The following is a 72,089-nucleotide window of genomic DNA, read 5'->3' on the forward strand; positions in this document are numbered from 1 at the left end:
TATATGCTTCTGAGTCCATGATAAGTTTTAACACTGTATTTTATACACCTACTGTACACAAGTATTTAAAATAGTAATCATACAGTGATATGAAAAATTAAAATGCTAACTTAGAGCAGGGATTAGCAAACTAAAACCTAAGAGAAGATGTCATTTTGTAAGTGATATTTGTATAGAAATCATGCACAGCCATTTTTATATGTGTTCCTTTTCACAGTAACTATATTTTCCTCAGAATTCGCCTATTTACTATCTGTACCTACATTGGAATAGTCTGCAGATCTATGGTAAAGAAAAATTTGAACTACTGTCATAGTGGGAATTAAGAACATAACTGGGAATAAAATGTACAAACTTAGTTCAAGTAGCATTTATTGCACCAAAGTCCAAATTCTTCTAGTAGTGGTGGCAGGTTTTATGTGTCAAATTGACTAGAATATAATCATTAGTTAATTAATCTACCATTAATACAGACTGTGCTATGGAGGTATTCTTCAGCAGTTAAATCCAGAGTCAGGAAACATAAAGTAAAATTGTTTATTATTTATTTATGAACCCCTCCAAATGGAGAAATCAATTTTTATATTTTTTAATGATCCTTTACTTTATTTGAATTATGGCTGACCCATGTGTATTGGTGACTCAAGAAATATTAAAGCTCATTTTAGTAAAGAAGTTTATTTTCTTTTACAGAAATGGTTATTAAAACACATCCAAATTCACTTGTAGGAGGTTAGACCGATAGTAGTAAGATCATATTTTTTCTTAACCTAGTAAAATCAGAATGACATTAAAACTATTTTTACTATGTCACCTATTTTAATCTTATACAATACTTATTTCTTCTTACTTGAATACTGTCAGACACAACTTAATAGTAACCCCAAATTACATTCCTCCTAAAAATTCATTATATTTTCCAGAGCACTTCAATGACATTCACAGATTTACTTTTCTTTGTAGATAAAAGATTCTGAAAAATTAATTTGTAGCATCATACATTTAGTTAGGGTAGGACAAGTCAAAGCAAATCAAAATAGGAAGCAAAACTCTAAATTTCTTTGTGTTTTGTGTAATCTTTTGTTTTCTTTTATGTAAAATAAAAGACTGCCCTTTTGATTTTGCTTATCAAATAACCTCCTGTTATGATTAAAGGAAAAAACATAAAGTATTATTCTCTCAAGTATTCTGCTTTCAGATAAGTTTCTGACCCTCACTGACATCAATATTTACAGATTTATTGTGTCATTTCACCTTCCATAATCCAAAATATAATATTGTAATGATGTTGATCTATAAGAGAACACCAAAAATCTATTTAACAGTAGAAGTGATATTCTAAACCAAAAATATATTTTTATTTTTATGGCAGAAACATATTTGAAAGTGTAGTTAGAAAACCAAGCACACAACAGTTATTTTTTTAAAAAGAAAGAAAAAAATGACTCCTACTGGCATTCTGCTATACTCATAGATTAGTGGCTTGCTCAGCCATCACCAGAAAAGCTTCCATCTGCAGAGACCCACATCCAGAAATTGTGCAGAGAGTGAGATACTTTGTAATATTCAACTATAAGCAGGGTTTCTCCATCAAATCTCTCCCCTCGGTGATTTAGGAGCCCTGTAGAAGTGGAGGTGGAAAGAGTGTAAGAGCCAGAGTGGATGGAGCATACCTGGAGAGCAAGGCCCTCTAAATCAACATGAGCAAAGATCTATGAAATTGCAGAGATTGAAGCAACATACACAGGGCCTGCAAAGGGTCTGCACCAAATCCTTGGAATTTCATGGCTCCTAGTTTAGTGTTTTTATGGGATTCCTGATTGAGGGAACAAGTGGGTCTCTTATTCTTGTGCTCTTTTCCATCTCTTTCTCTTGTTGAACTCTGATGTGATACATTTTGTTTGATCCTATTTTAAGAATTTTTTTTTAATGAGAAAGAGATAAAAACAAAAAAGTTGATTCAGATGGGAAGGGATATGCAGAACAACTAGGTAGTGGGAGTAAAGGAAGGGAAAACATAATCAGGATGCATTATGTAAGAAAAAAGTCTATTTTCAATAAAAAGTAAAAAGTAAATTTTTAAGAATTAAAAGAAAATACAGTCATATTTTAAAAAGAAATCCAGTAAATTTAAAAGTATTTTCATATTTTCATCATTCTTAACATCATGTTAATAATAAATATTTTTACTGGGATCGCAGCTTCACTCTAAAATAATTAACTTTACAATTGACTAATTGTATAGTATTTTTAAATATCTTTTTGTGCATGGAAAAATTATGCTTTTTGAAAACAATTTTGAGTTTTAGAGTCAGGATCCATAAAAAGGCAAGGTTAATTTGAAAGTCTTCTAGTGATAGTAAGAAGATAGTTAAACTTCAGCTGAATCAATAGTAGAAAGAGAGCTGAGTACTGTATTTCTCTCTCTCTCTCTCTCTCTCTCTCTCTCTCTCACTCTCTCTCTTTCTCTCTCTCTCTCTCTGTTTCTCTGCCTTATGACTGTTATACATTGTAACTAGTTACTTCATACTATTGTTATCATTCCTTAAACTATGAGCCAAAATAAACCCTTTCTTTTAAAAAAAGAATTATTAGGTCAAAGATGACATTACTTTGAGGACCAAGGTCATTTTATTACTATAGTAAATAATGTGTATATTTTCCTCAGGGCAAATGGACATATTATCATAATACAGAAATTTTAACTCATGAGTACAATATGTTAATTGTCCATTAAAACTTGAATTTTGCATTGGTATAATGATTTTACCTCTCTGTTTCTTTGTTTCATATTTTTTGAAATTAAAATATAATTACATCATTTTCCCTTTCTCTTTCCTCCTTCCAACTTTCCCTTGTGCTCTCTTTTAAATTCATTGCAATAAAAAATATATTTTTCGATATAATTTCTATATATATACTTTCCTGAATATAGAGATGTAACCCACTCAGTCTTTATAATTTATATATATATATATATATATATATATATATATATATATATATATATATATATATATGACTGAACATGGAGTCTCCAGTAGAGGAATTAGAGAAAGGACTGAAGGAGCTAAAGGGGTCTGCAACCCCATAGGAAGAACAACAATATCAACCAACCAGGCCCAGGGACTAAACCACCAACCAAAGAGTACACATGGAGGGACCCATGGCTCCAGTTGCATATGTAGCAGAGGATGGCTTTGTCAGGCATCAATAGGAGGGGAGGCCCTTGGTCCTGTGAAGGCTTGATACCCCAGTGTAGGGGAATGCTAGGGTGCTGAGGCAGGAGGGGGAGTATGGGTAGGGGAATAACCCTCATAAAATCTGGAGAGAAAGAGATGGGGAAAGGGGTTTGTGGAGGGGAAACTGGGAAGGAAATGTAAGTAAATAAATAAGCAGTAAAAAAGAATCTAGAAAAATAAAAACAAATTTCAGAAAATGTGAAACTTTCAGTCTCAGAACGGCTGGCTTTTATGGACCAGAAAAAAAAAAGAGAATGAATGCAGAGCTTACTAGAATATAGTCAATAAAAATTAGTGTGGGTATTAGGGATGGGCTGGATACCCCCAAATGAACTAATTTCACATTTTAGACTCAGTTCTCATTGACTCAAAAATAAAGTACACCTACTTATGCTCCATAGCTTTTCCACACAAGTGTCTGGACTGGCTTCTTTGCTATTCTAAGAATTCACAGACTCTTCCCTTTGACTTGGCATTGCCGATATATTCAAAAAGGAACCATGGTAGACTGGAGAGATGGCTCAGAAGTTAAGAATACTTGCTGCTCTTGCAGAGAACTCAAGCTTGGTTTCTGGTATGCACAAGTTTGTTCACAACTTTCTATAACTCATGTTTCAAGTGATCTCACGTCCTCTTCTGACTTCATCCAGTACTACACACACACGGCATACCTACATATATTTATACACATAAAAATAAACAAATTTTTGAAAATGTTAATTTGTGAGGAAATATTATTATTTAGTCTTAAAGATCTGAAGTAAAATATTAGACATACTATGAAAAACAAATGAACACTTAAGAAAAACTTTAACTTTCTCCTAACTATCAGTTGATCTGGTTATACACATTCTTCTGTGCCTTATAATTTTTTAATTAATGACCTACTTCATGCACCTTTTCATTTCTTTCTCATTCTGAACTATTTTTGATCTTTAAAACTGAATTTAGTCATTTGATTTTCTGTTTTTTTATCTTTAAAATAACCACATATTATTTTCTTTTAATACATAGTTATAAATATATTTGTCAAGATATATGATCAATATGGTCAAAACATTTGCACATAAAGTCATAAATAAGGTCAAGGTTAGTGTTAGGTTTTTTTTTTCTTTTCTTTCATTTTTTCTTTTTTCTTTTATTAAGATAAAAGTCCAGCTATAGGGAAGCAGTTTGTTTGGTATGTGTGGGTGGTTAGATGGGAGGATGGGAAGTGTGTGACTCTGTGTGTGTGTGTGTGTGTGTGTGTGTGTGTGTGTGTGTGTGTGTCCTCGGGACTGCCTGATCTCAGCGGCATCTGCACCCTTCTACCACCATCTGATAATTTTTCAACACCACCTTGTCGTACTCGTCCAGGTACAACAAAGAAATGGTCCTCAGTTCAGTGAGGACACAATAGGCTCTAAGAATGCTAGAATTAACAGAGTTGACCAGGGTCTGCAAAATGAAATGATTTGTTGAGTTGAGGTGATCTGACAGTGGAAAGGAATAGTAGAAGGCCTAGTAGCGGGTGAGGCCACAGTTCAATCATTCCAGCCCACGTCACTGAAGTCTACGTAGAGTGAATGGCAACGGCAGTTCTTATTCTTCTTACTGGACCGCAGTGGGTGATGCTTGGGACTATGCTTGGACCCCTAACTAGTCAAGGTAGGGCCAAAAGTGACGAGAAGGGGCGGGAGTTGGGTCCAATCTCCACTCCCTTGAGGTAAAGATCGGCTAATCCTGATGTGCCGGCCCTGATGGATCTGTGTCATTTGCTTTTCAATATTTGTATATATTATGCAATAAGAGTCTTGAGAATAAGGTTGGAAGTCTTAAATCTGTACAAGATATTCTTCTCTGTGATACCTTATGGCATGATGTAGTATGGAACAAAAGTTTTTCCTACTATACAAGCTAAGGCTCTCCTAAGTTTGAGTCAATAACCATCCAACATTTTAAAATGTGTAAGTTCCTAACCAAGATCAGTAGAGTGACTTAATAACTTTCAGTTTATCATAGATAGATCAAGAAGTTCAAAAACATCAGTTGAGTCCAATCTAGGACATGTTATCCTTCCAGACACTTATGTTGTTTTTTTTTTTTTTTTTTCATTTTTGTTTGACACTGAGTTGTTGTAGTATATTATATGCAATATTGTAGGAATAGACATACAGCATATTAATATAATTAGAATCATTTTCAAAAGACTTCCTGCATGTTTAATTCTCTGTGGCCAAGGTAAATAGACTTTACAGGAATTTTGTGTTAATTTAGTAAAAAGAAAATGATAATAATAACAATAAACAGACCTGGCTGGGTAGTTATTATACTTGATAACATACCTGATGAATCCTGTGAATATCATATTTTAGACACATTCTTCAGTGGAAGATGTTTAGTATTTTCTTTAAATTATTCTGTAAAATTTACTATACCAAAGGAATAACAAGACAAATAAAGCACTTTCTTGACCCCTGAAGGTTTGAAAGTATAATTTAGAGACAAATGAAAAAAAAGTTTTTGTAAACTATTACAAGCAGTCGTTTTGAAAAGTGAACAAAGTACTGTGGAGAAATAGAATGAGCAACAAAGTTATGTTGGCATAAATGTCCAGGTGAAGTCCAGGAATTACTTCAGAAACTACCCCCTCACTTTTTTTATCTTTTCGTTTGGAGCCACTATCTCACAATACAGTCCAGGTTAGCACAGACTTAGTAGACAGCTCAGGCTGGACTTGAACTTATTTTTCTGCAGAAGCATCCCAAATGCTGGAATCATAAGCATGCTTTTAAAGAATGAGTGGTGCTTATACATTCAGGAGAAACACAAAACAAAAGAGAGAAAGGTAGATCTAGAGATTAACAAAAGCATTTGATGAATCACAGAGACATAAAGAAAATTGATAAATAAACTGATAAATCCTATGGTAACATGTATAGTTTTGCAGGAGGAGGGTAATGACGAAGAAAGAAGGGCAAGGTAGAAGAAATGGGTTTTCATATAGAAGACATCATATAAGCCATGTACAAATGTATGAGGAGATTATCAAGGGCAGTTTGAAATTTAGAAATACCACTCTGTAATACCAGAGGATGAACATGGAATGAGAGAAGCCAATGGCATAAATTCAGAGACCTCTCAGTTCAAATGATAGCTACTGACAGGCTGAGTGTTTGGCTTGCCACTGGGATGTCTGAGCACTGCCAGCAAGCTGTTCAGGGAAGGGAGACCACGGTTTGTGATAGGGGTTCCAATCCGTGTTTCCCTGGGTGAGAAACTGTGGCCACTGAGATGGACATTGTGGTTCTTGATCTACTGTGTATGCATACACTGTTGTACTTCTAGGAGCTGGGAATGGCATTCACTGGTCCATGCTTCCCTTCAGGGTGTCTATGTGCCAGATAGGAAAGGAATGGCTGATCCCAGGATGAGAGTGGAATCCAGTTTGGTTCTGAGTCAGTACAGATAGTACAGAGGGGTTGGAAGAGAGAAGGCCTTCTCTGAGAGATTTAGGTACGGCTCTTTATGAAGATGGCCACCCTGTCCATGGCAATCCTTGATGAAGTAGATGGCCCTTGTCTGTCCAAACTGGTTTCTTTTCTTTTCTTTTCTTTTCTTTTCTTTTCTTTTCTTTTCTTTTCTTTTCTTTTCTTTCATTCTTTTTTTTTTGATAGTGGCTGTAAATGCATACACACCTTATTCTGGGTGAACCAGAGATTAAATACCTTTTGCAAGAAGGAATCTCCAGGAAGGAGAGCTTGTTGGCTGAACACCCAGGGTCTATCTAGATACCTCATTAGCATGGAGAACTCCAGGGTTTTATGCTATTTAACATTTTGTCATGGTTCTCTCAGTGGGGTGTCATGGTTATGGGTTCCAGAACAAGTAGTTTGGCAGAGAAGTAGCTCTACAGCCATTCTCAATTCTGAGATCCCCTGCAGTTTAAGCCTGCTCAGCCTTAACAGTTCTATCTGTGGCACAGTCCACATGTCCTACAAGCCACCACCCATATGTGCTACTGAGCATTTGACAGAAGAGATATGAGCTATCAGTATAAAATACATATTGGTTGCTGACAAAAAGCAATGAAGTAACACAAAATGTCTCAATAATTTTTATATTGACTACATTTTGATAATGATATTTTGATAATTCAGTTAAATATAGTATACCTTTTTAAATGATCTTATACTCTCTTTTAATTGACTTAATACAGTTACTAGAAAAAATTGAATTAATAATGTGACTCACATTATGTTCCTATGAGAAATCCATGCTCTAAATGGAACATAATTGATGACCTAGCTTTTAAATATAAGCAACAGTACAAGCAGAATATTTGACAGTTATTATAAGGAGGTGATGTACAGAAATATATAGATGATACTGTGGAAGATAGAGAGGTCCAGATTTGCTCTGAGGCATGGAACACCATTGAAAAAATAAAACTATATATAGAACTCAGATAGAAACATGTAAGCTAAAAATGAAAGAATTTAGGATTTAGCATGTTGAGAAATTCTTTGTTCTATCAGGTGGCAGTAGTAACTAACACATATTTCCAACATGGCAAATAAGATTGATAAAAGTTTGTGGAAGAGAAAAGACATCACCAACAGTGATTATATAATTCCAAAAAATAGCATGGAGAGAATGATATAAACTATGGGATCCAGAGAATAAATGGGTGTATAGAAAAAATATTATTTAAAGTACAACAATAACAACAACAAAAACAGATGAGGTTGCATATGCAGAAGTTTATGAAGTAGTGTAATAATATATAAAGAATAGGGAAAAATCAAACATTATCTCTTTTTCCCTTTTTTTAAATATAGCATTAAGACATTCCCTTGTTTTGTTTCTGACAGCTTTATTACCATTAAAATTGTTCTGTTAGTTAGCACTTATTTCTAACTTCAATCTCCTGTCATTGTCAATGAATTTATTTTCCTATGGATTGCTATAATTGAACTAGAATTTGAAAACAAAATTTCTAATCTCTTTTTCACAGATATTTTTTAATTTGCTAATGAAAACAGGACCTTGAAAGTAGGATGATTATTTGCTTTTAATTGTGTGGGAATACCCATGACAACAAATGTCCTCAATAAGGCAAAAATGAGAACTTTGGAAGAGTGGAATTTATCTAACTTTGAATGTTGAGTAGTTAATATTTTATCATGTAAGCATTGAGCATCAATACTAAAATTTTCATATGACCATCTTTGTTTGGGTAATAGTATGATTAGCAGTGGAGGTACCCAAGAGCTAAGGGTCATTGACATAAACAGGAAGATTATTCTCTTCCCAGTTAAACACAGGATCATCAGGTCTATAATCCCAGTGTGTCTCAGCAGTAACAGGTGCATGCAACAGAGGCAGCATAGAAAACTAAACTTGGGCAAAGATGGGCTTACTCATCAGCAATTCTATCGTAATAGCCTTCCTCTGAGATTTCATCTCTTCTCTATTTTTTTTTAATCTGAGTCATCATTTGTATGGAGATTTTGTCCTTTTGTTTCAATGACCCAGCCTTTTTTCTTTTTTTAGGTGTAGCCTCTGTAGACATTTTGGAACCTCTTTATCTTCCACAGGTTGAGTCAGTCTTTCAGGTATCCGCACAAGCTTTTCAGCACCCTGAGGGAAAAAACACAAACAGCCTCAGCTACAGTGAATTACTACACCTGAACCATTCAACTGGTGGTCTATCCAAAGAATTATCACCTTGAATTGTTTTTTAATTGTTTTGGATAATGCAAAAACATTCTGTATGAGTAAGCCCATCTTTGCCCAAGTTTAGTTTTCTTTAAGTATATAAAATAGAAGATAAAATATTGTGAGGAATAGTCATGCTACCCTATTCCTCCTCCTTTATTTTTAAATAATATTTAAGTTATCTATTAGTCTTTCCACTAAATATTGACCCTAGTGGTTTTGTAGAATATCTAAGACATGCACATACTTTTGGCAAAATTCCTGAAAAGGCTTGACAATTTTATATCAGTATACAAGCAGTATACTGATATAACTGTCCTTTCAGAGGCTTACTATTAAATAAACTCTCACTTTCTGAACTCATTCTGGGTGGTTCAACTCAGCTGTTCTGGCTCAAACTCCTCTCCAAATTGATTCAATCTAGCTTCTTTCAGCTTCCCACTGAATTGCTCTGCTTGGCTTCAAACTAACTTTGACAGTTTATTCTAATCTTTTGGCTTCTTCTTATTTCTGACGTCAACTGCCTCTGCTGACCTGTACTGAACTGCATGAACTCACAAATGAACATAACTCTACTGCACTGCACTACAATGACTCTCAAATGACCCACCCTTCTCCCTGTGCTGCTCTTTAATAGCTTCTCTTACCTGTGTTGTTGTGAGTTGGCATATCCTATCTCTGACTCATTCTGACAAATCTTTCTTTGATTTATCACTTTCTCTGCCCCTCATTTAGAAGTCCTTTTCAAACATGGCTGCTTCCTTCTTCAAATTAATTTTACCTTAAAGGTGTGTATGTACTAATGGAGTGACTACATTTCAGCCAGAGCAGCCATGTTGCTGGATGAAATTTTCTGTCCACCATTGTTAAGTCATTGAAGTATTTGACATTTTTTAAAACAAGGAAAATAAATTTAGAAGACTAAACCAATTTTTGTTTTAGTAAAAAATTTTTTAGCATTTTATTATTTATTTTATAAAAGAACAGTATCATCCAGAATATGTATAATACAAGCAGTAGGAACAAACTTTTAACATAAAATTGGGCTATTTGTCACTATTCATTTCTTTTTCCTTATTGAATGACTGACAATACTTGAGATGCTGTGTATCCTTAGAGGGCCATAGCCAGAATTAGCCATTGAGTATTCAAAGGCCCAATATCAGTACAAAGGTAGATGTAATCACTAATATCTCTCTTCCTTCAAAAAATGGATGAAAGGCTGGCATGCAACATTAGCATTCTCATATGCTAGTTGCCTAATAATAAAAATTTCTGCCTTTCTATCAGCCATAAGACAACTGACCATCTGTAAAAGATGAGAAACAAAATCTTGATATGACTTATCAGGCCACTGCCAAATTTTTTTCTCTGTCTTTTCTACCCAAAATCTAATAACTTATGCCTTATGCCCTCTGGCATTTTTGTCCTTGAGACTCACAGTTCTCCAAGGCATTTTTCACCATAGGTCATTCTTTTGAACATGTTCTGGCAAGTATGAATATGACCTTTATATAAGGAATTGTTTTTGAATTTTAATTTTTCATTAATTTTAAATTAGTATTCAAGGTAAGGGATTTTTCTATGACACTTTCATGTATGTATATTGTTATAATTTATTCACATTTATTCCAGTCTCAGCATGCCCTTCTCTACACCCACACCTCATCTCTTGCTGGTCTCATTTCCCTCAAAATAGTTTCCTTTCTACTTTCATTTGATAAATTCCATTAAACTTTCTCTCCTCTTCCCTCCAGATTTTGCATATGTAATAAAACATGAATTTTCAAAATCTGACTTCATGATTTCATTTGATTTTAACTAAAATCCCATTCTGTATATGTACCAAATTTCTTTTTTTATTCATTTATTAATAGACATATAAGCTGGTTTGATTTGTAGCTCACATGAATAGTACAGCAATAAATGAATGAACATGACTGCACAAATATTTCTGAGGTATCATGGTTTTGAATCCTTTGAGTACATGCCTAAGAGTTATATAGCTATATCAAATAATTGTTATATATTAATATTGTCCATATTGACTGTGCCACCTGAGTTACCTGCTGACAGTGGCAGACATGTCCAACTAAATGGCAACAAAGCATTGTCATCTATAAAGCTCATGTCCCAGAACCACAAAATTAATTACAAATTATCTCATGAAGTCATAAATATGATCTTGTGTTGGGCACACTCATAGCCATCCTTGTTTGTGGGAAGCCACACACAGGTCATCGGTTGCAGGGGTAGATGTGAAGATTTCTTATTACCCTACATGCTGTGTAGCAATTGCCAATATGTTTTACATAATATTCATTCTTACTAACAAACATTATGGAATCTCAAAGCAATTTGAATTTCCATTTCTATAGTGGTTACTAATGTTGAATTGTTTAAAAAAATATGGATTGGCCATTTTTATTTATTCTTTTTTTCTTTCTTTTTTATTGGATATTTTATTTGCATTTCAGATGCCATCCCCTTTCCAAATTCCCCTCCCTAGAAAACCCTATCCCATGCCTCCTTTTCCTTTTAGCTTTTATACAATTTTTTAATGTTAATCAAAGGCTTTATAAGTTTGGTAATGCTCAATAGAAGTGTAACCCAATACCCAACATAGATATATCAACTATCTTTGACTGGTGGAGACATGTGAACATCTGGCTCCATGTCCCCCCTCTCTTTCTCTCTCTTTCTCTCTCTCATCACCTAGCTTCTCCTCTCCTTCTTCTCCTCCTCACCTTACTACTTCACTTCCTCTCACCTTAGCTCCTCCTACATATCACCCTTCCTGTTAATATAAAACTATCCATGCAAGGTAATCTGTACTGTTGTCTGTTAACTCCTCTCAGCTATCTCTAAATAAAATATAGAAAACACCCTAATAGTAAACTCTAAGCCATGAATTTTCTATAGGCCTTTAACTCACAGGCTAGCCATCTCAAATTAGTTAAGAACGTTAAAGAAGGACTGGGTCTGAGCCTTGTATTCTTAAATGTATTATACAGGCACAATGCCTATGAGAGTAACAATATTCATCTCACTTTTATATCAATAAGAAGCTTGTACCAATGAAAACCTTTAAATTTGAAATCAAAGTAAATTTTGTACCATTTAAGTAATTATAACTTCATCTTGATAACAATTATAAAGATTTTTACCACTAGGTTATGGCTATGAAATAAATCCTAGCTAGTCCTCCCTGTTCCAACAGAACCACTACTTTTCAATAGAAAGACAGCCCAATATTAACCACCTTAGTCCCCCAGCCCAGGGCATAGGGTCGCTGACTCTTCATTAACTTCTTCAAGCTGATTATGGGTGATGAGATATTAGAAGAGGGGCAGGAGGAAGAGTAAATTGATAAGCCTCTGAAGCTGTGTCTTCACTGCATCCAGATGGAATTCCAGGACATCAGAGGTTTGAGCATGTCTGCTCAGCTTGCCTGATGAGTAGATACACCAAGGCTGTGTATTCTGCAATATGCAATTCTCAAAACAAATTTTAGTATCAAGATAATGTTTTTAAGAGAGCTGACATTTTATTAAAGATGTTGGTTCTAACAATTTTTCTTTTTTTCCTTCTTTTTTATTGGATATTATATTTACATTTCAAATTTTATCCTTTTACCCCATTCCCCCCACCACCCAGGAGCTCCTTATTCCATCCCCCTCCTCCTGCTTCTATGATGGTGTGCCCCCACTTACCCCACACTCTCACCTTCCCACCCTCAGATCCCCCCACTCAGTGTTCAGCCTTCATGGGAACAAAGATCTCCTCTCCCACCTATGCCCAACAAGGCCATCCTCCCCTACATATACAGCTGGAGTCATGTGTCCCTCCCTATGTGCTCCTAGGCTGGTGGTTCAGACCCTGGGGAGCTCTGGCTGGTTGGTATTGTTGCTCTCCTCATGGGGCCACCAAACCTTCCAGCTCCTTCAGTCTTCTCTCTAACTTCTTTATTGGGAACCCTTCATCAGATCAATGGTTAGCTGTGAGTATCTGCCTCTGGGTATGTCAGACTCTGGAGGACTTCTAAGGAGATGACCCTTTCAGGCTCCTGTCAGCATGCACTTCCTGTCATCCATATCAGAGTCTATTTTTGGTGACTGCACATGGGATGAATACCCAGGTGGAATGGTCTCCAGACAGCCTCCCCTTCAGTTTCTGACCCACACTTTGTCTCCATATTTGCTCCCTTGGGTATTTTGTTACTCCTTCTAAGTAAGACCTAGTCATCCATACTTGTTCTTCCTTCTTCATGAGCATCATGTGGTCTGTTAGTTGAATCTTTGTTGTTTCAAACTTTTGGGCTAATATCTGCTTATCAGTGAGTAAATACTATGTGTGTTCTTTTGTGATTAGGTTACCTCACTCAGGATGATATTTTCTAATTCCATGCATTTACCTAAGAATTTCTCGAATTCATTATTTTTAATAGCTGAGTAATATTCCATTGTGTAAATGTACCACATTTTTTATATCCATTCCCCTGTTGAAGGGTATCTGGGTTCTTTCCAGCTTGTGGCTATTATAATAATAGCCATAATAATAATAATAATAATAATAATAATAATAATAATAATAAATATATTATATATTTTTATTTATTCTTTTGAGAACTTTCTGTAGATTTCATACTAACTGGATGGCTTACTTTTTTGCTGTTTAATTTTTACCTTACTAATACTAAATTCCTGATGTGAATTTATCAAGGCATTTTTTTTCTTTTCTGTAAACCATACTTTTACATTCTAATTATTTTCTTCACTGTGCAAAAGCTTTTAAACTTTGTGTGATACCGGTAACAAAAGCACTAGAGTGATTTAACGAAAGTGCACTTCATAGTATTTTTAGGGCTAAGGGTTATAACAAGTAAGAAGTTAAAACAGGAGGAAATAGGAATAGAGGTAGTAAAATATGGAGTGTGAGGGAGAGTGTAAGAACTAATAGAGACAATATTTTAGGATAGGTGCTGAAAAACAAAAGATAGCCATAAAAGCCTATGCAGATACAACAGAAGCAAAAAGTAAACAATGAAACCATTACAAGACAAAAGTGTGAGTCAGGAAGTAAAAATAAGAAAGCAAGGATATAAAATAAAAAATGAGAAGTAAATAGAAACTATTATAGTATCAGTCAGTGTTTCTTTCCTGTTGTGTTAAATGTGATTTTCCTAATCCCCTCAATTATCTTCTGTGGTTGGTTCTGCATGTGGAGAGATGGCTGCTAATCTTAGTAATTCAAACATGTTAGGTCAGTAAGTCCTCCCTGCTGACAAATGTTACTCTGCCACATTTACCTCTCTGTGTGAGTTTCCCCATTTGAGATCTACTGTATACCATTTACAATCTTGCATATAGAGTGGGAGAGATCACATTTTTTACATATGGGGCTTTCATTCTGTTATGTATGCAAAATATTCTCTACATTTGTATCTAAATCTTTCCATTAGGAGTCCCCTACCTTCCTAGGTCCCAAATGTTTTTCTTTCTTCTTTTTAAAATTACTTTATTTATTTACTTTCCAGCCATTGCTTCCTCCTAGTCACTGTATACAGTTCCTTACCCCATTCCCCTCCCTCTTCCCTCCTAAAGAATGCTTGACCTCTGCCCACGGGACATTCCCCTTCCTTGGTGCCTCAAGTCTCTTCTCCCATTGAATCCAGACCAACAGACCTATGCAATATTTGTGCCAGGGGTCTCAGTCTGGCCAGTACATGATCTTGGTTGGTGGTTCAGCCTCTGGGAGTTCCCTGGGGTCCAGGTTAGTTGAGACTGCTAGTCTTCCTATGGGGTCACCCTCCCCTTCAGTTCCTTCAATCCTTCCTCTAATTCCTCCATACAGGTGCCAAATGTTTTTCACCTATGCCCTAAAGATTTTGCCTGACAAGAATTTTTGTCTATCTGTTTGATAGACTTTGTCAAGTTCATCAAATTGCTCACGTCTTTTGTGTTGCTATCTAGTCAATAGTAGGGATGTTATTTAGAGTAGTCACAACAAGACATTCATAGAAAATCCTAGCTTTAGGTCCCTATGCTACACGTTTAGTCCAGTCATCACCACTGCCATGACACAGGGCACCACAATTTTTTCAGGTACCCATGGATAAGATGGAAAAGCATCTCACTAGTGACTACCATTGATTCATGTACTGTAATACATCCATATGTCAGCTCCAAGTTGCTCCTTACTGTTTGTCCTATGGAAGATTTTTCTATATAGCCACAGCTTATTTCTTTTTTGTTGTTGTTGTTTTTAGATTTGTGGTGTGTGTGTGTGTGTGTGTGTGTGTGTGTGTGTGTGTTGGTCTTCTTTGTTGTTTTGAGATGCTGCTGTTTTGCTTGAAGCAGGTATTTTTGTGTAACATTATATGATGTGGTTTTATTATATTGTCCAGACTGGTCATGAACTCAAGAGATTGGCCAGATTCCATTCCCTGAGTGTTGAAATTAAAGACAATGTCCACCACAGCTTATTTTTCGGCATTGCCCTTTGTTTTTCCCCACAGTTTTAAAACATCCATACTATCACACCATTTGTGTGTTTCTGATGTTCTGCTCTTTCTTTCTAACAGTTCTAACTTGATGCTTCTCTTTAGTTGATCACACACACAAAGGTAGCTTCATATGCCATCCTATCCAGAACTGTACTAGAATTTCAAATTCTTTACATGTAAATCTTTAGTATATAGCTCAGATACCATACCTCAAGCCCTTAGATTGTGGATATCAATGTGGTATTGAGTGTACATTATTCAGCTTCAAGAAAAAGAAATCTCTGACTTTGAATCTCTGAAGTGTTGTTTTGTCATCTAACCAGAGCCATTTATTTTGGCGGGAGTGTATTATTTTTTTTCTTTACTTTCCGCTAAATATCTAGTTTTCTTTGACATCGACTTTTGTAGATATCAATATGCTTTGGTCATCACTTATGACTGTAAATCTCTACTGCTCTTATGGGACTGGTAGTTCCTGAGTTTCTTCTAGACCTGGAATGTTATTCAAGAACCATCAATGCCACAAGTGAAGGTACTCTACCTCATTTTAAGTAAATTAGTAATGCAGAATAATAAAATAATAAGTTTCATTTAGCTTAATACATTTGAGTAAGTATAAAAAGAATAATGTATTAACCTACTATTTAAGAGCAATATACAAAGTAGAAAATGAATGTAGAAAGTCAGGAGCTTAAGTCTTCTTAATGAACAAAATAGTTTTTTTTTCTTTTTCTTTTGAATCAGTGAGGTCCCCAGAACTCTGAGGTAAAAAAGCCTTTTCAGTTCTTTATATATTTTGGATATTATCCCTCTACCAGAAGTATGCTTAGTAAAAAACCAAATAACCCAATTGAAAAATGGGGTATGGAGCTAAACAGAATATTCCCAAAAAAGGAATCTCGAATTGCCAAAAATCATTTAAAGAAGTGTTCAACATCCTTAGTCATTAAGAAAATGCAGATCAAAATGACTCTAAGATTCCACCATACACTAATAAAAATGGCAAAGGTAAAAAACTCAACTAACAGCATTCTTGAGGATATAGAGAAAGAATGCTCCTCCATAGCTGGTGGGATTGCAAACTGGTACAAACACTCAGGAAAACAATCTGGATGGTTCCTCAGAAAATTGTAAATAGTTCTCTGCCTGAAGATTAAGCTATACTACTCCTGGACATAGACCCAAAAGATGTTCCAACATATAATAAGGACAGGTACTGTGTTCATAGCAGCTTTATTTATAATAATCAGAAGCTAGAAACAATCCAAAAGTCCTTCAATAGAAGAATAGATACAGAAAGTGTGGTTCATTTACATAAATACTATTCAGCTATTAAAAATGAGGGTATCAAAATTTGCAGAAAAAAAGTTGGAAGTAGAAAATATTATCCTTAGTGAGGTAACCCAGACCCAAAAGGACATGCATGGTATGTACTCATTGATAAGTGGATATTAGCCAAAAAGTACAGAATACCCATGATATAGCTCACAGACCCCATGAAGTTTAATAAGAAGGAACGCTAACGTGAGGATGTTTCAATCCCACTTAGAAGGAGGAACAAAATAATCATGGGAAGCAGAGGAAGGGAGGAACCTGAGTGTGAGAAGCAAAGGGGAGGGGAAAAGGGGAACAGGATCATGTATGTGTGGAGTCAGGAGAGAAGCACGGAGGTCCAGAAAAATAAATGGAAGTATGCAGCCTTGATGGGTGGGATTTTGAGGATGCTCTAGAAATTCCAGGGACCTTGGATGTGAGAGACTCCCAGGACTCAATGTAAATAATCTTACACAAACTTTCTAACAGTGTGTGTGTGTGGGGGGGAATTTGTGGAATCTACCTCCAGTAGATAGACAGGGCTCCAAGTGCAGAAACATGGAAACCAAATTGCAGTCAAAAATTCTAACCCAGAATTGTTCTTGTCTAAAAGAAACACAGGGCCAAAAACAAAGAAGAGACTGAAGGAAAGGCTGTCCAGTGACAGGCCCAACATGGGATCCATCTCATGAGGGTTTGGGGGGGCACCAAGGCCAAACACTATTACTGATACTATGATGTGCTTACAGACACATCGTACAGACTCTCATTCCTCTGAGAGTCCCTACCAGCAGCTGACTGAGACAGAGGCAGGTACTTAAACCCAACCATTGAACTGAAGTCTGGAACATCTATGGTTGAATTAGGGGAAGGATTGAAGAATTTGAAGGGGAGGGTGACCCCATAGGAAGACCCACAGTCTCAACTAACCTGGACCCCAGGGAACTCGCAGAGACTGAACCACCAAACAAGAGCATACACTGTCTATACTGAGTCCTGACAGATATACAGCAGAAGATTGCCTCAGTGGGAGATGTGCCTATCCTTCAAGAGACTTGAGGCCCCAGGGAAGGAGGAATCCCTGTGGGTGGGGAGGGGGAGCACCCTCTCAGGGGTAAGAGGGGTGGGAATGGGATGAGAAACTGTGGGAGGGGGCTGGGAATGGGACAATGGCTAGAATGTTAATAAATAAAATAATTAATGAAAAAAGACAGAGAAAGAGAGAGAGAGAGAGAGAGAGAGAGAGAGAGAGAGAGAGAGAGAGAGAGAGAGAAGAGTATAAAGAAGGAAATAAAGAGAACAAGAAAAGCCTTTTCTTGGTCATCAGACCAATTACACAAAAGCAAGAAGGATAAAGGAGTTAGAGAACACTTGTTATAATACTTTTGCGATGCAAATCCATCTCCTCCAAGTCATCTCTTTCATTTAAAACTCTATAGTATGTGCAGCTTATTTCTTCACAGTTCAAAATGCTCACCTTCTTCAATATCATTTACTCTGTCCATCATTCTTCCATTTTTTTCAGAACAAACAATGCTCTTTGTTGACACCTACAAGCTACCTCATTATTCCCTACCATAAATATTAATCCTAATTGAAGAACTCCATCTCACCTTCTAGATCTTTGACTATTCTGGGAAAATTTGAGTATCTATCCAGTACACTAGGACACATCTATTATTAATGACCCCAGTCGTTTTTATAAACCATGCAATTAAAAAAGCTTTGTTACTAATTCCAAGAATAATACCTCCCAAATTGTGAAAATCCTACTTCTCATGCATTAGTTGACAAATGTGTCCTCTTTCCTTTGTTACTACTGATTCTTAACCAGAATGTCTTTCGCAGTGTAAAGTTGCTTAAAATTTGACATCAAGTCATTCACTCTACCCTTTCTCACACTCTCTCTTTTGAATGCAGAGGAACTGATTCAAAGACAAGAAATTGCTAGTTGCTAGGCAATCAGAGTGCCTGTTAGGATTTTGCATTAAGCACAATCATTTGTAACTGAAACACATCCTGGAAGTCATAGGATCTCCTAAGGTGAAATGTAGAGTTAGTACTGTGACAAGCCAAAAAACTGTTTGTATGCTGAAGTTATAAAGGAACAAACATTGAAACCTTTTCAGACATGGGCACTTTTCCAAAAGCATGGTGAAAATGACAAAAGTATGCATGAATAATAAACTCTATAAATAAAAGGTGAAAAACAAGAGCATACATGTTAGATGAATTTTCTATTCCTGTAAGGTTCTGTAAGATGTTCCATTTTTTTAGTTCACTGGGAAGTGCTTTTTTCTTTTTTCTATTAAACATTGGTTTATTTCAACTGGTGGAAGAAGGGTTTCTTCATTTTCTCCATTCATAATTTCTAACAAAGACACTAATTCTCTTTACTCTCACTATGCTTAGACATGTGAGGCACCAAGCTTGGTGACACACAGATGTCCTCAGTAATTTCCATGATAAAGTGGAAAAGCATATAGTTAGCCTTATGATTTTAACCTTACAATTCCTAAACAAATTTATTTTTTCCTATTAACTTCTAAAGCGATAGCATGACATTCATCATTTTAGTTATCTATAAAGCAGATCTATCTCAATCTTCCTAATGCTATGACTCTTTAATACAGTTCCTCATGTCATAGTGACCTCCAAGCATAAAATTATTTTTGTTGATACTTCATAACTGTAATTTTCCAGTTATAAACCATAATGTAAACATCTTATATGCAACCCTGCGAAAGTGTCATTTAACTCCCCAAAGGGGTTGCTACACACAAGTTGAGAACTATATCCATAGAGTAAAATGATCATGTTATACAAGCTTTACTTTAAACAAATAGACTTTAAATAATGGAATGCTTTGTAGTTTGCATATTTCTAATATATGAGATTGCTAAATTGAAGATAATGATATCAGCTCTAGTTCTTATTATTTGATTACTAATATTCATACTTTCATTAAATACAGAAATATATTCATATAATTTTATTAAGTATTGATGTTATAAAACTGACATACAAAAGGGGGACTTCAAAATAAGCTGTTTGGCGATGTGGGGTGATAGTTCAATGGGTAAAATTACTTCTGCACAAGCATGAGGATCTGACTTCAAACCATGAAACTCATGTAAGTTGCTAGGAGTAGTCATGTGTGCTTTTAACCTCAGCACTGTGGGATATCTGCGACAGATACATCCTGGAAGCATGTATGCCCCAGCCTATTTATAGGCTCAGTAATAGATTCTGTTTCAAGTGAATAAAAAAGTTGTTGATGGGTAGGAAACCTAAGATCCTTGTGTTGATTTCACCTGAACTTACACACATATACATGGGTGCACACACACAAGTAAATACATAAACACATGTCCTGTGGACCAGATTTAGTCTGGTATCTTTTTGTAAATAAAATTATATTGTAAATAAGACAGAGCCATTCTATGAATTGTTTGTGGCTACTTTAATGATAGGATAGTTGAACTGAGCCATTGCTTATGAATTGACATAAATAACATGCTACTGGTCTGTTCTTATACAGAAAAATATTAGTTTATATTTGATATAGAAAATGTGTCAGCTTCAAAAGTATACTATAAAGGCAGAAAATGCATGTAAGTTAAATTTTCATATGTTAATTCAATTATACACATGACACTCCACTTCTACTAGAGAAAATCTGAAATGATTTTTTCTCTTTGTAAATCCATTTTACACAGAGAAGAATTAACTGGTAGTCTTACATAGAATGTATCTTTAATAAAAATGATTTCAAGAGATGATACTTTTGTATCCAGGATGAATAAAGTTATCAAAAGAAAAGAATCAGTTTAAAGAAATGTAATTCATTGGGGAAAATAAGAAATAGAAGAATGAGGTTGTATTTAAAGGTGCCAGATGTCTTTAAAGAACTTAATAATAAACCAACAATGATCTAAAATTCAAATGGACTGATGAGTTGAATAGAAAGTAGGCTAGGGTATTAGAAAAGAGTACAAAGATATTTTAGGATTAAAATTAGGATAAACATATTTAAAAATATGAGGTTGGAGAATTGAAGAAACAGTGAAATATCAAGTTTATGTTTCTAACATCAAAAATAGCATAAAACAAATATAGCAATCTGTAAAAAAATACATTAGCATGATGGCAAATATAACACACAATCATATATGATTAAATTTTATAAGCATGAATTTTATAATAGCCTAGTACTTGTTTTCTTTACCTTCAGACTCATTCTTCTCCAATGTCCAATTTGCTATTTCATTTGTTATCAGTCTGCCTGTCAGAACCTTCAATGACTTACCATTCACGAACCATTCATTAGAGCTGAAAGTACCACAAAGTGTCATGAATTGTGTGCTGAGCATATCTTCCTGATGAGTTGTGCAGTTGAGACTCATAGAATGAAATCTTCTGTGTGCTGTAACTCAACAACAGATATTAGTTAAATTCTAAGCACAGTGACAAACATACCCATAGTTTGCTGCAGTGTGGACATGAATGACTGTAAACACAACCTCCATACTGTTTTCATAATGGCACTACTGACAGGTTTTGTTTTCTCTCATCTTTGTTCAAAACTCCTTACCTATTCTCCTTTTTAGGAGCCATTCTAATATGTGTGAAGTTATAACACACTTGTTATTTGTTTTGTAATTCTCAGCTGATTTTAATGAGTTTGAGCATATTTTCACATGCTTATTGATACTTTCTTGGCATTCTTGATAAATTAATGTAATTCCTTGACTTACAACAGACAGAAAACAACTAAGATTAAAGGTTTAACTATAAGATTTCAATCTGTTTGAGTCCTAGAAAAAAATTAAAGAAATAATCTTGATGGCACTGATTTTGACAACATTCGTGGAAGTTGAAAATCAAAAGTACCAATAACTGAAGTAAAAGTAAACAATGAGAAACTACATCAAACTAAAATATTTCTAGTAATGAAAGAAAAGTTCCAACATAATTAAAATGGAACCAATAAGCAAAAGGAATGTAAATTGGCATGACCATTGTAAAAACTACATGAAGATATTTTTTATAAGATTAAAAATCAAACTACCCTTTTAATCCACTTATCCTTTTCTGGTATTAATATGAAACAATTTAATTGGGATCTCAAATCTTCCACTCTGATGTTTGAGGGAACATCATTCAAAATGGGAAGAAGCATTAATGGAGTAATTAAAAATTAAACTATATTATACACATGTAATTGGATATTATTTAGCATTAAAAGGGAAGGAAGTCAAGCCTGGAGGGATAGATTAACGATTATTAAACCATCTTGTAGAGGACCTGAGTTTGATTCCCAGTGTCCACATAGGGGGTTCACAACTCCAGTTCCATGGGATCCCAACACTTTTGTGGGCAGTGCATTTAATGTGCATCACCTCATACTCAGACACAGATATACACACACAATTAAAAAATAAAGTGCACCACCTCACACTCAGACACAGAAATACACACACAATTAAAAAATAAAATAAGGCGAGAGAAATGATTCAACAGTTAATAGCATTTGCTGCTCTCAAGTCAAATTGCCCCAGACCACTTGGCAGGTCTGGGAACAATAACCTATTACAAAGTTATTTACAAAGTTACAAAGATCTGACTCCCTCTTCTGGCCTCTGTAGGTACTGCAAGCACATGGTTCATAGGAATTCAGTCGAAACACTCACATATAAAGTAAAAATAAATTAATTTTGGATAGAGGTGGACGTTGAGAATCTGAGAGTAGTTAGTGAATGGGAAAATATAATTGGAATATACTATATAAAATTCTTAAATGATAAATTAAAACATACATATGGGAATTAAAGAAAACAGTAAAATTTAAAAAAAATAAAGGAAGTTCTTCTATTTTTAATAACATAAACAATAAAAGTTTCTGTGCCAAATGAAATAAGCCAGAATAAAGATGAATAATACACAATTTCATTTGATACATGCAATGTAAGATACAGAGTAAAAAGCTTGTTATTGGAGTCTATGGGATGGGTGTTATACTTAAGAGATAAATTTTGTTATTGAAAATGAGTTCAAGATGAAGTTCTGTTCTGATGTGGAGCACTGTGTTAATTGTATTTATTTATTTATTTATTTATTTATATAACTCTTAAGTTCATATAGTGAAACCTAAAGTCGAAAGTGATTGTTTTAGGAAGTAGTACCTTAGAGAGGTGCTTGCATTTGAAAATGGGTCTCTCAAAATGAAGTCAGTGTTCTCAAAGGCCTTGCAAAGTTCATTAGGATATTACTCCATGTAATGTACAAGGTGGAAAAAATAGGAAATGATGATATGGAAATTTCTTTACCTTTAGTATTCCCAGCCTCTAAAACAGTGAATAAATTTCTGTTGTTTGTGTACAACTGAGACTATGATGACTTCTTTATCATAGCATAAACTGTACTCATAACAAATATAGGTAGTACTACTTTACCATATATTTGATATATGAAAGTGGAGAAACTGAGATTTTAATTAAAGAAGGATAGGTATCATAATAGGATATCTGGAATTTGAAAAAAAAAAAAGAGCCTAAGATTTAGATTCCTGTCTGAAACCCACTTCCTTGTCCTTGGTCAATGTCAGATTCCTGCCAAGCAGCCCATTTCATTGTCCTTGGCCAATGTCAGATTCGTGCCAAGCAGCCCATTTCCTTGTCCTTGGCCAGTGTCAGATTCTTGCCAAGCAACCCCCAAACCTCTCTGCCTGTTCTTTTTTTCCATAAACAAGACTGAACCTGTCTTAGGTCATTCTGACAAGAATGCCTTCCTTACCTGTGGTGGAATATACATTATCAAAAGCAATGCACTTATGTCTTAGGTTGGTAAGGCTCTGTGCAGAGTCTTACCCATCCTTGGCTTGCCAGCCTATTGAAATAACTGTCTCAGGTTCCATTTTCAGGTTCAAGCCATGTACTGTGGATGCCAACATGTTGATGTTGTTAAAGACAAGCTTTAACACAATGAGAAGGCATAAAATATTCCCAGGACAAAAATGGTTAGCATGATCAAGCTATATATGCCATTTTTGAAGCTTGACCAAAATGGAAATACTGACCTCAGGCCATGGGTAATTTTATCAGCAGTATCTGCTGCATCAAAGCTCAAGAGAGCAGCATTCTTTAAATTTATAAGCTCACTATGCAAAGTTAAAACATCCATAGAGGTGTTAGAGTTATGCCAAATACACTGCAAGTGTCTTTAAACATTTTTCTAATTATAATGACTATCACTGTAAATTTTAGAACTAACACAAATCTACTGGTATTAGACATTTAAACACTGACCCTGCTTCCAATAATTTGCATAGAATAAAGAGCATATCTAAATCCTCTTGTATATTCAATACATTAGTAACAATTTTTTGTTAAATGATTAGCAAAAGTAGTCATCTTAATTTTGTGTGTCAAAGCAATTGCAGAAGCAGTGGTGCTAGCAATTAATGTAATTAAACTTTGTTATACCAGCAATAATCAAGCCCACTACCCTCTTGCTTCTTCTTGAAACCTGACTCACTTCTTCCAGTACTTGCAAGGCTCTGTAATACTCAGGGCAATTAAACAAAAGCTGGTTGATAGACCTCTGTAACAGACAAGCCAGATTTCAACACACGAACACACTTAGAAAGTGTAAAATCAATGCAACTTACATTAAATACTGTAGAAGAAACAAAAGTAGTAATTTCAGGCAGAAATCTAAATATTAGACTAGAACAAAGAAGTAATTTCAGGCAGGAATCTAAATCTTAGGCTAGAACAAATAAGTAGGCTTCAGACATGAAAATGACTTTGGGCTAGGACAGGGAAATGGGTTCAGATATTTTGGTCATCCTGATAAGCCCTTAAAAACAGTGATCAGGGGAGTGCTCACAGAACTTTGTTTATTGCATGTTCTTTAGCTATTTGTGTTTATTTTCTTGCTTATTCCTTGACTATTTGCATCTATTATATAGCTAGTTCCTCAACCTAAAACTGACCTTAATACTTGCATCTAATTAAAATGATATAAAAGCAAAAAGGAGGAGGAGGGATGGGATAGTGGGTTTCTGGGGAGGGGAAAGGGGATGATATCTAAAATGTAAATAAATAAAATATGCAATATAAAAATGTAAAAAAAGGAAAAATTAGGACAATTATGTCAGCTTCTCTTTCCTCCTTTTTTTGAGACAATATTCCTGTCTATTACAAAACTTTACTGTGCTTTTTTTCCTTGCCATTCTCAGACCCCTTTCCATGTTTTAATTAGAATGGAATGGTGGCCATGAACCAATTTTAGTCAATATTTAAATATTTAAAGATTAAAATGATATAGCATGATGGCACATGCTTTTAATCTAAGCACTAGAAAGACAGAGTCAGATTGAGTTCTATGAATTCAAAGCCAGCCTTGTCTACAAGTGAGTTTCAGGCCACCCAGCACTACAGGGTGAAACCATATTTTAAAAGCTAATTTTAATTTATCATGATGATATGGAAATAGGGTGATTCATTTTAAATTCTATTTTAATAACAAGCAGCTGAGAAGATCTGTATTTGCTGTAACATGAAAATTAAAAAAAAAACTTTTTTTCAAAGGTGAGTTTAAAATGTTGTCTGGACACATACTTATATATGTACAGCAAAAAATTCTTGTGGTAATCATTAGAATTACACTGTAAATGTGTTTATACTATACTATAGTCACTTTATCTTGCATGGCCTAAGAATAACTCTATCCTGTGCCTTCTAAGAATATTTACATTCTTGTATGTAATACTCGTAATATTACACCCAATGAACTCAACAGTAATACTATTATATTCAATGGAGTCTCTATCCAAAATCTCTAAAATTATCCTAAATGTCCTACATTAGATAGGTTTTTTGGGAATGCATTTTCCTGCATTTCATTTTCATACTACTTCCAACAACTTTACTTTCAAAACTTTATATTCTTTCTTCTGTCTTTCATTATGGTAATATTTTAAACTATCCAAATCAGTTACCCTTAGGATGCCAAATATTCTGATTCATGTGAGGATTTCCTAATTATTAGGCTCATGTGAATGTTATTTTACATGAATTTTATACCTATAATATTAGTATTTTATATTCAAACAAATGAAAATGTACATATTGCACACAATGTACCCTATCCTGTTTGTGGACATATTGTTTGAGGAATTGAAATGGTATTTTATACCTGTCTTTATTAGAGAGATTTTTCCCATTTCTTATTATCAACAAGCATCTTGTGGTTTCTCATACAATGAAAACATAAGGTATAGTCTTTCTATGGCATTTCACAATGTATTATTACACTTACATTTATTAGCTAACATTTGCCACAAACAGCTTTCTGTTATATCTGTTTTGAATATTAATAATACAAGTTTAGTAGTTATTTTGATGTTCAATATAAATTTATATGTATTTCTTAAAACATTAGAAAAATTCATTTTTGCAGTTAAAAACTGCCTATTGCTTTAGTACTACCTGTAGTAATGAAAATGATAAATGTAACATATTTCTTCATTTAATGCAGGAAAATGCATAAATTAAAAAAGTATTTAGTTACTTTATATACAATAAACTATTCTTGACAAACCAAGCATCCAGCACCTGTGTCTCAGCTATTCTCAGCTGTGTTTCTGCAATTTATAATTCTGACAAAGTTATAGCCTCTTAATGAGGGCTAATTATAAAGGGAGAAATTGTCACAGAGCACTTGAGAAGACTACTAATGTTCTTGAGTGGTATTAGGTTATGAGTAATGGTGATTTATCACTTGACATGGTGCTAATAAACCATTTCTCACTAAGACCCTGAGAATTTGTTTTCATTTATATAAAGTACAATATTTTTAATTGGCCATGTCTTTAATCACTGATTAGCAATCCACACTATCAAGTGGAAATCGTGTTTAAGATTGATGCTGCATGCTGTACTATGTTTAATCTTTAGTTTTCTCTGGTGACTAAAGTTGGCTATTTCACCAATTCAGTGCAGAAAACAAACAAAACAAAACCTACATTCTTCATTCTTCCTCTTCTTTGATATCGAGTGCATTATGTAACCCAGACTGAACTCAAAGTCTTTATCCTCCAACCTCTATCTCTATGTGCAGGGATTACAGACACACATCATCATACTTAAGTCCAAGAAATTCTTCATCATTATAAATATCATATAACTTGGTATGCTGTATAATTATATTGAATATTTACTCTCATATACTTAGCTAACTGAATATACATTTGCCACTTGTGAATTAATATTTCAAGGAAATAAAATTATTTTCCTGTTCCAGCTTCATATGAAGAAATCATCGAAATTCAATACATAGTTATATAAGAAAATGGATGAAGGATTAAAGAAGGAGAACAAACTGTATACTATAGCATTATAGTTTCTAAGAAAGATGTCCCTTCAAGGAAGTAGGTAGGCTTCAGGCAGGAATCTGACATTAGGCTAGAACAAAGGAGTAATTTCAGGTAGGACTCTAAATCTTAGGCTAAAACAAAGAAGTAATTTCAGACAGGAATCTAAATTTTAAGATAGAACAAATAAGTAGGCTTCAGACATGAAACTGACCTTGGGCTAGGACAGGGAAATTGACTGAGATATTTCAGTCATCCCAATAAGCCCTTAGAAACAGTGATCTCGAGAGTGTTCACGGAATTGTGTTTAAGGCTTTGCTTGTTCTTTGACTATTTGTGTTTATTGTCTTGCTTGTTCCTTGACTATTTACATCTATTGTATTGCTAGACCCTCAACTTAAAACTGACCTTAATACATGCATGTAATTAAAATGGTATAAAAGCATAAAGGAGGAGGTGGTGGCAAGGGGGTTCTAGGGAGGGGAAATGGAGAATGAGGATGATATCTGTATTGTAAATAAATAAGATATCGAATAAAAAATTTTAAAAAAGAAAGATGTCCCTTTTATTCTTGGCTAATCCTGTCTCATAGCCAGAGAGCTAGACACCCTTTCCTCATGACTTTGTTGTAAAGCCTTTCTGTCACAAAGCTAAAGTGATCAGTCTAGTAGATGTTGTAGGAGATATGTCAGATAGTCACATATATAGTACCTTAGCCCAGTGTAAAAGGGATAAGGTGTGGATACAGTCTATGTAAAAAAATAATCACTCAATTTTTCCTAAGTACAGAGAATATTAGTCAAATACATAATATACATACCAAACTAGAGTTAGGACATTCACTGCTGGGAATTAGCCTTTGTGAACAATTAAATCTTATTAATAGAATAGTTTCATAGCACTCTTTGCTACTTGATATGACTGCTGGTATTTGAATAGTTCTGCTCATTTTGTTTGCTGATTTATTCATTGGTACTATCTTTTATTGTTTCAGGAAGACAAGTATTTTTTACTGCTATGTTACCAATAATCAAAAAAGTAGTCTGTGAAGGAATGAATATTTAATTAACATTTTTATGTGAAACATATCCATGACCTATTTTGGGTAGATTTAGGAGTGTGAAGGATCACTTCTGCTCTTCCTAGCAATCATTTATCTGAAGCAGAACAAAAATGATTTCTCCATAGAGAAATGGACAGCAAACAGTATTTGAGACATGCTTATGAATATGAACTAGAGATCAAGCTGGCATCAAGGAATTCTCCATGTCTATTCTGATCATTTCACATTGTTCCCTATTCTTTCAACTCCAAACTTTAACATATTAAACGAACTGGCATATTTCCCATTATATCCATTATTTTCATATTCTGTATGTATGTAAGGAAGCATGAGGTACAGATTTTTACTCTACAAAACTTATTATTTACTTAGATCAACAATTTGTTCTATGGGAAATGTGTCTTACTGTTATTAAGCCAGTGAAAGAAGGCATTTACATCTTTCTCCTGCAGCACAGTCTGATAAGGTTGTATAGAAATAAATTCACTTCTATTATTATAAACTTCAACTGGTACATTGTTGTATATTTACTATAGCTTTTATTACACCATGGACAAGTTGGTCATCAAACACAGACCACAGTAGGAACCGCAGAGAAATATTACTCATGGTACTATGAAAGTGAGAAAGCCTCTCTGGAAATTCAGTACTAGGGGATAGGTAATAGAACTACTTGTAGAAACTAAACCCTGGATATTCCCCTACATGCGGCAGAGGCAAAGGTAAAGTGTAAGAACTTATCTGCCCCTGGCAGGGTCTTCTTTCTTGTGGGTTCTTGAGGCAGGAGATGGGTAAGAGCATTGGCAGAGGGTAAGACTTTTGTCTTATGAGATATTTAGGGTTGCTGTATGATAATTAAAATTTTACTTATCAAAGTCTAAAATATTTGCTACTGTGATTTAACCTGCTGGCTCTTTTCTTCTGAGGCCAGAAACTGCAGTCTCTGGCCTTTAGCACTCCATCCAAAACAGCAGGAGACTAAGTAAAGGATTAATTGCTTAGAGCCTTTCCCCTTTTGTTCAGATGCCTCTTGCTTGTCAGGCTAGGGGGAAGTTTGGAGCAATAAACTTCTATTGAACCAGGAGAAGAGAATAAGGCTCACAGAAAGAAAAACTTTTACATAAGTAAATATGCATAAACACATCAATTCATATACAGATGTATGCATGCACATTTATACATTTCCATTCATAATCAGTTGGGCCTAACTCTCATACATTTTCACAATTACATACTTACACACACACACACATCCATACTTACATATGCATTTGGAGCAAAAGACCAAGCTCCATTGCAGAAAGAACTCACTCATACTGGATGAAAAATGAGCTCCTATCTTTATTGCATAAAGAAAAAAAGCTTCTACCCTTTTAATGCTAAACGAATTAAACCCAAGTTTGTAAGAAGAAAACTTGGTTCCTTTTAATGATACTAAGCATGCCTTGTTATTTAAAAAGGACCTGTTCAGTCCCATGGTAAGAAGAAAACTGCCTGTTCCTTCTGCTCTCTGCAGCTTTTTCTTTTTCTTCTTTCCTCAGTTCTGTTCTAAATGTTCTGTTCAGATTTGTCTAAAAAGGGTTTTGTCTAAAAAGTTCTCCTCACTTCAGTTCTGACTCTTTGTCCTCAGCACTTATACATCTTTCAGAATACACAATCATATGGTAAAAAGTTCATCACAAGTTTACATAAATTCAAATCATAAATTGAAATAGAAGTTTACAACAGAGAATATTTACATGCATATCCATTAGGAGTAATTGTCTAAACACTCATCAACTCTGAGAGCACCACAGGTTCATTGAATGCTAAAAACCATAACTAAGTTATTACTGAAGTTTAGTGTAGACAGTCCAAGTCAATATTTTATCATCTGTCCTAGCACCTATAATAAATCATTTGTTCTCTTCTTATGACCTCTGGTTAATGGTTTTATGACATCTTGGAATATGCACTGAATAATAGAAAGTCTGGTTACCATCTAAGAGGCAATTAACTGGTGACACGTGGGAGACTGGCAGAGTTCTCATTGCAGTTTTGACTATCAGAAAGGACCTAATAGCAGTCCCACTATAAAAGAACTTAATAAATACTGATATGACTTTAGAAATTCTTATAAGATCATCATCAAAAATTAAAAAGTCATCTATTTGTCTATATAGCATCATAATAAGATTTATATAAGATTTATAGATCTGCAGAGATCTGCTTAAAAGAGCTTAAACATACACTCATGTATGTTTAATAATAACAGAAAAAGCATATTAATAGTAGGAATCTTTTATGAAATAATTTTTTTCTGAGCCTTGCCTACTGTAGTTCTATCATAGATTTTAATCTAAGATGGTCATCTCAGGAAGATCACATGGTGTTTATTAGTTTGTCCTATGATGGCTCCTGACACTTATCTACATAGTAAATTTGTGGACAGCCTGGGCTACAGGAAATTTTGTCTAAAATAATAATGTAAACAGCTCTTGAGATGCCTTCTCTCAGGTATACTTTTGATGCTTCATTTTCATTATTATTCCCATTTGCTTTTGACATGATTCCTGATATAAAATTATAGAAATACATACTTAAAACATTAAAAAGTTTGTTTTTTGAGAAAATCAACAAGATTGACTAACCCTTAGCCAAAATTAGTAAAAAGAAATAGATAGATAAATAGATAGATAGATAGATAGATAGATAGATATAGATAGATAGATAAATAGATATAGATAATGATAAAAAGAAATTAATACAAGTTAATAAAATTAGAGATTTAAAGTTATATATTAATGTAGACACTGAAGAAATCTAGAGAATCATAAGGATGTAATTTAGAAACCTATACACTACCAAACTGGAAATTCTAAACAAAATGAATGAATATCTTGGTGTATATGTGCTACCAAAGTTAAATCAGGATTAAATAAACAATTTAAGCAAATACATAACCCCTGGTGAAATACAAGCAATTATTTAAAACATCTCCCAACAAAAGGAAGCCCAGTTGCAGGTGGATTCAGTTAAAGATTCTATACGGGCTTCTAAGTTCAATAAAGAACTAATTTTAATATTCTTCAAACTATTATGAAAAATAGAAAATTGTGAAACATTTTACAAAGCCACAATTACCCTTATTCTAAACCACAAAAAGACAACCTCTCAAAAGTATAGACCAATACCCCCTATAAATATAGATGTAAATACTCTTTGTTTCTTTTTATTTATTTATTTTTTAACACTTCAGATTTTATTGCTCCCTCCTGGTCCACCCTCCCGACTGTTCCACATTTCATACTTCCTTCACTCCCCTGTCTCCCCAAGGATGTCCCCATCCCTCACCCCCTACCCAACCAGAACTCTAAACTCCCTGCGGCCTCCAGTCTCTCCTGGGTTAGATGCACCTTCTCTGACTGAACCCAGACCCAGCAATCCTCTGCTGTATATGTATTGGGGGCTTCATATCAGCTGCCTGGTTAGTGGTCCAGTGTTTGAGAGATCTCGGGGGTCCAGGTTAATTGAAACTGCTGGTTCTCCTACAGGATCGTCCTCCTACAGGGTTGCTCTCCTCCTCAACTTCTTCCAGCTTTTCCCTATTCAACTACAGGAGTCAGCAGCTTCTGCCCATTGGTTGGGTGCAAATATATGCATCTGACTATTTCAGCTGCTTGTTAGATCTTCCGGAGTGTGGTCATGATAGTTCTCTTTTTGTGAGTGCTCCAAAGCCTCAGTAATGGTGTCAGTTTGTTGTTTGCAGTGGTAAAACCCTAACTAAGAAAATGGCCTATTAATTAGCAAAAGCCAGAAATAGAAGATAGGAGTTTTAACAGGGAGACAGGGACTCTGGGAAATAGTCAGATATAGGGATATTCTCCACACAGACAATGCAGAGATGGATATATGAAACTGGAGAAAGGTAAATAGTAATGTGGCACAAATGGGATAGCATAAACATGTTATACAAGTTATGAGCTAGCTGGGGTAAAAGCTCAAGCTTATGTCCTAGGCATTTATTCATAAATAGTTAAGTCTCAGATTTGTTTTTGGGAACTGGGGAGTGGGTAGAAAAGCCTATGGTTACATTAAACCATTCTTAGTCTGTGTTCTTCTTCCCACTTGTAGCTTAAGATGCCAGTTCTCAGATTTCTGTTCCAATTGCCACGTCTGCCTGTTATACCTGTCAATCATGCTGGTGATGGACTCTCATTCTTCTGCAACTGAGAGCAAGTCTGTAAGTTACCTTGGCAATGATGTTTTACCGTAGAAACACAAGGCAATGGATCCAGAAAGTGGTGTGGTGAGGTGGATTGAGGTGTCTTTCTCTGGGGTCATGGTTGCAGGATACCCCACGGTTCCTAAGGTTAATTGTTAGGTTGAATGTCTGGAACTTAGACAATCTTGGACTGTGGATTGTAATCCGGTATACAGTCCAAAGTATACTATGCAAGACCATAGGTATGTTGTAGCTGGAGTGGCTGACCTGCAGGCAGCTAGGTAGACTGGGTCTATCACTCCCTAACAGAGGATCCTCCTTAAGGTATCCAGTCTATTCCATAGTGGCATGTTAGACATGGACAAACTGTTCAATTTACACGTATTTAACACTAGAGAAGCTATGCTCAATAAAATAATTATTCATGAGATATCCCTTTTACTTTGCTTTACTACAGTTTTTGTTTTTATATAAAATAAGAATGAATACAAATGAAGAATGATTTTTTTCTCTACTGTTTTCCTCTATTTCAGTTCAGTGGTGTTAGTAAATGCACACACAGATAAAATACTATGAATTGCGTGTAAAAGTAGATCTGTTTGTTTTCTTTTAATTTATTCAAGCCACCTACTTTTATTGTTGTGAGAGTTGTTTTATTTTGTCTTTTTTTTGTTGTTGCCTGTTTGTAAGTTACTCTGAAAATCAAGAATAAATTGTGCCTAGCATTGTGCTGTGGCTTATCTTAACCCCTTTCCATAGGGGAATAACACTCAAATAAAAGCAAATTGGTAATCAATGCAGTTGATGGGAATAACTGTAATCTATTAAGATGATTATCAACTAAAGAAGCACAAAATTTCCTCATTTGGAGGTTATTATCTTTCTCATTTTCATTTAATGTTAAAGAGAACTCTCTTTGAATGGCATTTACATTTTGTAAAACCGAATGATTCTTTTTTATTACAACAAGTCAAGAATAACTTAGGAAAGCAAAATTTGAAGAATTACTTTAAACTAGTGAAATTGGTTTGTCTTTTTAAGCAATTACCTTATTTTAAAATACAATTGAGAGCTTATAAATGAATAATAGTTATACCACAGTGAAACAGTGAGTATAAACAAAAATGAGCATGTTGCCCAAATAGAACTTCATCCAACAAAATTTAATTGTAAGGAAATAAACATTTAACCTATTTATTCTAAAGTGATCTTGTGTTGTTTTTCTCCATCAACCATTATTATGCTCATGTTTCCTATTGACAAAAGCTGACTAAATATTATCCCAGCGTAATTTTCTTGTAGCATTAATTATAAATGTCTCACTAGAATAATGTAACAGCAAAATCTACTTTGGAAAACTGATCACATTGAGTGCATGCTAATAAATTAAAATCAACAGCTGAGAAACAAAACCCTTTTTTCAAATGGAAATATCTTTCTTTATCCACTTGAGCTGACATGTCACAAATTTACAGTCTAGGGTTTTATTTCTTTTTTTTTTTTTTTTTAGATATTTTATTTACACTTCAGATGGCATCCCCTATCCCCATTCCCCCCCCACCCCTTTAGGAAACCCCTATCCCATGCCCCCTTTTCCTTTTTGCATTTATACATTTTTTTAAAATAATGTTAATCATAGGCTTTATAAGTTTGGAATTGTTCAATCAGAGTTGTAACCCACTGACCAACCTAGATATAACAGCTATCTTTGACTGGTGGAGATACATGAATATCTGCCTCCCTGTCTCCCCCCTCTTTCTCTCTTTCATTACCTAGCTTCTCCTCTCCTTCTTCTTCTCCTCTTCTTACTCCTTTTCTTCCTCTCAGTACTCCTCCTACCTTAGCTCCTCCTACACATCACCCTTCCTGTTAAAATGAAACTTTTCTCTTAAAATATAATTAGAGCATAATTATGCCAATTTGTACCAGTGAGGTACAGATAGTCCTAATACCCAGTCCATCCTTTTGTTGACTAACCAGCTCCTCTGTCATCTATTCTAACAAAAACATTTAGTTCTGAACCTGGCTTTAGGATGAATATCAGCTGACGACCATCCACTCAAATCTTTTCTCTTAAGGTCAATAGCTATATGTTTTCAACCCCATCAGAAATCCAGAATGACTGAGTTGACTATAATTGTGGGAAGCACAAATCGTAGTTTCTAAAACTTAGCCAATTTATAGAGACCTCTGAACACCTGGACACTCGCTCTACTTCAAAACATTGGAGCATCTGTTCTTCTGCCTTCTGTCCCAGGATCATCTGACAGACCTTAGTGCTGCAGAATTATTAAGGGCTGATTACTCTGTCTAGGCAGATATAATCAGTCGATTATTCTGCAAGTGTGTCCTTTTCTGGACAGTAATTTGTCTGTAGAAGGAAAGTGGCAATTCTTGCCTAGTGGCTGTCTCACCACAACTGGAGTAACTCCAAGGATGCTCAATTTCTTCTTAGAATTCAATATAGGAAGCTGTCTGGAGCAGACAGGTCTCTAATGAAAATGAACATTAATACTGAAATGTTTGTCATGTCAATTCTAAGGATTTCTGATGTTTTGAAAACCAGCTATCCATGTAAGGTAATCTGGACTGTTGCCTGTTAACTCCACTCAGCTATTTCTAAATAAAACATAGAGAACATAGGGTTTTATTTCTACAATACATTAATGTTATTAATACTTTAAATATACTGTTACAAGGAATACTGGGTAATATAACATATTATCTTCATAGCAAAACTGTGAAACTGTGGTTCTGTAATCAAGATAACATATTTGTATGCTTGAGGCTCAGAACTTTAAGTTTAAAGGAAAAAAGATGAATGCAGTACAAAATGAAATAACACATTTAAAAATGAACAAAAGAGCAGGGCAATGGTGGCACATGCCTTTAATCCCAGCACTTGAGAGGCAGAGGCAGGCAGATTTCTGAGTTCGAGGCCAGCCTGGTCTACAGAGTGAGTTCCAGGACAGCCAAGGCTACACAGAGAAACAATTTCTCAAAAAACAAAGCAAAACAAAACAAACAAACAAACAAAAAATAAACAAAATAAAATTTCTGGTTTTGATTTACAAGATACTATCATTGAAGGAACCTAGGTAAAGGGCTCAGAAGCTCTTTCTGTATTTTTTCTCACAGCTATATATAAATCTGAAATTATCTCAAGATAAAATTGTTTTTAAAAATACAGGAATACATAGATCTTGTAGTTCATGAAAACAGTGAAAGTGCCTGCAAGAGCAGGAAAATAAAGGAAATCCAAATTGTGCAATTTAACAACCACTGACATGCATATTTTCTCTCAGAAGCCAAGACTGTTCTGTCAAATGGAATTCCCAATACCTTGAAAAATTTAATTCTACTCTAGCATGAAGTTCGCAAGGCTGGAGTTAATGGTGTTCATCATTATAATTTCAGAAATCTACTTATAAATTTTATGTTTTAGATTTTTGTTAAGGCATAAGAAGAGTACCCCATAAGAAAGCATAGTTTTAAAAAACCCATGTAACCATACTTTCCATGTCTGTGATGGTTTGAATGAGAATGCCCCCCATAGATGATCATCTTTGAATACTCCTTTTTTAATTGGTTTAATGTTTAGCAAGGATTCAGAGATATGGGTGAGTTGGAGGAGGTATGTCACTAATGGTGTGGTTCAAGGTTTCAGAAGCCCACATCAGGCCCAGTATTTCTACATACATGCAACATGGGGAATAGATATGAGTATAGGCTGGCTATTTTTCTAATGCAAGATAAAAGGGGAAAAGGGAGAGAGAGAAAGACAGAGAAAGAAGAGAGAGAGAGAGAGAGAGAGAGAGAGAGAGAGAGAGAGGAGGAGGAGGAGGAGGAGGAGGAGGAGGAGGAGGAGGAGGAAGAAGAAGAAGAAGAAGAAGAAGAAGAAGAAGAAGAAGAAGAAGAAGAAGAAGAAGAAGAAGAAGAAGAAGAGAGGAGGAGGAGAAGGAGGAGGAGGAGGGGGAGAAGGAGGAGGAGAAGGAGGAGGAGAAAGAGAGAAGAGGAGGAAAGAAGTGCAGGGAAGGGAAAAGAGAAGAAGGAAAAGAGAAGAGAGGAGAGGAGAGGAGGGGAGGGGAGGGGAGGGGAGGGGAGGGGAGGGGAGGGGAGAGGAGAAAAGAGAAGAGAAGAGAAGAGAAGAGAAGAGAAGAGAAGAGAAGAGAAGAGAAGAGAAGAGAAGAGAAGAGAAGAGATGAGATCTGCATAGTATCCCAGCATGGAGGAGAGGAAGTGGGCATAAAATCTCACTCATAGCTAAGGATCTATTGGCATTTGGTTCCTGGAGGGAAAGGAAAAGTCAGTTTTCTCCTTTTTTTTCTTTCTTTTTTTATTGGATATTTTATTTATTTACATTTCAAATGTTATCCCCCTTTCCCACTTTCCCTTCTGGAAACCCCCTATCCCTTCTTCCCACCCCCTGCTTCTATGAAGGGGCTCCCCCACCCCACCCACCCACTCCTGCCTCCCTGCCCTAGCATTTCCCTACACTGAGGAATCGAGCTTTCACAGGAACAAGGGTCTTTCCTCCCATTGAAGTCCAACAAGGCTATCCTCTGCTATATACGTGGCTGGAACCTTGGGTCCCTCCATGTGTACTCTTTGGTTGGCGGTTTAGTCCCTGGGAGTGCTAGGGGGGAGGGTCTGGTTGTTTGATATTGTTGCTCTTCCTATGAAGTTGCAAACTCCTTCAGCTCCTTTCAGTCCTTTCTCTAACACCTCCATTGGGCACCTTGTGCTCAGTCAGATAGTTGGCTGAGAACATCCAGCTCCGTACTGGTCAGGCTCTGGCAGAGCCTCTCAGGAGACAGCTATTATCCAGGCTCCTGTCAGGAAGCACTTCTTGGAATCCACAATAGTGTCTGTGTTTGATGTCTGTTTATGGGATGGATCTCCAGGTAGGGCAGTCTATTTATGGCCTTTCCTTCAGTCTCTGTTCCACACTTTGTCTCCTTATTTCCTCCTACAAGTATTTTGTTCCCCCTTCTAAGAAGGACTGAAGAATCCATACTTTGGTCTTCCTTCTTCTTGAGCTTCACGTGGTCTGTGAGTTGTATCTTGGGGCTAATATCCACTTATCAATGACTGCATACCATGTGTGTTCTTTTGTGACTGGGTTACCTCACTCAGGATGATATTTTCTAATTCCACCCATTTGCCTAAGTATTTCATGAATTTATTGTTTTTAATAGCTGAGGAGTATTCTATTGTGTAAATGTAACACATTTTCTGTATCTATTCCTCTGGTTTTTTTCCTTCTGGCTATTATAAATATGACTCTTATGAACATAGTAGAGCATGTGTCTTTATTATATGTTGGAGCATCTTCTGGGTATATGCAAAGTAGTGGAATATATGTGTCCTCAGGTAATACTATGTCCAATATTCTGAGGAAATACCAGACTGATTTCCACAGTGGTTGTACCAGCTTGCAATCCCACCAACAATGGAGGACTGTTTCTCTTTCTCCACATTCTCCCTAGCATCTGCTGTCACCTGAGTTTTTGATCTTAGCCATTCTGACTGGTGTGAGGTGGAATCTCAATTTGTTTTGATTTGTATTTCCCTGATGACTAAGGATGTTGAACATTTCTTTAGGTGCTTCTTGGCCACTCAGTATTCCTCAGTTGAGAATTCTTTGTTTAGCTCTGTGCTCCATTTTTAATAGGGTTATTTGAGTCTCTGGAGTCTAACTTCTGATGTACTTTGTGTATATTCGATATTAGCCCTCTGATGTCATGTTGGTAAAGATCTTTTCCCACCTGTGGGTTGCCATTTTATCCTATTGACAGTGTCCTTTGCCTTACAGAAGCTTTGCAACTTTATGAGGTCCCATTTGTCTATTGTTCATCTTAGAGCATAATCCATTGGTTTTCTATTCAGAAAATTTTCCCCTGGTCCCATGTATTTGAGGCTCTTCCCCACTTTATTTTCTATTAGTTTTAATGTATCTGGTTTTATGTGGAGGTCCTAGATGGACTAACACCTAGTATATCACTCACACTCTAGGGCAAGTCCTGGACCCAGAAATAGTTGACCAACACAAACTGGACTTCATGGTTTTGTTTTCAGTATGTCTTTACCTTGTTTTGTTATTAAATACATAGAATATGAGTTAGTAGGGATGTGGGGGAAAATCTGTGAGGAGTTTAGAGAAGAAATGAATATAATAAAACATGTATGAAATTCACAAAAAATAACAAAAAGCATTAGTCTTTTAGTGTGTTATGTGGGGAGTACATGCTTACATTATCAGTTCTAAGAAAAGAGATGAAAAGATTTCTGGGGTTCACTGGTCAGCCAGCCTGGATTACTAAGCCTAAGCCAAAGAAAGATTATTTCATACAAAGTGGATAGAATGTGAAGAATTATAGTCACAAAAATCTTCTGACCTCTGCTAACTATCTATCTATCTATCTATCTACCTATCTATCTATCTATCTATCTATGTACTGGCACATATATACATCCCCCAGTATAATTTTCTAAACTCAAAGCAAAAATTACTTAATAGCATTCTGAATGCACTCATCGTTATTAAACAAATCCCAGTTAACATAATTACACACAGGAAGAAAAATCAAAGATATGAATTTTGGAAGAGCATAAACCTTCATTGTAAAATTTAAAAAGTAAATAAAAATAAATAAAATAAAAATCAGTTGATAAAAGAACAGTAAAATCTCACAATCTTAAGTAGTAAATTATAGAAAGCTCTCAGAGAGGAAAAAAACTTGCAGGAACCTGGAATGGCTGAGAGCTTGGCCCAAAATGCTACAATGTACCCAAAGAAGTCTCCTGCTAGCCTGAGAGTATAATGCACCCCGTGCTGTAGGAGGGGCCAGAGGTGTGGACCTCCCTCTGCACCTCTTTCCTGGATGCTCTCATTGGTCTTTTCATGGGTGGGTGGTCATTTCCTAGTTAAGGCTTCAGAATCCTCCCGTGGGAGTTAAGACGACACCATAACTTTCTCCGTTCAAAGGGCTTCTACTCTTGCCGAAGCAAGGAATAAGGCTAAAAATCTACAAGAGTCAAGGTGAGGAGGTGAATAAGAGTGGGTGTGAGTGTGGTCCTGGTGAAAAAAAAAAAAAAAAACCCTTTAAAAGGAGCATCTTTTTCTCGGACTATGGTGCCCAGGAAAATGCTCCTCCCCCTCCCTGGTGTCCAGCAAATGGCGTCACCAGTCTTTCTTCATTGTCTCTCAAGCCTTCTCACAGAAGCTCGCTGTACCCTTGGTGCTGCCTCTGGATGTTAGGAAGGGAATCCTCCTTGCCTCCCACCCCCACTCCAACCCCTGCCCCCAAGCTAAGCTTTGTGTTTATCTAAAAAGAGGTCTACCTCATCGATGGGGTCATCATTATTCCTTGTGTAGAATAATCTCCTCAGGAGAGGGTGCCTTCCCCTCTAGTCTCTTCTCCATCTTCCCCTCCTCCCTGTCTTTATGTACCTCTTCTTCATTTCTCTATTGCCCCTTCTTTGCTCCTTGCCTTTTGTATTCCCTTTGCTTTCCCTTAACCCTTTCATTTCCTCTCTTTCCTTCCTCCATTACCACAGCAGCTTAACTCCCTAGCCTCCTCTGTTTATGTCTTCACTTCTTCCTCCTTTTGGCCCTCCCTTCCTCCCCTCTTCTCTCCTTCCCATTCCTTCTTCTCATTTGCCTTATTCCCCCTCCTCCTTATTCTCTTCCTTCTTCTCTCCCATCCTTCCTCTCACCTCTTTCCCTCTTTATCCCCTTCTCTGTTCTTCCTCCCATCTCTACACCCTCTCTTCTCTCTACCCTCCCACCATATTTCTCTCTCCTCCCTTTCACCCTCCTACATTTCCCCTTTCTCAGTTTTCGCCCTCTTCTCCTTCTCATCTTTTCCTTCCTGTTTTCCTTTCCTTCTCCCACCTCCCTTTCCCTGTTGCCACTCTTTTCTCCTCTTCTCCTTCCTTTCTCTCTTTCCTTCTTCCTCTCTTCCTCGCTGGATTTCCTTTATACTCCTCCCTCTCTGCCATCACCCTTATTTCTCTTTTAGGTTCTCTTTCTTCCACCTAAAACATTGTTCCCTTTTAGGTTTCCCCACCATTTGGCAAATCTACAAAACATACATACTACCCAAAATACATTCTATCATCATCATCATCATCATCATCATCATCATCATCATCATCATCATATTTATTTACCTCCTAAATGTTGCCACCTCCTGGTCTCCCTTCCCAAAGTTCTTACTCCCATCACCCTTCTCCATTGCCCCTGAGAAGGTGCCCTTCTATGGGGATCATCTCACCCAAGGGCATCAAGCCTCTACAGAATTAGGCACATCCTCTCCCACTGAGGGCAGACTCCTCTGCTACATATGTGCCAGGGTCCTCACACCAGCCCATGTATGATTTTTGGTTGGTGGCTTAGTCTCTGGGAGCTCTCATGATTTCCAGGTTAATTGAAATTGTTAGTCTTCCTATGGAGTTGCTATCCCATTTAGTTCCTCCAGTCCTTCCCCTACCTCTTGCATAGGGATCCCCTATCTCAATCCAGTTCTTGGCTGAGAGTATTTGCAGCTTTATCAATCAGCTGCAAGTAGAACCTCTCAGAGGATAGCCATGCTAGGTCCCTGTCTGCAAACACATCTTGGCATCAGTAATCCAGCCAGAGATTGGTTCCTGCCCATGGGATGGATCCCAAGTTGGGCCTGTCACTGGTTGGTCATTTGTTCAGTTTCTGCTACATTTTTGTCCCTGCATTTCTTTTAGACAAGAACAATTTTGGGTCAAAAATGTTGAAGGTGAGTGGGTGTTCCCATCTCCCCACTGGGGGTCCTGTCTAACTACTGGAGGATATGGAACTCTTGAGTTTCCATATCCCACTGTTGGGCATTTCAGCTAAGTCTCCCACACTGAGTCCTGGGATCCTCCTCTATCCCAGATCTCTGGGAATTTCTAGAGGTTGCTCCATCCCTCAACCACACCCCTCACAGTAGCATATTTTCATTTATTCTCTTGGTCCTCTAGGCTTTTCTCCTGCCTCTACCCATACCTGATCCTCCCCCCCCCATCTTTCTCCTTCTCCTTCCCTCTCCCAACAAGGTCCCTCCCTCCTACCTCCCATGATTATTTTGTTCCCCCTTCTAAGTGGGATTGAAACATCCTCACTTGGGCCTTCCATCATGTTAAATTTCTTATGGTCTGTGGGTTATTGTGGTTATTCTTTACTTTTTGGCTAATATATACTTATTAGTGAGTACTTCATTCAGGATGTTATTTTCTAGTTCCATCCTTTTTCCTGCAAAATTCATGGTGACCTTGTTTTTAATAGCTGAATAGTATTCCATTGAGTAAATGAACCACATTTTCTGTATCCATTCTTCAGTTGAGGGACATTTGGGTTGCTCCTAGTTTCTAGCTATTACAAATAAGCCTGAAATGGGCATAGTGGAGCACCTATCCTTGTGATATCATGGAGCATCTTTTGGGTATATATGCCCAGGAGCGGTATAGCTGGATCTTTAAGTAGATCTATTTCCAATTTTCTGAGAATCCTCCAGACTAATTTCCAGAGTGGTTGTACCAGTTTGCAATCCTACCAGCAATGGAGGAGTGTTCCTCTTTCTCCACATCCTCCCCAGCATGTGCTGTCACTTGAATTTTTTTTTATCTTAGCCATTGGTGTAAGGTGGAATCTCAGGGAGTCCTTTTTTATTGCATTTCCCTGGTGAATAAGGATTTTTTAAAGTGCTTCTTTGCCATTTGAGATTCTTCTGTTGTGAATTCTCTGCTTAACTCTGTACCTCATTTTTAATTGGGTTATTTGTTTTTTGGGTTTTTTTTTTTTGGACTCTTCTTGAGTTCTTTACATATTTTGTATATTAGCCCTCTATTAGATGTAGGGTTAATGACAATCTATTCCAAATCTGTAGATTCCATTTTATCCTATTGACAGTGCCCTTTGCCTTATGAAACTTTTCAGTTTCATGAGGTCCAATTTATCAATTGTTGACCGTAGAGCTTTAGCCATCTGTGCCAATGCATCCAAGGCAATTTCTCATTTTCTCTTCTATTAGATTCTGTGTATCTGGTTTCATGTTGAGGTCCTTGATACAGTTGGACTGAAGCATGGTATGAGGTGATGAATATGGATCAATTTGCATTCTTCTACATGTAAACTGCCAAATTAGACCAATACCATTTTTTGAAGATGTTTTATTTTTTCCACCATATGATTTTTACTTCTTTGTTAATGTTCAGTGTCTGTAGGTGTGTGGGTTTATTTATAGCTCTTTGATTCTATTCCATCCATCCACCTGTCTCTGTACCAATACCATGTGGTTTATATCAATTTTGGTTTACAGTACAGCTTGAGGTCAGGGCTGATTCCTTCAGTAGTTCTTTTATTGTTCAGAATTGTTTTGGCTATCCTGAGGTGTTTTTTGTTTTTTGTTTTTTGTTTTTTTTTTTCATTTGAAGTTGAGAATTACTCTTTCCATATCTTGACAAAATCTATTGGAAATTTGATTAGAATTGTTTTGAATTTGTGTATTGATTTTTAAAGATGGCCATTTTCTCTATGTTAATCCTACTGATCCATGAGCATGGAATATCTTTTCATCTTCTAAAGTCTTCTTTGATTTTTTTCTTCAGGAACTTGAAGTTGTTGTCATACAGATCTTTTGAGAGAACCTTTAACAGTAAGCAGGGTTCATGTTCTCAGTGAACTAGTAAGGAGAATCTTTAAAAAGAACTGTACTGAAAATTTAATTTTTTATTTTTTATTCACATTACATTCCAATTTATAGCTGTCTCCCTCCAATTCCTCCTCCCACAGTCCATCCCCCACCATCCCCTCTCCTTCTCCTCTGAGAGAGTGGAGGCCCCCTTTGAATATTCTCCCAACATGACACATCAAGTCTCTGTGGGGCTAGGTGCATCCTCTCCCACTGAGGGCAGATTAGGCAGCCCAACTAGAAGAACATATCCCACAGACATGCAACAGCTTTTGGGATAGCCCCCACTCAAATTGTTCAGGATCCACATGAAAACCAAGCTGTACATCTGTTACATATGTGCTGTGATAGGAGGCCTAGGTCCAGCCTGTGTATGTTCTTTGGTTGGCGGTTCAATCCCTGAGAACCCCAGGGGTCCAGGCTAGTTGACTCTGTTGGTCTTCATGTGTAGTTCCTATCCTGTTCAGGACCCTTAATCTTTTTCCAAATCTTTCTCAGTCTAGGGAAACCTTAGAGGTCATCACTATTACACCCATTTTCACATGCACACATGCTAATGAACACACACACACACACATACCAGGCATTCTTACTCTCCATTGTGGTCCATCACAGAAAAGAACCCTACAGCCACACATGCCACACCTTTCTGCTCAGGCTTCATAAATCCTAAGAAGAATGCACAGAATTAAAAGAGAAATTCAACATGTGTTCTAAGAAAATTGTTCTTCCTAGAAGACTCAGTGGTTCACTGCCTGTTCTTGTTATCATCTCTGAGAGACACCAGGTAGGGATATTGGTCTAATTTTGGCAAGAACAGTCTCAGGGATATGAGAGGGCTTTGATGTGAAAAATGTCCCAGATAAAGACAGAAATTGATGTAAAGACCCCATGGAAGGTCCCAGGGAGCCAACATCTTCCCTTCTGGCAGCCAATTTGTCTGTAAAATAATGATGGGACAAGTGAAAAAATTGCTTCCCATGAGTGGAATTATGGTTGAAATAATGTCAAATGATTTTCTGAGTGTTTTATGATGTCCACTATATGAAAATTTATAGACATTTCCAGAAAGTAAAGAAACTTGTGTATATGTTATACTACAGAAGTCATCTTTTATTGATATATAATGGGAGAGTAAAGAGACCATCATCTCCTTCTAGTAAGTCTCAAATAGTACTAGCAGGAAGGAAGTATTTCTATAAAAATGAAGGGTCATAGGTCAAGGGGAAGTGTGAAAAGTCCATCAATAAATTCAATATTTGAAGGTTCTAGATGGAGCCTTTCAAGATAAGACTGCACATCAATTCTATGAAGTAAGAAGGTACTTTTATTTTATTTTTAGTTTGCTTTTGACTTTGTTTTCTGCCATTCTATGCTAAGAAGCACTCTGTCAATGAGGCTTATCTGTTGCCTTCCTTTTACATTTTAATTTTGAGATAGAGTCTCACTAAGTATCCCAAGGTACCTATGGACTCTCTTTATAGCCCAGACAGATCTTGAGCTTGTATTCCTTCTCCTTCAACTGAACCACCAATCCCAGAACTTTGCATTAAATATAAAAGAATATAAATCTTCCATGTGAGAGTACAGCTTCTAGTGAGCAGAAGGAAAGTGTATCAACTTCAATGAAGATAATAGATGAGAACACTGAATAAGAGACAAATCCTTCCCTAAGCACCCTTGATAGAGAGAGTCCCACATACCTTAGTTTCTCTTGTAAAATTTCTCATGGGAATGATGGGCTCTTAAGCTTCATTGCTGCCTCATCTACATCTCAGGTACATGTTGATGTTTTAGTTTGAAGTGACATCTTCAAACAGCAGAAGAGACAGACCGAGGACTTGAACAGTTAATATTATTATTCTCACTAAGTGACAAGATCCTCACATCCCCAAGCAAGAGATTTCCACTGTTGATCTTTGTCACTATTCCTGCACAATAAAGGCCAGGATAGCAAGCAACAGGCTAAAATGCACCTTTCCTTACTCAACTGAGTATGAGCAAGTTATAACTGAAGTCCTCTATGTTCCTAGAACAGTATTTTTAGAGAAATATTTAGAAGCAGAAATAAACACAAAGAGGCCTCTTCTGGATGAAGTTGCTCATGCCACCTTCTTCTGTCTCCCTTAGGTACCTACATCCAGCATCCCAGTGGTATACTTTTGTTCTCCTTGATCATTCATCATGCCTCGAGGCCAAAAGAGCAAGCTGAATGGAAAGAGGAGACGCCACCGCCAAGCCAGAAATTGTGCTCAGGCTTCTGAAGGTGCTAAGGCTTCTGAAAGTGCTAAGGCTTCTGAAAGTGCTAAGGCTTCTGAAAGTGCTAAGGCTTCTGAAGGTGCTAAGGAAACAGTAGAAGCAACAGAAGAGTCCTCTCCTGAATCATGTGGTACCTCTGAGATTCCAGCCCAAAAGTCAGTTTCCACCACAACTATTGATCTCTGTTCTATATCAGATGACATTTCTATTGATCTTGATAATGCTCAAGATTTTTTTAGGGATTACCACACCCTTAATCGCCAAGAAATTCTAGCCAGAAAGGTCCTTGTGCTGTTTCAGATCCTCCTTGAAAACTATAAAATAAAGCAGCTTACTACAATGGAAGATATGATGCAGGTTATTGATGAGGAGGAAATCAATGATTTCCCTGAGATCCTCAGGAAAACTGCTGAAAGGCTGGCAGATGCTTTTGCAGTTGAACTGAGGGAAGTTGAATCAAGCCGGGGGCTGTATGATCTTATCAGTAAGCTGAAACTCCCCAACAATGGGAGGGTTCGTGCTGGCCAGGGCTTTCCAAAAACTGGTTTCCTGATGACTGTACTGGGCATGATCTTCATGAATGACAACTGTGCCCGTGAAGAAGACATCTGGAGAACACTAAGATCTATGGGTGTATATGTGGGAAGGAAGCACCCAATCTATGGAGAGCCCCGGAAGCTCATCACTCAAAATTTCGTGAAGCTAAAGTATTTGGAGTACCGGCAGGTAGCCAACAGCAATCCTCCACGATACGAGTTTCTGTGGGGTCCCAAAGCATATGCTGAAACCAACAAGATGACCGTCCTAAAGTTTGTGGCCAAGATCAATGAAGTCTCTCCTAGTTATTTCGGAGATTTTTATGAAGAGGCTTTAAAAGATGATGAAGGGAAGAATCAAAGCAACCATAATGTCAGCTCTGCCATTTGTCCCAAGATAGGGCATTTCCACTTCTGATGTGTCCAGGGCTTCCTTTTTCCACTGCTAAAGTTTAAAGAAAAAACAAGATAGCAGAAAAATAAGGATTTCCTTGAAAACATGAAAGGGAGCACAGAGTAAAAAGGTTAATGTAGTGAAAGGATAGAAAGAAATCAAAACACGAGCAAGCATTGCTTTTGTAGTTGCTTTTGTTCTGTTTGACGAAGTTAAATGTTTGAAAACTTTCTTCTTGTGTGTTAAGAAAATAAAAGAAATTACATGTTCTTTAAGTAAATTTCATTTATTGACTGTTATTTCTGTTCCCTTGTTTTATTTTTGCTACAGGGTTCCCCTTAGTCCAGAATGCCCTCAAATTTGCCATGTATGTGTGACTGTTCTTGAACTGCTGATTCTCCTGCCTTCACATCCCATGTAGTGGGATTATAGGTATGCACTGCTATACCTAGCTCACTGAACATTTCATGAACATGTCTTGTTTGTTAGAATTTATAACAGTATTAGGAGGCTAAGATGAAAAACCAAGGTTCTCCTCATAAAATTTGTTTTCCTTTTATTGAAAATGGATTATTTTCTCATATAACATGTTCTGATTATATTTTCCCCTTCCCTCTACTCCTCCCATTTTCTCCTTTTCTTCTCCCATCCAGATCCATTGATCCTGGGACATGGGAAAACTGGAAACAAGGAAAAGGTGTGGAATTGTCATGTCATCACATAGTGTACCTAGGAGTTGACAGACAAATCCTCTAAACTCTCTGCTGCCTGTTTTTATGCAAAGTCACCACAAGATTGGGGTTGGTGGAGACAGAACCTTAATAGGAATTTAATTTTCAAATTCTGAAGTCTGGGAGTTCAAGTTCAGTTCCTATGGAAGCTGTCTTCCTGTGCTTGTTGACACTTGCCTTCAAGTTGTTGCCTTAGTAGTAGACAAGAAGAGGGAGGAGAGGCAGGAAGAGAGGGAGGAAAAGACCAGAGAGGGCTGAACTAATTTTATAATTTTTACAAGAAAACTTTCTGAAAATAACAAGGTTAGCTAATGGAATGAAAATATTAGAAAATGTGTGGTAATATATTTGTACCATATATAAGAGATATAGTCTTTCTAACCTTCTTAGTACTTTAAATTAAGCAAAGATTCATATAGATATGGAAACAGCCTAGCACAATGCAAATTGTAAAGTGGTAAATAGAAAAAGCAAGGAGACCTAATTCTAGTGCTTATCTGAAGTTTGTCAAATATAAGCGTTTTTCTTGCTCCGCAGAGGCATTTTAGTATAAAGAGCCACATTTGTTTATTTATGCTTTTCTTGCTTGTGCTTTTCATGTCATAATCAAATGAAAATTGCTAAGAACAATGGTAAGTTCAATTTTTTCCACTGTTTTTTCTGAGCACCCCCACTACTGCAGTTTTGAACCTTCAAATTTAAGCTAAATTATTTTGGTAATTTTTATATAATGTGAGACAAGGACTCAGTTTCACTACACACATACACACACACACACACAGACACACATGCACACACACACATACACTTTTCTTTTTTTCATTAACGTATTTATTTATTTATTCACTTTATATCCCGATCTCTGCCCCCTTTCTCCTCCCAGTACCCCTTCAGACACCTCTCCCCCAACTTCTCCCCATCTCCTTTGATAAGAGAGAGGCCCCAGCTAGACATGAATCCACCCTGATATAGCAAAATTACTTCAAAACTAGGCACATTCTTTTTCACTGAGGCCAGAGAAGGCAGCCCAGTTAGAGAAATGGGATCCACAGGCAGGCAACAGAATCAGTGATAGCTCCTGCTCCAATTGTTGGAGCACCTGAATAAAGATCATGCTATTCATATGCTACATATGTGTGAGGGGGCCTAAGTCCAGCTTGCATATGCCGTTTGGTTGGTGGTTCAGTCTCTGGGAGCCCCCTAGGGTCCACGTTAGTTGACTCTATTGGTCTTTGTGTAGAGTCCCTATCCTCTTTGTGTTCCTCAATCCTTCTCCAGACTCTTCCACAAGACTCTCCAAGCTCAGTCTAATGTTTACCTATGGGTTCCTACATCTGTTTTGGTCTGCTTCTCGTTGGATCCTCTACATTTTTTCAATAGCCTTTATTTAAAAGACTTTAGAATTTGCCTATTCATGTCACATTTGTTAAAATTTATTTGTCCATGCATGCTGGTATGTCTTTTTCAACCAGGCACAAGATATTCACCTGGGAAGCGGGAACTTGTTGGAGACATTGCCTCCCAGAACATTGGCCAGAGGGCACGTCTGTGGAGCATTTTCTTGATTAATGATAGATATGAGAGAACCCAGTTTACCACATATGGTGCCATCCTTGGTATATAAAAAGGCAGGCTAAGCAAGCCATGGATAATAAACCAGTAAGCAGTATTACCTCATGGATCCTGCCATTGCTCCTGCTTAATTTCTTGTCCTGACTTACCTAAATGATGGAATGTGATCAAATGTGTGAGCCAAATAACCACTTTCCTCCATCAAGTTAAATTTGGTAAGTGTTTTAGCACAGCAACAGAAAGCAAACTAGGGTAGCATGTATATGAGGATTTATTTCTAGGTTATTAAGTTCTAAGGTAATTTATAAGTAGACAACTTGAGTACATATCTTTCTAACAAAAAGATACAAATAAGCAACCAATATATGAAAAGATATTCAGCATCACTAATAGGTAAATGTAAATCAAACCTACAATGAATTCTAAACATTTTACAATGCTTATGCAAATGCAAGATATAGCAAGTATTCACAAAGTTATGGAGAATACATCTGTATATAATAGTGGTGGGAATGCGACTCATTGCAGTCACTATTGAAAATATCACAAAGGTTTCTCCAAAGTAGAACTACCTTATGATTCAGTAATACCCATCTTGGCAAGTATATATTTAAAAAATATTGTCAGGGCCTATTACATGTCTTAGTAAAGATGCCTGAGTAGCCTGAGAACCTGAGTTATATCCCTAGGACTGAAATAATCCAAAAGAGAACTCTGATTTCCAAAATCCACACACACACACAGAGAGAGAGAGAGAGAGAGAGAGAGAGAGAGAGAGAGAGAGAGAGAGAGAGAGAGAAGAGAGAGAGAGAGAGAGAAGAAGAAGGAGGAGGAGGAGGAGGAAGAGAAGGAGGAGGAGGACAAAGAGGAGGAGGAGAAGGAGGAGGGAGGGGGAGAGGGAGAGGGATGGACAGACACACACATACACACACACTTCTACCTTTTACAGAGCATACAAAATAAATAAAATAAACATAACACATTTTAATGTGCTCCACATACTTCTATGTTCATTCACTATGGCATTATTTACAATTGTGAAGAGGTGAAACAGGTAATGGAGAAGGAAACTGTGGACTTCACATGTTCAAGTTTGCTTTCTGATACTATGATAAAATACTATGACCAAAAGCAACTTAGACAAAAGTTTGCATTTCTCTTTACAGGTTATAGTAAACCATTAGAGAAGGTCAAGGTGGGAACTCAAGACAGGAACCTGGACTCAGAAACATGGAGCAGACACATGGAAGAACTCTATGTACTGCGTTCTTTCCTAGCTATTACTCAGCTAGCTAGCTTTTCTTTAAATATAATTTTATATTTTATTCATTTATTTTACATCCAGGTCACTGACCCTCTCCTGGTTACTCCTCCCACAGTCCTTCTCCTATCTCCCCTTCCCTTCTCCTCTTAGTAGGTTAGGGTCACCTAGTTATTCCTCCACCCTAGCACTTGAAGTCTCTGTGAGGCTAGGCACTTCCTCTTTCACTGAGGCCAGACAAGGCAGCCCAGTTAGAAGAACACATCCCCTATAGTTGGGATAGCCCCTATCGTTGTTTGGGACCCATATGAAGACCAAGCTGTATATCTGCTACATATATGCCAGGAGGCCTAGGCCTAGCCACTTTATGTTCTTTGGTTGGTGGTTCAGATTTTGAGAGCCCCAAGGGTCCAGGTTAGTTGACTCTTTTGGTCTCCCTGTTGATTTCTTATCAACTTCAGGGCCCAAAATTCTTCCTCCTATTCTTCCATAAGTCTCCCAACTCCATCCCCTGTTTGGCTGTGGGTGTCTGTATCTGTCTGAGTCAGCTGCTGGATGGAGCCTCTCAGAGGACAACATACTCCTGTCTGCAAGCACAAAAGAGTATCATTAATAGTGTCAGGGATTGGTGCTTGCTCATGGGATGCATCTCAACTTGGGCTCGTTATTAGTTGACCATTCTCTCTGTCTCTGCTCCATCCTGCAATTCATGTAGACAGAATAAATTTTGGGTTGAAAGGTTTGTGGATGGGTAGGTGTTGTTACTGCTTCACTGGGGTTTGTTTCTTCTATTTGCTCAACTATGTTCATAGTAGCTTTAATGGTAATAACCAGAAACTGGAAATAACTTAGATGCTCCCTCAACTGATAATTGATAAAGAAAATATGATATATTTACACAATGAAATACTGTTCAGCTACTAAAATAAGGACATCATGAACTTTGCAGGAAGTTGGATGGGGTTTGAGATCATCCTGAGTGAGGTACCTCAGTCCCCAAAGGACTTATATGGTGTGTACTCACTTAGGAGTTGATATTAGCCATAAAATACAGGTACCATGCTACATTACACAGACCCAAAGAAGCTAAACCAGAAGGAAATAACAAGTAAAGATGCTTGAATCTCACATAGAAAGGGGAATAAAATAGTTATAAGAGGCAGATAGAGGTAGGGAACTGAGAGGGAGTGTGGATGGGGAAGGGAATGGATATTCAGGATCAGGTGTGTGGAAGAACAAGTAGATGACCATACAAATGAATGGCAATCTGCAACTGACAAGGATGAGGAGGTGGGGGGGGGGGGCATCTCCAGAACAAGAAAGAGACCTGGGATAAAGGAAGCATTCAAGAATCCATGAGGGTGACCTTAGCTGTGACAACATTGGAGATATACCTAGCTTTCTTATACAGCACAGCTTCTCCTGCCTATGGATGGTGCCACCCACAGTGAGCTGGGCCTTTCTAAACCAATTAGCAATTTAAAATGCTCTACAGATATGCCCATAGGCCAGCTAATCTGATCCAGACAATCTTGAAATTCCCAGAACTCACATGAATGCTCATAAAGCGTTGTAACTCCAGATCCAAGAATAATAATGTCTTCTTCTAACCTTAGTAGAAACTTCATGTATGTGGTGCTCAATTATACATGCAGGAAAACCACACATACCCATTAAAAATACAATTTAAAAGATTGTCAGATTTCCACCCTCACTGGGAGTCTTAATATACTGGTTTCAGCATAACCACATTATCATTATGGCATGTGTCTGTTTCCTTATGATTCACTTCATTCAACTTTCCCTTGGTGAGTCACTGGCTTAAAGACTGCTGTCTAAGATATCAGGTAATAAGAATCTATGCACAATAAGACTCAAACTATTAAGAAGACTCATAACCCTAAGGCTTTATGTTTCCTGATGATACTGAATTATTCTAATATCAACAAGACAAAACTACAAGGAAAATGTAACACCAGACCTTTTCAAAGAAAAGTGCACGAATGCCAGTTACATACACAAAGCTAGCAATTCTATGACATTTATTAGAGAAAAAAAATCCAGATTGAAAATGGGAAAGATGTGGTGACACATACCTTTCTTTAATCGTAGTACTTGGGAGTAGAGGCAGGTGGATCTCTGAGTTTGAGGCCAGCCTCTATTATAAAATGAGTTCCAAGCCAGCCAGGGCTACAGAGTAAAACACTGTTGATTAATTTCTTTAGCCAACTTACTGATTGATTTTGGTGGAGGGGGAGTTGGTATTTAGTGTTTCTGAGTTATCTATATATACTGTTTATTAATCTTCTGTCAAATTTATAGTATATGCATAGTCCCCCCACAAAAAAGTCAAGAAAATAACAAGTACAAATAAAGCCATAAAATATGGTGTTTAGTCTAAAAAGATGACGACTTAGTTAATAGTACTTGCTGCTGGTGCAAAAGAGGCCATATTCAGTTCCCAGGACCTGTGCCAGTGTGGCTGGCAACTACCTGTAACTTTTGCTCCAGGGGATTCAACATTGTTTTGGTCACTGGGCACTGTATTAATGGCCATATGGCACCCCCACCACATATATAGCATAATTAAGAAGAAAAGAAGTGCTACCAAGGAGGGAGGAAATAGTCACACATATAAAATGATATTACCTCAGTTTTTGAGTCTAGTTCTCCCTTAATCATCAATTGTTACATATAAGAATTTTCATTTTCTAAGGTCTCAATCTTAGGATTTTAAATGATGATAAAGTTCATGTTTTATAATTAATGCTATTAAGAAGACTCAAACACTTTAAAACTTTAAAGAAGTGGTTGGTGGCTTAGTTACTGAGAGCTCTGGGTAGTTTGGTTACAAACATGGGAGAACTGTAGCATTAAAACTGTGAATCATTCATATAAATAATTATATATATATATATAAAACAAGACAAAAATTAAAGTTTTTAATATTTCATAATATACTTAATTATGTGTTTATTATAAAGTATGTGAATAAAATTAATAACTAATAGGATAGATGATGAAAGGATTGGACAAAATTAATCTATAAAATGTGGATATGTATACAAATAGAGTAAAAACTTAAATGAAAAAGCACAAAGACATATATATGTCTATATTACACAGTCTAAATAAATATATAATTTATATGCTTATAAACATAATTTTATAATAATGTACAAAAGCAATATATATTCTTTATTTAAAGATATTTATTTACAAAAGTAGAACCAATGTATGGAAGAAGAATAATAGAATAACCAATTTCAGTACTAGGTAAAAGATATAAAATGCCAATAAAAGCAACGCATATAACAGAATCAATCATATTGAAGAAAATATATTGCAATACAAACATATATTTCATAATTATGATTATTTTTTTGGTTTGTCGAGACAGGGTTTCTCTGTGTATCCCTGGCTGTCCTGGAACTCACTCTCTAGACCAGGCTGGCCTCGAACTCAGAAATCCACCTGCCTCTGCCTCCCAAGTGCTGGGATTAAAGGCATGCACCACCACTACCCAGCCTAATTATGATAAATTTAAGAGGGATAGTAGATAACAAAAAACATTAAAAACCCACATTGATCCTCTCTTTTAAAATATTGATTTTTATTTATATGTATGAATATTTTGCTTTTGTAAATGTATATATAACAAGTGTGTGTGTGCGTGTGTGATGCTCACAGAATGCAGAAGAAAGTGTCAGATCCCTGAAAATGAAAATTACAGATGATTGTGAATTCCTGTGTGTGTGCTGCGAACCAAACTTGGGTGCTCTACAATAACAGTAGATACTCTTGACATCTCTACCAACTTGTCAGTGACCAAGATTGTTAATGTCTTAGAAGATCTCATATTTGTTTTGAAAGTCTTTTTTGTTTGATGAATTCACATATATGCACATGACTATGTATACATGCATTATATGATATTTGTATAAACACTCAGTGCATACTGATTCCTGTCACTGTCATCCTACTATGACTTTTTCATCCTTATTACCAGCCCAGACATTCATAATTGATAAAATAATAATGAAATAATTTTAACACATTTTTAAAATGTGAAAATAAATATGTATTTAGTTTCCTTTCCTTTCTAGGTGATATACTTTTTGTTGTTGTTGTTTTTTTGAGACAGGGTTTCTCTGTGTAGCCCTGGTTGTCCTGCAACTCACTCTGTAGACCAGGCTGGCCTCGAACTCAGAAATCCGCCTGCCTCTGCCTCCCAAGTGCTGAGATTAAAGGCGTGCGCCACCACTGCCTGGCAAGGTGTTATAATTTTTTATGATTATTTTTTATTAATCATTTTATTCATTTATATTTTGAATGATATTCCCCTTCCCAGTTATCCCTCCACAAATGCCCCATCCTATTCCCTTTCTCTCCCTCTCCTTTGCCTCTACGAGGGTGCTCCTCCACTCATTCACCCACTCCCTCCTCACTGCTCTAGCATTCCTGTACTGTGGGGCATTGAGCCTCCACAGGACCAAGGGCCTCCCCTCCCATTGATGCCAGATAAGGCCATCCTTTGTTACATATGCAGCTGGATCCATGGATCCCTTCAAGTGTAGTTGGTAGTTTAGTGCCTGGGAGCTCTGGGGGGGTCTGGTTAGTTGATTTTTTTTTTGTTCTTCCTATGGGTTGCAGTCCCCTTCAGCTCTTTCAGTCCTCCCCCTAACTCCTCCATTTGGGTCCTCATGCTCAGTCACGTGGTTCGCTGTGAGTATCTGCATCTGTATCAGTGAGGTGCTGGTAGAACCTCTCAGGGAACAGCCATACCGAGCTCCTGTCAGCAAGCAATTCTTGGCATAAGGAATAGTGTTGGGGGTTTGTCTTGAAATCGGATGGATCCCTAGGTAGGGAGGTCTCTGGATGGCCTTTCTTTCTGTCTCTGTTCCACTTTTTGTTCCTGTCTTTCCTTTGGACAGGAACATTTCTGGGTTCAAAATTTTGGTATTGGTGGGTTGTCTCATCCCTCTGGGGGCCATGCCTACCACCTCACTCAGGATGGTATTTTCTAGTTCCAATTTCATGAAGTCATTGTTTTTGATGGCTGAGTAGTATTCCATTGTATAAATGTACCATATTTTCTGTATCCATTCCTCTGTTGAGGGACAACTGGGTTGTTTCCAGCTTCTGGCTATTATAAATAAGGCTACTAATAAACATAGTGGAACATGTGTCCTTTGTATATTTTGGGGCATCTTCTGGATATATGCCCAGTAGTGCTATAGCTATGTTTTCAGGTAGAACTATTTCCAATTTTCTGAGGAACTGCCAGACAGATTTTTAATGTGTATTTTCCCATCGTGCAGTCCCACCAGCAATGGAAGAGTGTGCTTCTGTCTCCACATCTATGCCAGCATTTACGGTCACTTTAATTTTTGATCTTATCCATTCTGATTGGTGTGAGGTGACTCTCAGGGTGGTTTTGATTTGCTCTTGACAACAGTTCAGAATAAAATAATGTCCTAGCCTAATAATTTCAAAAGCAATTCTACTGGGTTTCTTTTCTATGTTTTATGTTACATTTGAGGCCCTAATAAAGATGTGGATACCATGTGTTCATTTATTTCTATGTTGTCTAACCCACTAGTGTATATCTCCATTAAAAACAGTGCTTAAAGTGATATATTTTAGGTACTCTTCAATCTGCCATCTATAGGTTGATCTACCTAATAGTTCCCATGCAAATTCGAGTTCTCACTGAAGGATTTTTAAAATTATATTATTTATTCTTATATTATCTGTTATATCATGTCTTAGTGAGGGTTTTACTGCTGTGAACAGACACCATGACCAAGGCAAGTCTTATAAAGGACAACATTTATTTGGGGATGGCTTACAGGTTCAGAAATTCAGTCCATTATCATCAAGGTGGTAAAATAGCATCCAGGCAGACATAGTTCAGGAGGAGCTGAGAGTTCTACATCTTCATCTAAAGGATGCTAGCAGAATAGTGGCTTCCAGGCAGCTAGGGTGATGGTCTTAAAGCCCACAGCCACAGTGACACATCTACTCCAACAAGGCCACTCCTACTCCAACAGGGCCACACCTTCTAATAGTGTCATGCCCTGGACCAAGTATACACAAGCCATCACATATCCCAACCACAGTTTTCCCTCAGGTTTCTCCTCCATGAGCTTCCCCGAGAACCCTACCCTCCTTGTTATTTAGCCTCTGTGTGTCTGTGTATTTGTAGCATGAATATCCTTTATTTTAAAGCTAATGTTCACAGATAAATGAGTACATACCATGTTTGTCTTTCTGGGTTTTCTCTAGTTCTATCTATTTACCTGCAAATTTTATGTCATTGCTCTGTATTTTTTTATTTTTTTATTGGATACTATATTTACATTTCAGATTTTATCCCCTTGCCCCATTTCCTCCAACACCCAGGAACCGCCTATCATATCCGCTCTCCTCATGCTTCTATGAGGACGTGACTCCACATACCCCACACTCCCACCTCCCCACCCTCAAATTTATCCCCACTCGGTGTTCAGCCTTCATGGGACCAAGGATCTCCTCTCCCACCTATACCCAACAAAGCCATCCTCCCCTACATATACAGATGGAGTCATGGGTCCCTTCCTATGTGCTCCCAGGCTGGTGGTTTAGAACCTGGGGAGCTCTGGTTGGTTGGTATTATTGCTCTCCTCATGGGGCCACAAACACTTTCAGCTCCATCAGTCTTCTCTCTAGCTTCTCCATTGGGAAACACTTGATCAGGTCAGTGGTTAGCTATGAGCATCTGCCTCTGAATGCATCAGACTCATGCAAGACCTCTAAGGAGGCAGCTATATCAGGCTTTTGTCAGTATGCACTTCCTGACATCCATATCAGCGTCTACCTTTAGTGACTGTACATTAGATGGATACCCATGTGGAATGGTCTCCAGACAGCCCCTCCTTCAATTTCTGTCCCACACTTTGTCTCCATATTTGCTCCCTTGAGTATTTTGTTACTCATTCTAAGTAGGACCGAGGCATCCACACTTGGTCTTCCTTCCGCATGAGCTTCATTGTGGTCTGTAATTTGAATGTTGGCTATTTTAAGCTTTTGGGCTAATATCCACTTATCAGTGAGTAGATACCATGTGTGTTCTTTTGTGATTGGGTTACCTCACTCAGGATGATATTTTCTAGTTCCATCCATTTACCTAAGAATTTCTCAAATTCATTATTTTTAATAGCAGAGTAATACTCCATTGTGTAAATATACCACATTTTTTGTATCCATTCCTCTGTTGAAGAACAACTGGGTTCTTTCCAGCTTCTGGCTATTATAAATAAGGCTGCTATGAACATAGTGGAGCATATGTCCTTGTTAAATGTTGGAGCATCTTCTCAATATATGCCCAGGAGTGGTATAGCTGGATCCTCGGGTAATGCTATGTCCAATTTTCTGAGGAACTGCCAGACTGATTTCCAGAGTGGTTGTACCTAAGCTTAAAATCCCACCAACAACGGAGGAATGTTTCTCTTTCTCCACATCCTTGCCAGTATCTACTATCACCTGAGTTTTTGATCTTAGCCATTCTGACTGATGTGAGGTGGTATCTCAATGTTGTTTTGATTTGCTCTGTATCCCAGTTTTAAAATGAAAAAGATTCCAAAATAAAATGTTTTTTGAAATCTAAAAAAAAAGAAAAAGAAAGAAAAAATAAGCAACAAAATATCTGAAAATATCAAATCTCACAGTCACTTCTTAAAATCTCAATGAATTGGCAGAGACAAAATAAGGAAACTTAAATCAATAAATTTCCCAGAGTACAATGCAGAGGGATAAAAAGTATGAGGCCAAAACAAAAAGGCTTGTAAGGTAAAATCACTGGTTCTAATATCAGATCTACTGGAGGGGGTTTGAGAGGAATAAAGTAGAAAATATTTGTGAGACTGAGGAAATATGATTTCTCAATTTGTAATATCCCGCAAGTGTTAAGAAGTAATAGTCAAGTTTTCTCTGTAGAGTATTCTTTGTTTAGCTCTGTACCCCATTTTTAATAGGGTTATTTGGTTGTCTGGAGTCTAATTTCTTGAGTTCTTTGTATATATTGGATATTAGCCCTCTATCAGATGTGGGATTGTTAAAGATCATTTCCCAATCTGTTGGTTGCAGTTTTGTCCTATTGACAGTGTCCTTTGCCTTACAGAAGCTTTGCAATTTTATGAGGTCCCATTTATCAATTCTTGATCTTAGAGCATAAGCCATTGGTGTTCTGTTCAGGAACTATTCCCGGGTGCCTAGGTATTCAAGGGTCTTTCCCACCTTCTCTTCTATAAGTTTCAGTGTATCTGGTTTTATGTGAAGGTCCTTTATCCACTTGGACTTGAGCTTTGTACAAGGGTATTGATTCTTTATACAAAGAATGGATTGATTTGCATTCTTCTACATGCTGACCTCCAGTTGAGCCAGCAACATTTGTTGAAAATGCTGTCTTTTTTCCACTGGATGGTTTTAGCTCCTTTGTCAAAGATCAAGTGATCATAGGTGTTTAGGTTTATTTCTGGATCTTCAAGTCTATTCCATTGATCTTCCTTCCTTCCTGTCTCTGTACCAATACCATGCAGTTTTTTATCACTGTAATATAGTTTGAGGTCAGGGATGGTGATTCCCCCAGAAGTTCTTTTATTGTTGAGAATAGTTCTCACTATCCTGGGCTTTTTGTTATTCCAAACAAATTTGCAAATTGCTCTTTCTATCTCTATGAAGAATTGATTTGGAATTTTGATGGGGATTGCATTGAATCTGTAGATTGCTTTTGGCAAGATGGCCATTTTTACTAAATTTTGTGTCATTGCTCTGCATTTTTTGCTTATGTTTTTTCTTTATAGCTAACTAATACTTCATTGTAAAAATGTAGCACATTTTTTCTTTTTTCAGTTGAGAGATATCTAAATTATTTCTAGTTTCTAGCTACTATGAATAAAAATTGCTATGAACATAGTTTAGCAAGCATCCTTGTGGTTAGATGCAGCATCCTTTGGGTATATGTCCAGGTGTGGAATAATAAGGTATATTGATTCCAAATTTTCTGGGAAACAACCACACTAATTTCCAAAGTGCCTGTACAAGTTCACACTCCCAACAGCAATAGAGTCATCGCCCCCTTGTTTTACATCCTGGCCAGCATGAGCTGTCACTTGTGGTTTTTATATTAACCATTCTAACAGATGTAAGATAGAATTTCGGAGTTGTATTGATTTGAGTTTCAGGGATGGTGATACCACAGGAAGTTTTTTTATTGATGGCTAAGGATGTTGAACATTTCTGTAAGTGTTTCTCGGCTATTTTGGCTTCTTCTGTTGTGAATTCTATGTGTAGATCTGTACCCTATTTTTAATTGGATAATTTGGTTTGTTGATGTCTAATTTCTTGAGTTCTTTATATGTTTTGGGTATTAGGCCTCTGTCAGATATGGAGTTGCTGAAAACTTTTTCCCATCCTGTAGGCTGTGGTTTTGTCCCATGAACAGTGTACTTTGCCTTACATTAATGGTTTAGTTTTATGAAGTCCCATTAATTAATTGTCGATCTTAGTGCCTAGGCTATTGGCCTTCTATTTGAGAAGTTGTCTCCTGTGTCAGTGCTCACAAGGTCACCCCTTTTCTCTTCTATCAGTTTCAGGGTTTCAGGTTTTATGTTGATGTCTTTGATCCACTTGGACCTGAGTTTTATGTAGCATGATGCATAGGGATCCATTTGCATCTTTTGCATGCTGATATTCAGTTAGACCATCACCATTTGTTGAAGATGTTTAATTCTTCCATTGTATAATTCCATTTTTTAAAATCAGGTGTACATAAGTGTGTGGATTTACATATGGGTCTTTGATTTGAATCCATTTATCAATTTGTCTTATTTCTTTTTTCCATTAATTTATGTCCCAATGGCAGCTCCCTCTTCCCAGAACCCCCTTTACAACTATCTTTTCTCATTCTCTATCCTTTTCTCTTCTGAGAATGGGGAGGAACTCTGGGTATCAACCCATCCTAGCAAATCAACTCACTGCAGGACTAGGCACCTCCTCTCTCACTGAGGCCAGACAAGGCAGCTCAGTTAGGGGTACAGGATCCACAGGCAAGCAACAAAGTCAGAGTAAGATCCCATTCTACTGGTTGGGGGACCCACATGAAGACCAAACTACACATCTTTTACATATGTTCAGGAGGCCTAGATGCATCCTTTGTATGTTCTTTGGTTGGTGCTCTAGTCTGTGAGAGCCCTAATAGTCCACATTTTTAACTCTTAGTATTCTTATAGATATGCTATCCCCTTCAGGTCCCTCAATCCTTCTCCCAAATGTTCCACAATACTGTGGCTCTGTCTAATGTCTGGCTGTGGGTCTCTGCATCTGTTTCCATCAGCTGTTGGATAAAGCCTGTCAAAGAACAGTTATAATAGGCTTCTGCCTATACGAATAAACAGAGTATCATCAATAGTGTCAGTGATTGGTTCTTGCTCATGGGATTTGTCTCAAGTTGGACCAGTCACTGATTGACCATTCCCTCAGGATCTCCTCCATCTTTGTCCCTCCACATCTTGTAGGCAGGACACATTTTTGGTAGAAGGTTTTGTGGGTGGATTGGTGTCCTTACCCCTTCACTGGGAATCCTGACTGCCTACAAGAGGTAGCTACTTTGGGCTCCATATCTACCAGTTAAGAATCACGGCTAGAGTCACTCACATAGACTGTCTGTTTTTATGCCAATATCATGTGGTTTTTATTACTCTAGCTTTGTAGTAGACCTTTAAATTAAGATTGGTGATACCTCTGAAATTTCTTTTAGTGGACAGGATTGTTTTAGCTATCCTAGGTTTTCTGTTCTTCCATATGAAGTTAAGTATTATTCATTCAACTTCTGTACAGAATTATATTAGAATTTGAGGGAAATTGCATTGAATCTGTAGATTCCTTTAGGTAAGATGGCCATTTTTTACTATGTTAATCCTACCAATCTATGAGTATAGGAGATCTTTCCATCTTCTGATATTATCTTCAATTTCCTTCTTCAAGGACTTGAAATTCTTCTCATAGATATCTTTCACGTGCTTGGCTAGTGTTACCCCAAGTTATGTTATGTTATTAGTTGCTACTGTGAAGAGTATTGCTGAGATTTCTTTCTCAGCCCATTTATCATTTCTATATAGGAGAGCTAATGAGGGATTTTTTTTTATTTATTTTTTGAGTTAGTCTTGTATCCAGCCACTTCACTGATGGTGTTTTTCACCTGTAGGAGTTCTCTGGTAGAATTTATGGAGTCACTTATACATAGTATCATATCATTTGTGAACAAATAAATACAAATTCATTGTATTCTATAAACATATATAATATAAATATTCTATTTTGGAATATAAGGCAGATAGTAGGAAATTGAATAAAACATAATTCACTGTCATACATTTACCTATTAAAATACGTAATTCAACATTTTCAAAAAGTTTAATTTTGTATAATTATCAAAATCTAAGTGTAGAACACTTTCATTACCCATTTTAAAAAGTCTCCATATCACCAGAAATTCTCTATTTACCCCTAGATTCCAATTCATGAGAACCATATTTCTAAAATGTATTCTTTGGATATTTATGAAGTAACACTGTGTACCATATTTGTGCCTGGCTTATTTTATTTATCACATCATTTTCAAAGGGTTATCAATGTGGTACAATTTATTCACTACTTCATTACTGAGTAACACAGTTTTCAATTTATTCTATGTATGTGGGTGTTTTGTCTGCATCTGTGTCTGTGTACTGCATTCATGCCTGGTAACCAAGGAGTCCAGAAGAGGAGATTAGATCCTCTGGATCTGGAGTTACAAATGTTTTTTTAGCAACCACATAGATGATGGGAATTCAATCGGGGTCCTCTAGAAATGCCACTAGTGTACTTAACAACTTAACCGTCTTTCCAGCCTGAATAATGAATTGTATTAATTTGAAGATATTAGGATTGTTTCTTCTTTAAGGCTATTATATTATTCAGTCATGACTGTTCTTCTACAAGTTTTTTTTACAGACATATAACACCATTCCTTCTGGTGGATTAACATAGTAAAAAATGGCCATCTTACCTAAAGGAATCTACAGATTCAATGCAATTCCCCTCAAATTCCAATATAATTCTGTACAGAAGTTGAATGAGTAATAACACCATACCTCATAGTGTAATTAATGGGTCAGATAGTAATTTATGACTAATAGTATGAGAAAACTCCAAATTCCTTTCCAAATTCCTAGCAAAATTTTGCATTCCCATATGCAAGGAAGGCATAAAAATTTCAGTTTATATCATTCTATCCCATGGAAAACTGTTGATGGTCTTTTGATTAGATTTATATACCTATAAGGTCTTATTCTTTGGCTATTATAAATAGATTCATTTCTTAAATTATTTTTAGTTAAGTCATCTTTAGTAAATAGAAGCACATCTTATTTCGAAATAGTATTATTCTGTAATTTTATGGAATTATTTTTGAGTGTTAACAGTGCATTGATGCATTCCTTAGTGAACTCTATATAAGATAATGACATTCAATCTGCAGCAGTAGCTAAGTCATAAATAACATGTCACACAACCCTGAAGGCTTGAATTTGATACCCTAGCACCCATGTTTTTAAAAAGGCCAGAAGTGGTAGTACAAGCTTGTGATCCCAGCACTGGGATATTGATGACAGGTTGCATAGTGGGGCTTGTTGGGGCTGTCAGAGCACAGGGTCAGAACTTAATGACTCCCATACTATCTTCAACATTATAGAACCTGCTTCACATGTGCTTCTGGGAATTTGATGTCCTCTTCCAACTTTACTTAATAGGAGATATTTAATCAATACCTGTTGAGTATTGGGACTATAAATACTCTAGCCATCTTAAGCCGTGATGGGAGTGACCAAGAGTTATAATTATCTCTGAATCTTTTCCATGAGATTTGGCTTCTATTATCCTTCATTCAGCTTTACCTGGTATTGTATCCTTGTTTAAGCCTTTCCTATACTAAGCCTCACTTTCCACCCTTCTATTACCTTTTCTAAGAATATTTTGAAGCAAAACCACTTTTATTTGACTTCTATTCTAGAGGAAGATCTGAGAATATGGCAGAAAAATTTTGCTTTGGGTTATCTAACAACGTTTTCTGTGAGGACCAGAAGATAAACTTCAGATGGAAATCTTCAGACCACATAAATTTGCCAGTTTTCTTCCACAACATGTATAAACAACATGTATAAGTTTTAGAGAAATGTACTCTCCAAAGAGTATATATATATATATATATATATATATATATATATAATATAAAATATATGAATTTATTATTATATATTTGTATATAAAGATTATATATGTAATTATTATTATTATTATTATTATTATTATTATTATTATTATTATTATTTGGACTCCATCTCATCACTTAAAAGTAACCTGTCATTGTAAATATTTCTGTGTACTTTGTAACAGTCAATGGAAATCTTCATATTCTCAATATATTATTTTAAGCAAAACCATTCATTATGTACATGAGGTTAGATTAGTATAGATAGATACTAAAAGAGAAATAGAGAAGATATGTATTTTCTACTTTAATGAAGGATTTCTCAAGCAAACTCTCCTTAGAATGATGAGCTAAAATTTACAACATAGTCACTTTCCTTAAGTCAATAGGAAAAAAGATAAGATATGAAATTCACCTCTGTCATTCACTTGTCTATTTTATTCAATATACTGTGACTTATCTATGCATTTATGAGTATGTAAATGTGTATTATTTTAAGAGTTACAATAGTTCACTATGAGGTAGATGCAACAAATACTATTTTAAAGTGAAAGCAAAAAAACTAGGGGAGTTTCAAACAGACACAGAAAAACAATAACAAAGCCAAAAATCTGATATAGTTCTTTGTGGATATTAAATATCCTGTACCATGCCACCATAGCTATATTATTTTATGAAACAAGAAATTCACTATTCCGAGAAGACCAGTACTTATATTTATGTAAAGTTTACCATGCTTTCAGTCTAGCCTGAAAGGTATGATAGAATAAGTACTGAAGCAAAAAGAGAAATAAACCAAATACGCATTGATGGGTACAACAGAAAATAATCCATAAGTGATATAGGCAAGCATTCATATAGATTTTCTTGCCTGAGTTTTGGTCACATTTGTATTACTTCTCTAGTATTTAAAAACCTAGAAAATAAGCCAAATACTAACTCTTCCTAAAAACCACTGAGCCACCAAATAAGCTTCTCAAATCTGCAATGGCAGCACATACTACCAGGTTTGTGACTAACAGCAGGTAGCACCAATTCCATAATCTAGTGTGCAGACACCAACTCCCCATACTATTGCTGATTCCAAGAAGTACTTGCTGACAGGATCCTGATATGGGTGTTCCTTTAGAGATTCTACTAACACCTGACCAATACAAATGTAAATATTCACAGTCAACCATCTGAGCCAGAGAACCCCAGTAGAATAGCTATAGGAAGGACTGAAGGAGCTGAAGGGGATTGCAACTCCATAAGAAGAACAGTATAAACTAACCAGACCACCCAGAGCTCACAGAGATTGAATCACCAACCAACAAGTACACATGGAGGGAGCCAGGATTCCAGATACATATGTAGCAGAGGGTGGCCTTATCTGATGTCAATGGGAGGGGAGGGAGGCTTGATGCCCCAATGTATGGGGATGTTAGAGGCATGATGTGGGAATGGGTGAGTGGGTAGAGGAGCACCCTCAGAGAAGCAAAGAGAAGGCAGAAGGCAGGGAGAAGGTATGATATGGGGGAGTTGTGAAGGGGTAACTGGGAAGGGGAATATCATTTGAAATGTAAACGAGTAAAGGATTGATTTAAAAATTCAAAGAACAGGAGAACTATTCAGCTAGTTAAGCACAAATCACTGATACATCAATTATATGCAAAAAAGTATAATTACTAATTGTTAAAGCTGTGAAATTTGTTTTTTATTGTGGTAGTATGAGTGTAAATGTCCCTGCATGCCTTTTAAACACTTGGCTCTCAGTTGGTAGTGCTGTTTGTGGTGATTTATATGGTTGAATCTTTCTAGAAAAAAATGTCACTGGGAACAAACTTTGATTATAAAGCACAATTTATTTCTAGTTCACTCTCTTGCTTCCTGACTGAGATTGATGTGATCTCCCAGCTTCCTGCTCCTGCCTCCATGCCTACCACTTCTTGTCATGTTTTCCAACCAAGATGGGTTATTAGCCATCTAGAACCATAAGTCAAGATAAAGTGTTTCTTCCATTAGTTTGCATGCTCAATATTCCATAGTCAAAATATTCCATGGCCAAAGTAACAGAAATATAATTAATACGTTAATATTAATTATTAAAAACTGAAACAGTACTTGCTATAAATCTGATTGCTCTGATTTTTTTTACAATTATTAAATTATTTTAAGGTAATAATTTATCCCAGTTTATTTGGAGCTAAGATTTAAGGCTGAAAGTTATATTGCAGAAAATTGTGCATCTTAGACAATCCAGTTGTTTATTTTATAAATTATTGTTTTTGAGATTGGGTTTCCTATGTAGTCTTGGAGACTTGGAACTCTATATATCAGGATAACATCAAACTCACAGAGATCCTCCTGCTTATGTCTCCTGGTTACTGTGATTAAAGATGCATGTTACCACTCCTGGCCTGTTTATTGTTATCATCATCATCGTTATTATTATCATTTGTGTGTTTGTGGTGTATGTCAGTGAGGGGGTACAGAGGGAGGAAGGAGGAGAGACAGAAATAGAGACAGACAGACAGATACAGAGACAGGCAGAGAGAGACAGAGACAGAGGCAGAGACAGACAGGCAGGCAGACATACACACAGACAGAAAGACTGTGAGCATATGCTTATTCCCTGGCAAATATGTTGAGGCCAATGGACAACACTGAGGAGTCAGTTCTCCTTCCAAAACAGGTTCTTGGGATCCAACTCAGGTCATCAGGCTTCTATAGCAAGAGCGTTTAGTCACTGAGCCATCTTCCTAGCTTTGCTTACCTTAGACATGGTAGTCTCTGATTTCTTTATATTCTTATGACTTTAATCATCTGTGCTACATAAAATGGAGATAGAAATGTGCACATTGATATTGAGAAGAAAGTACCTGCTATGACCCTTTCATTTGGTTGACTTTAGGGCTTGTAATAATTTTGTTTTTGTAGAACATATGACATCAATTCACGTTACTATAGTAGTAATTAAATAAGATGATACATTAATAGAAGCATTGGCATATCTAAATGAAGTGCTATCAAACTCCCAATTATTTTGTGATCAGAAGGTCACTGAAAAGTGTGGACAAATTTGAAGGTCATACTGGTTTTAGAACTACAAAACACAGTTTTCAAACTTGTAGCATGAAAATGATCATTCACAGAGAAAACTATGATATTTTAGCTTTAGTTGAAATCTAGTATTTCAGATGTCTGACAGTGTTAAATTGAAGTAATTTAGGAGAAGAGAAGGTTTTGATTCAATATTTGATAAGTGTATCTTGGATAATGCAAATGGCATGCTTGTTCATATGTGCCTACTGAGTGGAAGTTATGAATTTTAAATAGTAAAATTTAGTCATAATCAAAGAAGCTCATCTGTAGATTAAATATTAATACTAATTTTCAGAAAATAATATGATTATTTTGGTAGAAGTTAGCAGCAGCACTTGAATATTTTAACACATCTCTCAAGGAAAATAACAGCTTTAAGCAGAAATGAATCATGAAAGTCATTATTTTTCAGAAGAAAGCAAATGTAAATTTTACCATTTTATCAATATCATTGAAATTAAATCATAATTAACCATCTGCCAGCTGGAAGAATTATTTCACCTCATTCACAAAGCTAGCCTGGTAATTATATGGGTTTGACTTTCTCACAGAATGTGACCTGAAAGAGAAAAAAATCAAAAGGAAATAATTGTGCTAATTAAGTGTGTTCAGGGAGGGAAAGAGAAAAAATGGCACCAGAGAAAAATAAAGTAAATTTATATTGAAAAGCAAAATCATTTTGGGTATTTTGTTGGGGGGAACTTAGTGAAATGCAAGGCATCTATCTCAAAGTCAGTGATATATACTTTTCTAAGAAATAATAAAAGTTAATTATTCTTATTTTGTTCTAATTGTCATAGTATCAGAAGTTCTGTAGCAGAAATACTGAATATTTTCTTGTATTTTCCACATTGAGGAGGAAAAAGCCAGAACAATTTCACTTGTGAATAGAAGGGGAAAGTAAGCACATTATGTTAGAAAAGTAAACAGAAACACAGTTTAGAACCACAAGTCAGTGAATATGAATTAAAGCAGGAAAATGTATGTGAGAGAGAACAGACGGGGGGGGGGGGGCGCGGACAAGAAAGGAGCCAGCATTGGCAGTTGGCAGAACTGATATGTTGTCAAGAATATTAGGTATATTATACCTCACATCTCAGAGCAACTTTATTGTGATTTTACAGTGCTTTCCCTATTCTCATTTTGCTTAATTTCAGTAGCTAAAGAAAAATGAACGGTTAATTCCTCCCCCAAATAAGTTTGGAAGCATAGAATATAAGGCTTGGTCTCTTTAAAACATATTTTTAAATAATAATTTTCTTTTCCTTAGGATTTTAAGTTCAGATTCATCTGATTTTTTTCTTTTCTAAAATATGAACAGCATATGTAGAATGGCAAATTTATATATAACCTTTGTAGATGATATGAGTATGTACAGTTCATTAACCTTCTCTTTCTTAAGATTTATTTTCATTATTAATTATGTGCATGCATGTATGATGGTGTTTGCATTTGTTGTGGATACCCTACCCTCAAAGGACTAAGAGGCATCCAATTCCATGGGGGAGGATTTATGTGTCGTTATGAGCTGCTTAATTTTTGAGTGTTGAAAGTAAGACTCAGATTCTCTGAAAGAAATGTATAGAGTGTTAACCACTGAGCACTGTCTCCAGGCTTCTTGAATTTTCTCTTAGTCAGAAGCCACTTCTATGGTATTTGAAACTTTAATTAAATTTGTTCTTTGATAATTTCTTGTATTGAGGAAATGCATTCCAGGTGCTCTTTACCTCTATCATCTATCTGCCTCTATCCCCTACTAAGCACCCTCTTCCTTACAAATCTCTTTCTCAAATTCATGTCTTTTTATTTTGTCTTATGAATCCAGAGATTTCTGTGGGACTACAGGTTTCAAATTGTCCTTTGGAGCCTGGTAGACTCACTGGAAAGTTATTCTGTTGTTTCAAATAATCGTAAATATAGATTATTTTGATCCCTATTGATGTCACTGTATATATCTAAACACAGATGTCCTAGATTACACTTTCTAATCTATTCACTCATTAACAAATAACAGGGGACTAGGAGGAGGCAGCATTTGAGAGGTAAATTAATTGATTAATTATTTAATTATATTTCTACTGATGATGAACAAATATACTGTTATTTGGGGAAAACTGAAACACTTTATCAATAGATAATAGGCATATACATTTTAAAAATTAGTGGTCACTTAGTATATGTTTTAGTGGTATTCTTCTAAGCATATTATAGATTTCCACAAAATAAAATCATATCAATTATATATAACAGATTATGCATATATTTTATTTCACAAATACTATTGTTATGAGTCTCACAATGATAATGATGGTCACAATATAATAAATGTCAGGTTTTACTGAATAAAATTGATAAGTAAATGTCAGTAATCTTCATAGTAGCCATGTGAGATGAATAATATCATTGTTTTAAAACAAAAACTAAAACTTGTAATAGAAGAAGTAATTTTTTTCTTTCTACATAGATAATATATGGTAAAGTACTGATTTAAAAAGCTGGAATTGTAGCTTACAGAACATCATTTTTTATAACTTGTTATTAGTTCCTTCTGATAATAATTAAATGGATGAAGAATTTATTTTACTGGTTTTCTTCTGTCAGCTATTAGTAGTGCTTTGAAGTTTCCAGTGCTATAATTTGTGGTGTATTGTGCATATGACCAATTTTGGTTATACCTTTAAGACAAATTCCTTTATATGTAATCACTAAATTAAGACTCTGAGATACAGTGGCAAACTACACAAAAGAAATTAGGATTTATTTTAAAAATGCATATAATTTCACTGTTTTAATATAAAGTTTTCTTTTCATATATTCTGCTTAAATGCTATATGAATATCATTTGAATTTAGACAGATAAAGATTCATAATTTCCTCATCTCACTTATTAAGGATACATATATAAATATTATACATATATTATGCATTATATATTCTCAATAAATAACGTCCTTTGTATTTTCATTGTATTTTCTTTTTTTAAATTTTGTTGACTAAAATCTTTTTCAATTTCCAATCCATGTGCCTTTCCTCTTTAAAAGTAATGCGTTATATTTTTCACTAATTTTAAAATTAAACTATTTTATTTACTTATAGTCCAATGATATAGAGTGAATCACCTTTTCCAAGATGTAAACAAAAGAACAGGCAGATGACCTGTGCAGTGTAAGCAAGGCAGTCCCTTGAAGCTGACTGTATGTAATTAAAATTCAGGTCAATAGGGAATAGTGAAAATGTTAAGTAACAAAGTGTCAGAGCTGTCCACTTGTGTCCCAGGTCTGAAATGTGACCTTCAGATGAATCTACTACAAAAATTGCAGTCTATTAGTCAGCTTAAGATCACATTTCAATTGCATTCAACTTGTGTTTCTTGTGGAGTTCTGAGTAGGCTGTTGTGGCTCTATTCAGGGTGTAGAACAGGTTCAGCAATGGTTCATACATCTATAAATTCTGAAAGTAAAGATGAAGTTGTAACAGTACTCTAGAGCTCTCTTCTTAAGATGGGTGATAAGAGATAAAGAGTAAATGGCAATGCCAGATTCTTCGGAAAGCACATGATGACATTCGGCAGTGCAACCACCGGTTTGCTCAAAGAGGATGAAATGGAAGGAATTTTTTGCTTCACTTCGGAGAGGTACTTTTATATCACATGAAGGAAATTTAAGCAGGAAGGAGGAAAATATTGGCCAAGCAACTCAATATATCACACTCAGATTATACTCTATTCTTATATATATCCCGAGGATGCAAAGAACCACTTATTTTCTATAAGAATTCTTTTCTCCTTTCAACTAGAGTTGTTTCTATTCTGTTTGGAGAGACCCTGACTAAAATTTTCACAGAACATTTCTCAACACGTGTGCAAATTATTTGGAAAAGCATTAGAAAGAAAAAATGTTCATCTAACATCTCTACCAGTCATATGTCTGTTACTTTTATTCTTCAAAAGAATATGCTATCTCACTACTTCTGAGCTTTAAGTAGGGTAGGAATCTTATCTGGGTGATGTAATTGTAAACAAAATAAATGGATCAGTACTGTTATACAGTGAAAATAGGCACAATCTCATGGGTCTTTTAGAAAATACAATTGGATATATTCTGAGCCTTTGGAAGTGTTTAGAAAGACTACTGGAAATGTATATCTGGATCTGCTTGTTGGTATTTCTACATATAGCCCTTCTGAATAGTAAGAAATTCAGTTGACTTTACACAAAAAATGTTTTAATTCTTACTGTAAAAATCCTTAGAGGGAAGAAACCAGTTACATAACAAAAAGTGAATATAAGAGAAAACTAAGTCATAGAGTAGAAATAGAATCAAGTTGATTGAGGTTGAGAAATGCCATTTTTTAGTTGTTGTTTCCTGTTTTCAGTTTAGAACAAATGATTTCTGCTCTAAATGTTCTGAATTTTTAAATCAACTCTACCTATTATTTATGTAGTGTTAAATTTCCCCTTCTTAGTCATTGTCTACACACTTTAAGTAAACACAATATTATTCCCCATCAAAGTTGTATGAGACTCAAATAAAAACAATAAGAAGCTTACGATAAAATAAGAAATGTATTTTTCAATGATACCCTGGGATGTACATTTTTTTCTATCACAAAATTTATATTCCTAAAAGCATATGAGAAGAAACAATGTTTAATGCAGTAATAAAAATCAATATCATAACAATGTCCACTTTTCCTATAAACTGATTCTTCATTAGTTACCCACTGAGCCTTTACTTTGATCTTTAATGTACCTTATACATCCATAAATAATTTAAGTATTTTGGAGTAATTACTCTCATTTAAAAAAACTAAATTGAGTATGTACCCATTTATTTAAAATAGCAGTGTATCATATAAAATGACAATTTTATTTCCTCATAGTATTTGAAGATAGAGAAGTCAACAGAGATCTAAGGGCTATGATTTCTGTTAAGTATAGTTTAACAAGAAAAAAAAGGAAGAAAGAATACATTATTCCATAGAAGTATAATAGGATAATCAAAAGATAGATTAAAAATGGTGCTGAGAGAGTTGCAAGACAACGATCTGGATTCATTACATCTAGAACCTAAGAACAGAAGTAGCAGGTGGAGTAAAGGACCGATGAGCTAGAATTCACCATCATTAATTGTCTTGTAACACTTATAAATACTGGAAAAAAAAACAGAATCCAGGCTGGAGAAATTGCTCATCAGTCAAGAAAACTTCTTGTTCTTTCAAGGCAACAGGTTCCTCGTGGATTCCCACAATGATCTTTAACTACAGTTCCACTAGCTCTGTTGCCCTCTCCTGGCCTCTATAGGTACTGCATGCTTGCAGTAAAAATATACATGAGACACATTTATTTCTACTTAAAATAAAAATAGATGTATTCTTAAAGTGCAGAGTTGACAGAACATTATGGCACATACTTTTTAATACTAGCACTCTTTATGCAGAGGTATAGGCATACAGGTCTCTGTGAGTTGCAGGCCAACCTGCTCAACATAGTAAGTTCCAGGCCACACAAAACTGTACAGTGAGACCCTATTTCAAAAAGATAAAATGTGCAGGATCTAGTTTGTAATTCTGAGTCAAAATTACATACATACTAGCTCCAAGAAATCAGCATGACTTTATGGCTGTTAAAGTAAAACAAATTGTTTTGTAATATGAAGCTTACAACACACTAGGCAAGAAGAGTTCCACTAAATTATTTTAAAGCTCTTTCTAAACTTGATAAAGAATCTCACTATGTTAGCCAGGCTCTTTTAAAATTCATTATGAAACCAAGACACATCTGAAAGTTGTGATTTTTCTGTCTCAGCCTACTGAGTAACAGATTACAGGTCTGTAGTTTCAAGCCAAGC

At 36.2% G+C, this 72,089-nt stretch overlaps 1 protein-coding gene and 1 pseudogene across 1 annotated transcript; both read left to right on the forward strand.

Moving 5' to 3' along the window:
- The first annotated feature begins 32,315 nt into the window (after positions 1-32,315).
- LOC117695426 (melanoma-associated antigen B5-like) lies at positions 32,316-46,581 on the forward strand. The gene is made up of 2 exons (XM_076918523.1): positions 32,316-32,424; positions 45,246-46,581. Exon 2 carries the CDS (start codon positions 45,300-45,302, stop codon positions 46,326-46,328), a length of 1,029 nt encoding a protein of 342 aa, XP_076774638.1. The 5' UTR covers positions 32,316-32,424; positions 45,246-45,299; the 3' UTR covers positions 46,329-46,581.
- Positions 46,582-69,797: 23,216 nt separating this feature from the next.
- Positions 69,798-72,089, forward strand: part of LOC117694935 (small ribosomal subunit protein uS5 pseudogene) — an 8,281-nt pseudogene continuing 5,989 nt past the window's right edge.

Source organism: Arvicanthis niloticus, chromosome X (assembly GCF_011762505.2).
Source record: "Arvicanthis niloticus isolate mArvNil1 chromosome X, mArvNil1.pat.X, whole genome shotgun sequence".
In the NCBI taxonomy this organism is placed as follows: domain Eukaryota; kingdom Metazoa; phylum Chordata; class Mammalia; order Rodentia; family Muridae; genus Arvicanthis; species Arvicanthis niloticus.

What these genes read in the sequence shown, in the direction of transcription:
- LOC117695426 (XM_076918523.1), top strand. Translation starts at nt 45,300, where the DNA reads ATGCCTCGAGGCCAAAAGAGCAAGCTGAATGGAAAGAGGAGACGCCAC.